The following is a 72089-nucleotide window of genomic DNA, read 5'->3' as shown; positions in this document are numbered from 1 at the left end:
GATCCGTGCTGGGACCACAGCTTTTTACAATATATGTTAATGATATAGAAGATGGTATCAGCAATAACATTAGCAAATTTGCTGATGATACAAAGCTGCGTGGCAGGGTGAAAAGTGATGAGGATGTTAGGAGATTACAGGGTGACCTGGACAAGTTAGGTGAGTGGGCAGATGCATGGCAGATGCAGTTTAATGTGGATAAATGCATGGTTATCCACTTTGGTAGCAAGAACGGGGAGGCAGACTACTACCTCAATGGAATCAATTTATGTGAAGGGGCAGTACAGAGAGATCTGGGTGTTCTTGTACACCAGTCAATGAAGGTAAGCATGCAGGTACAGCAGGTAGTGAAGAAGGCTAATAGCATGCTGGCCTTCAAAACAAGAGGAATTGAGTATAGAAGCAAAGAGGTGCTTCTGCAGCTGTACAGGGGCCTGGTGAGACCACACCTGGAGTACTGTGTGCAGTTCTGGTCTCCAAATTTGAGAAAAGACATTCTGGCTATTGAGGGAGTGCAGCGTAGGTTCACGAGGTCAATTCCTGGAATGGCAGGATTACCTTACACTGAAAGACTGAAGCGACTGGGCTTGTATACCCTTGAGTTTCGAAGATTGAGAGGGGATCTAATTGAGACGTATAAGATTATGAAAGGATTGGACACTCTGGCAGTAGGAAACATATTTCCACTGGTGGGTGAGTGCCGAACCAGAGGACACAGCTTAAAAATACGGGGTAGACCATTTAGGACAGAGCTCAGGAGAACCGTCTTCACCCAGACAGTGGTGGCTGTGTGGAATGCTCTGCCCCAGAGGGCAGTGGAGGCCCACTCTCTGGATTCATTTAAGAAGGAGTTGGATAGAGCTCTCAAAGATAGTGGAATCAAGGGTTATGGAGGTAAGGCAGGAACAGGATACTGATTAGGAATGATCAGCCATGATTATATTGAATGGCGGTGCAGGCTCGAAGGGCTGAATGGCCTACTCCTGCACCTATTGTCTATTGTCTATTGTCTTTATTGTATCCAGTTAAAACAGGAGCTCACTCACCATCTCAAGCTGGTTACACACGGATATATGGAGGCTATTCAGCAAACTACTGAACAAGAAGAGGGACAGCCCATTCAATCCTCCTGCCTGTTCCATAGAAAGAAAAAGAGTCTGTCAGTTCATTGAGCTGTTAAACAGGAACAGGCAGAGACCAATCAAACCCTTAAACCATGAGACCAGGAGGAAGCTATTCAGCCCCACGAGACACTTATACAGGAACAGGAGGGTGTCATTGATAGTCCAACATGACAAACCAATGAAACTGAGACTGCACTGATAGAGGGTTCTATGGTATTAATCTTGGCTTCACTATTTGTAGAACGTGTGCTACTTTAACACGATTTGCTGGCAATGAGGAGGGAAGCCAAATGTTTTGTGTCAAGTCTCAAGGAGGCATCTTCCATCCCCGAGAAGACACACCCATGTTCTCCATGGAAGTCAGATGTTGCTGGGAAGAGTAAACTCATTTATAATGAAGGTCTTGTGGCTGCTGTCGGGATTATGGATAACATGACGTTTATTGCAGGATCACACACCAATTGACTGTATTAATATTTGGAGAGTTTATTCAAAAGCCTGATCCTCTTTCTCTTTCTCTCTCTCTTCCTCAATCAAAATAGGGAGTGTGTGCGGTTGGGTGGAATGTTCGTAGAGGCTCTTAAACTATCGTGAATCATGTATCCCGAGTGACAAAAATGCCATGGAATTCAACTCTGTATCAGTGCCGGTTTAGAACATCATGAGTGATTGTCCATCTCCTTAAGGTTCAATTCAATCACCTCTTATTCTCTCACTGAGCTTCACTCACTACACATGGTGCCATCATCCCAGGGATTAGTCTGGTGAAACTTCAGAGAAAGTCTATCCACAGTACCCCAAATACTGCCTCAAAAACACTCGCAGGGATGATCGCAATAATCCTTTTCTCTCACTTAGACATCGCCATTTCTTTCCTGTGCCACAAAAAGCCATTTCTTCTCTATACATTACGTCTGACATGGAATTCATAAGTCCCTTACATCCGTACGTCAGCATCAATAAAGCTAGCACCAGCGATGCCTATGGAGATATGCAACACTCTCGGGGAGAACTTCAATGAGATTGAATACACCCAAAATAGGGGATGATCACTTACCAGAATAGAAATGAGCTGTAGGAATACGTGAAAGAGGCAGAGGAAGGGAGCTATCTTTACTTTTCATCTACTCTCACAGAATGTATGCAGCCCTGGCGAGGCCAGCATGTTATGCTGATCTTGAACTGAGTGACTGGTTCCACTGTTCCACAGGACAGTAAAGAGTAAAACACATTGCTGGGGGGTTGTAGTGTTACAACACAGGAGCAATTCTCCTGCTTAATTAAAACTAGAAACAGAGAAACGATTTATCCCATGCAGTAATATGTGTTAATTCTAGAGTCTAAAACTATCAAAAGTAAAAATTAACAACTTTATTTCTTAAAGTATAAAAGAGAATAATAAACGAACGACTGTTTACAACTTCTTCCTCTAACCTATCTTTTACCTTCCCCCTCCACAACATTAGTCCGATAAGATGGCGAATGAAGATTTACAAAGCAAAACTTCTAACCTCAAAACCAGGAAGCTTTCGGTTCTTCTCCATATTCCTGTTTACTTTTCGTCATGGGGATTCTGCTTCACCACTTGCTAATCAATAAAAGTACCCTTAAGAGAGCTATTTTTCAGGCAGTCTTTGCATGCTAGTAGCTTGGTAGTTCTTCTCTCAACTGTTCAATGTTCCACCCCCAAACCATTGGATTGCGTCATTGGCCTTTACGATTGTCAATTTACTCAATTCAAACTTGATTAGAGGTGAGCATTTTGGAGTATAATTTAAAGTGTTCTGCTGAATTTGTTTTTGGCTTGAGACAATGAGCTAATCTAGTTTTTCACCCAAAAGTTACATTATATCTATTTTTCAGAGCACTTGGTGCTGACAGGTAGTTATTGCTGGCTTTTAATTAACTTAAATGTACAGTACACCCACATGTTCATCACAGAAGTTACACGGAAACCTGACGAGGGAGAAGCATGACACATTGACTTCCCTAAAGGACATGAGGCAAGCAGATGGGTTTTTTACAACAAATGATAATAGTTGCTTTTAAATTCCACCAATTTCCTTCATGAGATATTCTGTGGTTCTAAATTATGAGTCAATGGCTTGACTATCATGAACTATCTTCCCGTATGTGCAGAGAACGAGTTAAACATCCTCAAGAGCAATTATTTAGTGATGGACATGTGGTTAGAAGGAACTTAAAACTGTTGCATCCGGATTGTACAAAGTCACAAATCATGGTTTATTCACAAGTTGCACTGAGACTGAGGACGAGATTGAGGTATCATGATGGTGGTAATGGACACGATTGGAGATGTATATCTGTGAAGGACAAAATGAATTATCAAGTTTCAGAACATTCTGGTTCCGTCTCGCATATCAGTGAGTAATTTATAAATAGTAATTTGTTAGTTATAATTTATAAGGAAATGATTTTTTGTTTGCAACTAAAGACATTGACTTCCACTTTCCAAAATTTACATATCATGAGCAGAAATTCAGATCAACCCGGTTTAGTAGACAAATATAATGACTCAACAGGAACACCAACTATGGCGAGGATGGGATGCGATGTTAATGATATCCAAGGCTGGGAAATCCAGTAATGATCCGAGTATAAACTCCTGCTCATTGTTGGGACATTCCAGTCTAATATTCTCAGCTCCTGATACATTGTTGTACCATTCCAGTCGAATGTTCTCTGATTCTGATCATTTGTGGAACAATGCAATTCAATGTAATTAGATTTGAACCATTATTGTAATGTTCCAGTCTAATGTTCGCAAATTCCGATCTCTTCACCCTCTCTCTCTCGAGCTGCTGATCCCTGTTAGTGCTGTCAGTGATGCTCCTACTCATACTATGGGGTAACACATTTACAGAGCCCATTTATCAGTCAATGATGGAAACTCTCCACTGGGATATTTAGGATCCACAGAGATTGACATTAATCACAGACACTGAACAAATAGCTCCAGTTAACTTCTTCCATTTCAATATTGATTTTATTAAAAATCAAATCAACGTTTAAAATGTACGCATTTGGGATGAGATATAGGGGGGTAACTAAAGGAAGGAGTATTGGAGACGGAAGCTTGATTGTATGTAATCATTCCCTCTGCCTTGGATATGGGAGTAATGGCAAAGGGTTGTCAGAATATAAACAAGTTTCTCCGTTTATAAATGGAAACATAAAGTCTGTAACTACTGATCAGTGATTATAATGCAAGCAAAATATGGAGGGAACTTTTCTAGTCCATAATTAGACAGGAAAACGTGCGTACAACAACATGAGTTATAGCAGACAAATGGTATGGATATGTTAACAGAGAATATGATGTGTCACACAATTCAGATGGTTTTTCGAGGATCAGAGAGGGCCGGCGAGGGTCTTGCTGTTAATGTTGTCGATGTCAATCGACTGTGATTAAGTACCATTCACTGGATTTCAATTGCAGTGTGATTATGGTACTGTGGACATGGCTGCTGAGACTGGAGGGAGGAACCTGATATTTCCCAGTCATCTGTATTGGAATGTTACTCTTTACAAATCATATGAAGATCAAATTCCAGGGTATATCTCCAATGAGGAATGAGGAGAGCCAATATTAACCAAGCAACCAGAAGACATTGGAGCAGAAATTTGGACATTCAGCGCATTTAGCCTGCTCCACCATTCAATGATGAACTTTTCGACCCCATTCTCCCGCTTTCTATCTGTAAACCTTGATCCACTTTGCATTCAAGGACCGATCTGTCTCACTCTTAAATATACTCAATGACCTTGCCTTGACAGTCTTCTGTAGCAGTGAATTCCATAGATTCACCACTCTCTGGCTGATGAGGTTCCTCCTTACCTTTATTCTAAAAGGTCTCCTCTTTACGATGTCCTCTCGTGACCTAGTCTCTCCTACCAGTGGAAATTAATCTCCAATATCAACTCAGTCCAGGTAATTCAGTATTCTGTAAGTTTCAATTAGACTTCCCAGTATCTTTCTGAATTCTATTAAATATAGACTCAGAGCCCTCAGAGTTCTTCATATGTTGAGCTTTTCATTCTTGGGACGATTCTCATGAATCTCCTTGAAAAACATACCAGGGCTAGTACATCCTTCCTCAGATATGGGACCCAAAACTGTGCACAATCATCTAGATGTGCCCTGACCAAAGCCTTTTAGAGCTTCAGAAGTAAATCGCTGCATTTATATTCAAGCTCTCCTCAAATAAATCCCATAATTGTATTTTTCTTCATAACTACTGACAACATGCAAGTTTACGTTTCGAGAATCCTGGACTAGAACTTCCTCGTCTTTTTGCACTTCAAGACTTCTGAACTTGGTCACTATTTAGTAAATAGTCAATGCCTGTATTCTTCCTGGCAAAGTGCATAACGTCACACTTTCCCACGTTGTATTCCATCTGCCACTTCTTTGCGCACTCTCTCAACCAGTGATAATCCTTCAGCAGCAGAAAATGAAGACCGCAGATGCTGGCGATCAGAGGCAAAACATGTGGTGCTACAAATGCACAGCCAGTCAGGCAGCATCCGAGGAGCAGGAGATTCGACGTTTCAGGCATAAAGTCTTCATCAGGAATGAGGGGGGTGGGTGAAATGGGGCTCAGAGATAAATGAGAGGGGCTGAAGCTGGGAGGACGTTAGCTTGGAAGGCGATACCTAGATGAAGGTGGGTGGTGATAGTGATAGGTCATAGTGGAAGGCGGAGTGGATAGATGGGAAGTAAAATGGACTGGTAGTTCAGTTAAACAGGGTGGTGCTGAGTTGGAGGGTTAGTTCTGGGAAAAGGTGGTGGGAAGGGAGATGAGGAAACTGGTGAAATTGCCCTTGATACCGTGTTGTTAGAGGTTCCCAAGGCGGAAGATGATGAATTTTTCCTCCAGACGACTGTTGGCTAGAATTTGGCAGTGGAGGAGGCCAACAACGTGCATGTCCTTGGTGCAGTGGGAGGAAGAGTTGAAGTATTCAAGCACAGGGAAGTGGGGTTGTTGGGTATGTGCGTCTGAGAGTGTTCCCTGAACCGTTCTGCAAGTTGATGTCCTGTCCATCCAACGGAGGGGAAACCAGGAGCAATGGACAGAGTAGGTGAAGTGTTTGGATGCATAGGATGTTCTTTGCCTCTTTTAGAAATATACTTTGGGGCCTTGGATGGAGGTGAAGAGGGAGGTGTTGACATAGGTTTCATACCTCTTGTAATGACAAAGAAGGTGTCAGGAGTGGAAGGTGTCTTGGTGGGGGTGGGGGTGGCATGAACCTCACGAGGGAGTTGTGAAGGGAATGGTCTCTACAGACTGCTGATAGGGGTCGGGAGGGAAGTAAAACTCAGGTGGTGAAGTCTGACTCTTAGTGGCGGAAATGTCGGAGGATGATGCGTTGTATCCTGAGGTTGATGGAAGGCGAGCAACAGAGGAGTGCTATCCTTGTTGTAGTTGGAAGGGTGGAGTGCAAGGGCGGAGGTATGGGAAGTTGAGGAGATGCGCTAGAGCACCCTCCTGCAGCCGAACCACCTCTTCAATGCTACCTGTCCCTCTATCTAGTTTTGCACTGTTTGAAAACTGAGCTAGAATCCCCCCAGTTTCTTCATGTAAATCATTAATGCACAAAATGGATAATTGTGGTCCCAACACTGAGCCTTGTGGAACACCACATGTCCCTGCCTGCCATCCTGAGAAGGACCCTTTTATCTCTACTCTCTGCTTTCTGTCAGACAGCCATTCTTCTATCCATGCTAGCAGCTTGCCTCTAACACCATGGGACCTTATCTTTCTCAGTATCCTTCTGTGTGGCACCTTGACAAAGGATTCTTGAGGAACAAGTGGATAACATCTATTGGTTCTCCTTGGTCTAATCTGCTCGCTACTCCCTCAATGTATTCTAGCAGGGTTGTCAGGCCAGATGTCCCCTTGAGGAAACCATGCTGGCTCTGTCCTACTTTACCAAAGACCTCCAAGTATTCAGAAGTCCCATCCTTCAGATGGATTGCAGGATGTTACCCACAACTAAGGTTAGGCTAATCAGTCTGTAATTGTCCATCTTCTGCCTAACTCCCTTATTAAACGGAGTGTCATGTTAGACATTTTCCAGCCATTTGGCCCTTTTCCTGATTTTAGTCATTCCTGAAAGTTTGCTAGTTACGCTTGCACTACCTCTTCAGCTATCTCTCTTACAATGCTGGGATGTAGTCCACCTGGTCCAGATTATTTATCCACATTCGGGCCATTCAGTTTTCTAACATGTTCTTCTTGATGATAGCCACCATACTCAGCTCTGCCCTCTCACTCTGTTCATTTTTTGGGAAATTACTCATGTCTTCCACCATGCGAAGTTCCTCATTCGTTTCTTTGTTTCCCACTACTGTCTCTCCAACATCATTTTCCAGTGTCCCATATTCACTTTTACCTCTCTTTTGCACTTTATCTATCTAATGAACCTCTTACAGTCTCCTTTATATTACTGGTTAGCTTACCACTACATTTAATACTCTCCCTCTTTTTTTTTCTTACCTTCTGTTGATCGTTGTAAGTTTCCCAATTCTCTAGTTTCCCACTGCCCCTCACCACATTATATGCTTGTCCTTTTGCTTCGATACAATCCCTGACTTCCTTTGTCAGCCCTAGTTGCCTCATCCTCCCTGCACCATGCCTCTATTCCTCAGCATGAATCTCTGCAGTGTCTCCTGAATTAATCTTGGAATCTCCTTCCATTGCTGTTCCCCTGCCTTTCCTGCTGGACTCCTCTCCGGGTCAATCCTACCTAACTTCTCCCTTATGCCTCTGTAGTTGCCTTTATTCAGCTGAAATACTCTTACCTCTGATTATATCTTCTCTCTCTCAAATTGCAGAATACATTCAACCATGTTCTGATCACTTCTTCCGAAGTTTCCCTTCACCTTAAGCTTCCTTATCTAGCCTGCGTCATTAGATCCAGTATCATCTGTCCCGAGTGGGCTCTACCACAAGCTTCTGCAAAAAAAAGACATCGCATAGACATTCCTGTAATTTCTTTTCTTGCGATCCACTACCAACCTGATTTTCCCAGTCTGCCTGCATATCAAAATCACCCACGATCACTGTATTTTGCCTTTCCTACACATCTTTTCTATCTCCTGGTGTATCTTCTTCCCCAGCTCCTGACTATGTTTTGGAGCCCTGTACAAGACTCCAACTGTGGTTGTCTTACCTTTGTGGTTCCTCAGTTCCAGCCACGCAGATTCTGGACTATCTGACCTTACTTCCTTTCTTACTATTGGTTTAATTTCATTTCTTACTCATAATGCATATTCACTCCCTCTGCCCACTTGCTTCTCTTTTCAATAGGAATAATGTCCTTAAATATCCTGATCCCCTTGCAGCCACTTCTCCGTGATGCCCATCATTTCATACCTGCCGATTTCAATCTGTGCCACAAGCTGATTTACCTTATTCCTTGTACAGCATGTATTCAGATATAATATGGTCAGTCCTGTATTAACTGTACCTCCTGTCATGCCAGTCATTTGACCGGTTTGATTGAAGTTTGATTGTTAAACATTTCCAGATGCTCTATCCTATTTGTGTCTGTGTTGGAGATTTTAATAACCTCTCCTGAGTTCTGTACTCTTACCTCCTCTTGTAATTCGGCTTTTCTAATTAAACCCTGTAACTGAACCCCCACCCTGCACACACACACACCTAATCAGTTGAAGTCTATGTTCTACAGTCCTAGTTAGGATTCACTCGGACTCTGGTCCCAGCACGGATCAGATGATGACTGTCCCATCGGAACAGGTCGTTTCTTCCTCCGTAATAAAATTGATTTATTCAACACAAAACACAGGGGCAAAATAAACTTTTCTGTACATACCAAAATATGAAAACTACAAGGAGACAAGGTTGTTAAAATACACTTACTATGTGGGGCGATATAAATTGAAATGTGAATTACAAAACCATGGAAGTGATGTGCAAACGTTGTCAATCATTATTTGACCCGCAGCTGAGATACTGATTTCCCATCTGTCAGTAATCCCCATCACTGAGATTCTCTCGCCCTGTCTCTCACACAGTGTCGAGAGGGGTTACAAGTTGATGTTGGCCCAGAATATTTAAATTAATCCACCTTCTCTCTGGAGCCGATCTATTGGTCTATTGGATTCTGATTAGCTGTCAGCAACTCAGCTCCGTGATATCATTGGCGGTAAATGATCTGGGATGACAGCCAGTATCACAGGGTATGGCACCAAACAAAGCGTTTGCAGTCTCTCGGAGTTTCGAAATGAAATTATGTGTATTTCTTCTCATGCTGCCTCCTGATTACTTCACACTCGTCTGACATCCGTTGCTCTCACTCATTCTGTTGTTCCGTTTTCTCGCCACTCTGTTTATCTCACTTCACTTTCTTTCTCTCTGATTATTCCTCTCTCTCCGTCTCAGCCTATCTCCGATCATTCTCTTTATTTTCAAGTGGTCAAGTTGGAGAGCTCGTGGACGCATGGTGGTCTGATTGGCCTCCTCTGTGCTGTATTAATTCTGAATTTCACTGACCCAAAATAAACACTTTAGGTGCCTGGAGAGACAAGCTGATCCACTGAAGGACACATCGCACATTTAACCGTTATCTCTTCCTGTTTTCTGACATGCAAAGATCTCGAAATATCTGTCCAAACAAACAGACTCCTCACATTAACATTAGCACACTTCAGACTGCCAGGTCCTCTGTGTTCAGTACCTCTGCCTGCTTGCAGTTGGTCTTAGCTGTACTGATATTAATCTATAACTCTTCCACAGTCACTGTTCCTGTGGACCTACTGCTGTCGTTTCCCACGCCCCTTTCCCTGACCCTCACCCTCCCCACTCCCACCCACCGCCGCCACACACTAGTTTAAACCCTCCTAAGGGACAATGACAAACCTGCCTGCCAGGAGATTGCTGCCAGTTCAGGTCTGTCCTGTCCTTCTTGTGTCGGTCCTACCCATCCGGGAATCCCAATGATTCACATAATGGAGATTGCTGCCAGATCAGGTTCAACCCGTCCGTCTTGTGTGTAGGTTATACCGTCCCGGGAATCCCAATGATCCACAATTCGGAGATTGCTGCCAGTTCAGGATCATCCCGTCCTTCTTGTGTATATCCTATCGACCCAGAAATCCCAATGATCCACATATCAGAATTGCTGCCTCCCCTACCAGCTCTTTGGCAGTGTAGTTAATTTTGCTATCTTCCTATTTCTAATCTCACTCACACGTGACATATTCTAATGTCTCCAAAATTCAAATATCCTTCCAGCACAACACCATCAAGGCATTTACTTTGAAGTGGATAGACTTGATAATAAAAAAAATAAGTGTGATGTCAGGAAAGTGAGACCACTGAATCAGTCCAATGACCAGAGGATCTGATAACTATCCCCACCACCAAGCGTATTTGACAAGGCATACATATTGACCATCTGTTTGCAGATGAACGAGGATAAACAGAAGATTAGAAAATGTCAGAGCAGATGGATGTCATTCAACCTGTTTACTCAGCTTTGCTTTTCAATTGGATTCTACTTATTATGTTCCTTTCAATGGCAGCATCTTTACCCAGCACACCAGCGGGTCAGAAAGTTCCCAGTGTCGTTGTGTGCACAGTCCTGTGAAGGGAGTATCCAGTGCCAGGCAATAGGGTGTGGGGAATCCCAGGGCTGGCACAAGGAAAGACTGCATGTAGTGACAATGGACTGAGGGACTGAAAGGGATGGAATGGGTATTCAGGGACACTGCACTCAGACAAGTGGCTGGGCAAGACTCCTAAACACCCAGGAGAACCCGCGAACCACGGCTGCTTTTACAAAACCCTGTCACATTTGCTGCATTTCTCCATCGAACAAAAGCAAAAATACTGTAGATGGTAGAAATCTGAAGCAAACACAGAGACGTACTGTGGAGAGCGAAAAGAGTTAATGTTCCTAATCCAGACACTGAAAGAATGTACAATGTACACAGACAGGGCCCAGAGATTGGAATTGAATCCGAGTCCCCAGCACTGTGAGGCAGCATCGCTGTGTCACCATGCAACCCAATGATGGAAAATTGGGGATAGTATATTTAGAGGCATAGATACTGTTCTCCGTGATCGGGATTGGAAGTCCTGAAGCTAGGGTTGTCTACCTGATGCTCGGGTTTGCGATATCTCATCTGGGTTGCAGACTTGGAGCGGGAGGGGAATGATCCAGTGTTCAGGGTCCGTGTAGGTACCAACGACTGGACAAACGAATAATCATAAGAAGAGCGACGGGTAATACAGGATTGAACTACTATATTAGAATGCATGCAGTATAAGGAATATGGTATACACGCTTGTGACTCATGCACTAATTGGCTGGAACGACAGAGTGGGCTTTACTGTGATATCGCTGCAAGAGGATCAGGATTGGGAGCTGAATATTCAAGGATATTCATCCTGCCTAAGAATAGGCAGGTGGGCAGAGAGATCGAGTTGTCTCATTATTCAGAATGGAATTGAGTCAATGATCAATAATAAGAAATAAAGTACGGTCAGATGGTGTAGACTCTGTGTCGGTAGAATTGAGGAATCAAAAAGGTGAAAAAATGCAGTTGGAGTTATATACAGGGAGCTGGGGTGCAACATACACCAGGAGGTGGAAAGATCTGCAGGAAAGGTAAAATTACAGTGATCATGTGGAATTTCATTATGCAGGTTGACTGGGAATTCAGGTTGGTAGTGGTTCGCAAGAAAAGGAATTTGTGGAATGTCTATGAGATGCTTCTTGGAGCAGCTTGTGTCGGCAGAGTAGATGAGGGGAGCTGAAGGTGAAGGAAATCGTCGGAGGCAGTGATCATACTATGATTGAATTTACTCTGCAATTTCAGATGGAGAAGTTAGAATCAGAATCAACGGTATTACAGCTGAATAAAGACAATTACAGAGACATGAGGGAGGAGCTGGGTATAATTGACTGGGAGATGGGCCCAGCAGGAAAGGTAGTGCAACATCAGTGACAGGAAATCAGGTACAGCATAAAAGCAAAAGATAAAGGATATAATGTGGCATCGTGCAGTGCGCAACCTTAGGATTGGAAAGCTGACAAAGACAAAACAGAATGCAAACAAAACAAAATAAGGAGGGAGATTATTCAATATGGGGGTAAGCTCGCCAGTAATGTAAAAGAAGACTGTAACAGTTTCTTTCGATATATAAAGTACAAAAGAGCGGCAAAAGTGAACAATGGACTAATGGAAAATGATAATGGAGGGACAGCAGTGGGGAACGAGAAAATGGTCAAGGAACTGAATAAATACTTTGCATCAGCTTTCATGGTGGAAGACACGAGTAATTCCTAAAACATTCAAGAGATTGAGGGGCCAGAGCTGAGTGTGATGGCCACTACTAATGAGAACATGCCAGAAAAAAATTGAATAACACGAAGGTGGTTAAATAACCTTGACCAGATGGACCACACCCCTTTGTTATAAGGGAGATAGCTGAAGAGGGAGTGGAGGCGATCATGTTTATCTTTCAGGAACCAGTTAAGTAAGGAATGATCCCAGAGCACTGGAAACACACTAACGTGACACCCCTTTTTAACAAGGGAGTAAGGTAAAACACAAAAACTCTACAATGAATAGCTTAACCTCGATAATAGGTAAGATCCTCGAATCCATTGTGAAGGATGAGATTTCCGAATACTTGCAAGTATTTGGTAAAACATTGCAAAGTCACTATTGTTTGATCAAGGGAAGTTCATGCGTGATAAACCTGTGGGAATTCTTTGAAGAGGAAATAAGCAGGCTTGACCAAGCACAGCAATGATTCACCTGGATCTCAAGAAGACCTTGGATAAGGTGTCACACAGGAGATGTCTTAGTACGATTACAGAGACATGAGGGAGGAGCTGGGTATAATTGACTGGGAGAAGGGCCGAGCAGGAAAGGCAGTGCAACAGCAATGACAGGAGACTTTTGGATTTTTGTTAGAGGCAAGGTAGTGGCATTGTTAGAAACTTGGCTGTCTGGCAGAAAGCAGAGAGTGGGGATGAAATGGTCGTTATCATGATGGCAGCCGATGACAAGTGGTGTTCCACAAGGCTCAGTGTTGGAATGGTAAATTTTTACTCATTACGCTAACAATTTAGATGAGGGAATTGAAAGCATTCTGGCTAAGTTTGCAGATGATAAAAAGATAGGAAAATGGACAGGTCGTGTTGAGGAGGCGGAGAGGCTGAAGAAGGATTTCAACATGTAAAGAGATTGGCAAATGCCAGTGTTGGAAAGTGTGAAGTCGTGAACTTTGGCACAAAGAATAGCGGCATGGTCTATTTTCTAAATTGGGAGAAAGTTCAGAAATCTGAAGTGCAAATGGATTTGGGGGTTCTAGTGTAGGGTTCTCTCAAGGTAAGCTTGCAGGTTGTGGCAACATCCAGGGCCAAAGGGCCTGTACTGCGCTGTTTTTTTCTATCTACTATGTTTCTATGCTTAGGAGTACAATAGCATTTATTATTGATGACATTTATTATGAGAGGAATTGATTATAAAACTGGTTGCAGCCGGCTCTGCTGAGACCATATTTGGAGTATTGTGCGTACTTTTGAGTGCTTATCTCAGGAAGGATGCACTGGCCCTGGAGTGTGTTCACAGGATCTTCACGAGAATGGTCGTAGGAATGAAAAGCTGATCGTATGAGGAATGTTTGTGGAGTCTGGATCTATACTCAATAAAGTTTAGAAGAATGAAAAGAATTGTAACGGAAGCATGCAAAATACTGAATAACCTGGATAGAGTAGATATTGATAGATGTTTCCATTGGACGAGGACCCGAGAGCTAAGCCTTAGATGAAAGGGAATAACCTTTAGAACAGTGATAAGGAGAAATGTCTTTAACCAGAGAATGGCCAATTTTTGAAATTTATTGCCACAGAAGGCAGTGGGGCCAGGTCATTGATAATATTTGAGAAGGAGGTAGATATGTATTGATTATCCAGGGGATCAATGGTTACAAAGAGAAGGTCGGAGAAAAGTGTCAGCGATGATTGAATGGTAGTGCAGACTCGATGGGCTAACTGGCTTAATGGCTGCTCCTTTGTCTTATGCTCCTTTTGCTCCGACTGACCACACTCCGTGAAATTTTCCCAGATCCTCAGTTGAGGATTTTTGCTGGTGGAAGTTACCTCAGAAACCCTGTCAACTCGAAATGTATTGAGCGAATCGCAAAACAGAAAGCATTTAACAGGGAACACAAACAAAACTGGCATACCTAATTTATTTTCAGACACAGCGAAGCATGAATGCTAAATGTGAGACAGTCCAGGGCATGAGTCATAAAGTAATCTCACAACTAACAACAGGGCGATTCCAAACTACTCTTTCAAACATACTGCAGCCCAAGTGCACCACCAGACAATGCTGTAAAGAGAGAAAGAAAGAACATAATAAGAATTGGCTATAAAAAGTGAATTTCACCAATCACAGTCTTGATTAGATTACCTTTCCCTTCCGATGTCTCCAGGATGGAAATGAAGGAAATGGGAGAAATTCAATAACATATGACATCGAAATTCATTGGAGCGATTTACCCATTAGCCAGAAAACCAAATAACAACGAGTCGAGTCACCGCAGGACTTTTCACAACAGCGACGAAATAACAGTCTTCATTCGGTTCCAGTAAAAACTCAACTTGCCTGGAACATAAAGCAACAGTAGAGTTGCTTGCGATTTTCCGCACGGGAGGCGAACACGCTCATGATAGCCCAGACGCTTCCCCACACCACAGTTAATTGCCCGGAAGCAAGGCCATTTTTCTTCTGTTTCAAACATCAATTCAGCGGGGATCGAAACAGCATTTTAACAAGGTGCGTTGTTGGAGTTGATCAGCAGAAATGGCAGCGGTGGGATTCGAACCCACGGCCCGATCAAGACTGAAGCCTTAATCCAGCGCCTCAGACAGCGCAGCCACGCTACCAGCCGGCCGTACATCCGATTTTCTTGCATTTCCAATTGTGCTCCTGGATAACAACAGATGCAAAGTCACGTGAAAAGGGTTCCATGATCCCGCTCCGACTCGCACAGCTGCTGGGATGTGCCCGTCTATAATATCAATTACGCAGCAGATAATGATAGCCCATCAATCCAGACAAAAATCAATGGTAAGCTGAGTCTATCTTCTCAGAGTCTTTTCAGCTCCAAATGTACCTGTGAGTGCGTGAGAACATATGATCGGTTATGATTTGGTCAAATAACCATGAGTTGCTTGACATTACTGGAATTTCCATTCTTGGTTTGCTAAATGATTTCACCGATTGCTCGAAACAGGACGACTTTCACGTTTACACGGAACACGAAACACACCGGACTACCGGGAAAATGCACAAAGCTGAGCAGGCCGTGTTCCACATCATACCGTGCAACATAGTTTCAGTCACTGTGTCTGTTTTGCAGAATAAGAGTTCCAAAGAATGTTCTCCACACTAAAACCGGAGGTAGCATTAAAATCCAAGAACGACAGATAACATTGGGAAGATGCTCTGACCTCGGAGCTAGTTCGAGATGCCCCTTTCCACGCCTTTTTGCCTGAATCGTGCAATTTGCTGCAGGGATGTTCACACCTGGACATGAGCCACATGGATACCAACTGAGTTGGAAACCTATGTGGGAATCGACGAGAAGCGACTCAATAAATTTTGCTAAATTCCGTGGTGCTTTTTAGAAATGCAGTTTCTGTTCACCTCAATCTAAAAGGCAGTTTCTGAACATAGTAACAGAGGTCAAAAGGTAATTTCCTCACCCCACCCTCACTCCGGAAGAGGCGCTAACTGCCCTTGAGTGCTTTTTGTTCTCGATGTGAAGAGCTCTCACGCCCGAGTCACCTTCACGTCTCTGGTTGCTGAGTGAATCGCACCGAAGGAATTTCACCAGAGCTGCAACTGCCTCACTTCCCCGTTTACATTTTCCTGCTCGTCAGTGATTTAAAGAAAACCAAATGGATGCGATGTCATTCTGTAGCCTCTCTGTCAATTCCTCCGTTTCAGTTCCGACGTGGCTTAGATCACGTGGCGCACCTTAATACTAGCGACGCTATGAAAGCACAGGTCCAGCGGTTCCTCTGAAAGTGTAATTTTTTTCATTGCTGTTGCTGATTGAATGAGCCACTAACGTGCGAACTGCTCCAAAACATGATTCAGGACCTCTGGTGCCAACTCTCGTACGTTTAATAACGACAGACAGCTTCCAAATGAGGTCTTTCAGAGACGACTTTGGGATACATTTGACAGACAGACAAGTTCAGGAATCCGTGGTGCACTGTGACACCAGCGCATCTGCTTCTTCCCTGTCTTTGAACCGGGCCGCCTGCGCAAGGATGCAAATGCGGTACTGCTTTTCATGGAAGGATCAGAACGCGGTAACTCCACTCTCAAACAGAATGGCATATGATCAGAACCAGGTTGGAGAAAAACTACAATGCTTTGCACAGTAATTAAATGGAATTGCATTACATTACATTTCACTACGAGGGCAGATTTGTTCAAGCAAATTCGAAGGTAGGTTTGCAGATGGGAAAGCAAGCAAGAACGTTCAGTTCCTGTCCATGTAAATGGCAGCAGTTGAAAAACAAGACAGTGTCCGCTTAGTTTCGAACTGGTGACATTTCGAGCGTTAGGCGAACGTGATGACTACAACACTACAGCAACAAGCCGCCAGCATCTATCCTGTTGCTCCGTGGTATCCACCACCTTTCTGTTTCCAATAGCTCGTTGTTGTCCAGCGTAATTTACATCTTGAAAACGTAAATAAAAAGACACCTGAAATTGATGACAAAATATAGACAAGGATGTATTCAATGTTTGGACCGTACGGTGAGGTGGAATAGGGTGGGTCGATTTGCAAATTACTGTTAACACGTAATGTATTGAGCGAATCGCAAAACAGAAAGTATTTAACACGGAACACAAACAGAACTGGCAAACCAAATGCATTTTCAGACACAGCGAAGCATGAATGCTAAATGTGAGACAGTCCGAGGGCATGAGTCATAAATAATGTCACAACTAAGAACAGGGCGTTTCCAAACTACTCTTTCAAACATACTGGAGCCTTAGTGCACCACCACTTTCCAGACAATGCTGAAAAGAAAGAAAGAACCTAATAAGAATGGGCCATAAAAAAGTGAATTTCACTAATCACAGTCTCGATTAGATTTCCTTTCCCTTCCGATTTCTCCAGGATAGAAATGGAGGAAATGGGAGAAATTCAATAACAAATGAAACCGAAATTCATTGGAACGATTTTCCCATTCGCAAGAAAACCAAATAATGACGAGTCGAGTCACCGCAGGACTTTGCTTACCAACAGCGATGAAATAACAGTCTCCATTCGGTTCCAGTAAAAGCTCAACTTGCCTGGAACATAAAGCAGCAGTAGAGCTGCTTGCGGTTTTCCGTGCGGGAGGCGAACACTACCGTGACAGCACAGACACTTTGAGACAATCTGTACTCTCCCACACCACAGTTAACTCTCCAGGAATCGTACCCAATTTGTTAAAACCTCAACTTGCCAGGAACGTAAAGCAGCTTGAGCCCGCGATTTACCGTGTGGGAGGCGAAGACGATTATGACCCCGTCTCCATAAAGCAAACTGCCAGTCCTGCTTTTTATTTGAACACGCCGCAGCCACTGAAATTGCAGTGGGGGACTCGAGCCGAAGCTTCTTTAGTAATTGATTTCTGAAGCAGGCGTCTCCGGCTCCAAGGCTCCCCTTCATAGGGCTGATTCGGTTCGAACAGTGAAATTTCCTGTGCCTGATCCGCAGGACACTCTGCAGGATTTTCAGACAGCGCAATCCTCCCTGTGACATGTATGTGCTGGATAACATTCTGTTGGGTCATGCGTCCCGGCTTTGCCAATATCACCGTTGTTTATCTCCCTACATCCTGTTGGTCGAACTGTGATTCCAGTCAGAATCGCAAATGTGAAACAAAACACCTTAGCTGTGCTGGCTCTCTACAGAGATAAATGTGCTTCTCTTTTCGTATCATTCTCTTGCCTTCCCCCTGTAACTCTACATATTTTTACATTCAACATAAACATTGAATTAATTTTTCAACAACTCGTTTGAAACTGCGTCTTTGTCAATGTCAGACCCTAACCATTCCCTCTGTGAAAACATTTCTCCTCATGTACATTTTTCTTCTTTTACTAATGTCTTGAAAACTGCTGAATCGTTCTCGATCCTTTCAGGCGTAGGGAGCATTCCCCCTTCCTTATTCCCTCTGTCTAACCCACTCATGTCTTGGAAAGTTTTAACAAGGCCAGCTTTTGGCCTTCTGCTGTCCAAGGAGAACTGTCCCAACTTTCCAAATGACCTTTATTGTTGACATTCCTCATATTCTCACCAACCTGTGCAGCGCTGTTTTCAATCATTTCACGTCCCCACTTCCTAAAGTTTCACACCCAGAACTGTGCGAATATCCAGATGGTGGATTTACTCAGAGTGGGATTCTGTGGGTGAACATTCTCTAACGCTTGTTTGACTTTCGCCACATGTGGTACTGTGCTCTGCCCACTACAATGACACTTCTGACCCCAACACTCAAAGGTATTTCAAGGGTGCAACTTAATGATTTGCATCCTTTTTTATCAAACAGTTGATAGGACGACCATGCAAAAGTGAAATCAAACAACCAAGGCTCGATGGCGACTTGAAGTAAGACATTCTCCCATGCCAGTATTAACACAAGCTGCTAAGCGAAGATCATACCCTAGACACTCTGACATTGCCAAAACCAAACCAGCTGAGATTCGGTCAGGTCCAACTACACCTCAATTTGTTCTCGGATTTCTAAGCGTCAAAGTGTTTTAAGAATATCGCCTTGTCATTTTGTCTCCTTGTTCACAGAACAGTACTGCTTATCCGTTCTGCTTGGACTAAGTTGTCTCCATCAGTAGAGTATTCAGCTATTTCCCTCCACTGGCAAGCAGTGTGAGGAGAGGCAAGTGTGGTTACACTCTAAAGCTCGCTCTCATCGGTACGGTCAGTTCCATCAAGTGCTGGGAATCAGCAAGTTTGATTGGGAGCTTCCTGCAAATATCATTTATCTGAGCCAACGATAAAGATGTTGAGCTGGTGGGTAAGACACAAATGTACTCCCGACTCTCTACCCTCAGGTAAAGTCATGTGAGGGCATTTTTTGCAGCCTGTTTGCTGTTCAAAATATATCTTCACACAGCAATCCTGCAGAAAGGCTTTTGTAACAGTAACATCGGCTTCTTTGCTGCTATCGGGCAGCAGTGAACATCTGAGCCCCAACATTCATAGATAAAGACAATCCGAGTGAAAGTCTCACTCACTGAGAGCCATCCCTGTGTCCCTGAGCTGCGGAGCTGCAGACAGTTTAACGCAGACGATACGGTTAACAATGAGACTTTGTTTCACCATCAGCCACTCTGTCCCAGAGACAGGAAGAGGGACCACATCAATGCGTGGCGTCACTCATGCGCCGATCGAAGCTGTTCAGCCCATCGAGTCCATAGCGACTCATCTGACGCTTGTTATTATTCATAGTTGGTGATGTATGTCCTAATAATGCGGAGCTGTGCCTGTATCGCAATTCTGTCTCCAACAAATTGATCCAATTGTAATTCACAGCTTTTCATTTCACAGTAAGAACACTGCTGTGTGAAACGGCATGGGGAATAACTGCAGGGCGTCATGCACATAGAACACTCTAAAACTGATGTATCTCACTTTCGTCAGTTTATTCCCAGCTCTGGCAAGAGATTTTGCGAATCAGATCAGAGCACACCGACAGAGAACAGGAAAAGAGCTTCCAGAACTTCACAAGTGTGTTTCCTCATTTGTGTAAATTTCCCGGGTGTATCAGTATGAAATATTCATTTCAGATACATTGAATGAAAGGAAGCGGAAAATGAAACAACACGCAATGCGTAGAATGGAGATCTATTCTAGAGAAACACTGGAGGGGGCAGTACACAAACTGAAACTGGGAATTGTCAACGAGTAGAGGATGTTTTCAATCCATTAATTTCATGGTTATGAGTCCAATACGCTCCCGCTGGGCCGCTCTGTTAGCGCTGACCACAGCAGTTTCACGCAGTCTTCAGCTTTTCGTCTGGCGTGCGGTATGTATCTCAGAGAATGATTTTAAAAAGGTATTCACTGTTATTATGTGACACACTGTGGCGCAGATGTGTCCCGGCTGTATCAATATAACCTGTGACTAACTTGCCACATACTGTTGGTTTAACTGTGATTTCACTCAGAATCACAACATATGTCACAGTTGTTGTGGTTCTGTTCGCCGAGCTGGAAGTTTTTGTTGCAAACGTTTCGTCCCCTGGCTAGGTGACATCATCAGTGCTTGGGAGCCTCGTGTGAAGCGCTTCTTTGATGTTTCCTCCGGTGTTTATAGTGGTATGTCCCTGCCGCTTCCAGTTGTCAGTTTCAGCTGTCCGCTGTAGTGGTTGGTATATTGGGCCCAGATCGATGTGTTTGTTGATGGAGTTTGAGGATGAATGCCATGCCTCTAGGAATTCCCTGGCTGTTCGCTGTCTGGCTTGCCCTATGAAACTAGTGTTGTCCCAGTCGAATTCATGTTGCTTGTTGTCTGCGTGTGTGGCTATTAAGGATAGCTGGTCGTGTCGTTTCGTGGCTAGTTGATGTTCATGTATGCGGATTGTTAGCTGTCTTCCTGTTTGTCCTATATAGTGTTTAGTGCAGTCCTTGCATGGTATTTTGTACACTACATTCGTCTTGCTCATGTTGGGTATCGGGTCCTTCGTTCTGGTGAGTTGTTGTCTGAGCGTGGCTGTTGGTTTGTGTGCCGTTATGAGTCCTAGGGGTCGCAGTAGTCTGGCAGTCAGTTCCGAGATGCTCCTGATGTATGGTAGTGTGGCTTGTCCTTTTGGTTGTGGTATGTCCTCGTTCCGTGGTCTTTCTCTTAGGCATCTGCTGATGAAGTTGCGCGGGTATCCGTTTTTGGCGAATACGTTGTATAGGTGTTCCTCTTCTTCATTTTGCAGTTCTGGTGTACTGCAGTGTGTTGTGGCCCTTTTGAATAGTGTCCTGATGCAGCTTCGTTTGTGTGTGTTGGGGTGGTTACTTTCATAGTTTAGGACTTTGTCTGTGTGTGTGGCTTTCCTGTATACTCTTGTAGTGAATTCTCCGTCTGATGTTCTCTGTACCAACACCAGTTTGCAACAAAAACTTCCAGCTCTGCGAACAGAACCACAACAACGAGCACCCGAGCTACAAATCTTCGCACAAACTTTGAATATGTTGCAGTGCAAAGTGAGGTTATGCCACACCCAAATTGTAAGGAATTGTCTATGTCGGTCGATTGATTGACTTTATTTGATTGATTGATTGTCACATGAACCTCAGTACAGTGAAAACTTTTGTATGCGATTAGTAAAGGCAGATCATACTAATCAAGGACATGTAGATCACAGCATAAGTAAAACAAAATTTTGGACAGATTAAGGCTTTCAGGTTACTCCGCACAGGACGTTCACTCAGCAAAATTCACATTAACAGGATCAGCATCATTTGAAGTTAGGGAATCCATTTCTCAGTCTTGTAACGACCTACAAGCTTCGGTACCTTGTTCTGAACTCGAGCTCATCAAAATTATACATTCTGAGTCACAAATACAACCAAATGCAAAACTCCAGTGCTCAAGTGTGACTTCTCACACGTACATCACCCACCCGAGGCGATATCACACCCAAGACCAACAAGCCAGTACCGCAACAGAAGCATGATCCATAAATCAGGTGAGTTTCCTTGCTTAAAAAATAGGGGTTTTCTGTTGTTTCGGAGGGAAGGCCGCACTGAGTTTCAATAACAGCTCCTTGTCATTCTGACTTCCGGTTCCCGGAGGCTGTGCTAGCCACTTCTTTTGCGAGCGGGCTCCCATCATTGGCAGCTGGACGAACTCATCTTCAATTATCAATTAGTGTTATGGGAGATAAACATGAACACGCTTTTCAGCCCACTATCAAACAAGGGGTTGTGGAGCGCGGGAGGGGGTTAGAGGTAGTGGGAGTTATGGAAATTCTGGAAAGCTGTACAAAAGAGAGATCGCGCATGCACAGGACTTAATATTCTTTAGGGAACCTTGTGCAAATAACGCCATCTGAGACAGGTAGAATTGTGAAGAACTGCAGGGAGAGAGAGAATCTCTCCCAGTCATCTGTGTTTGCGTCCTTCTCGAAATCACAGCGAGGAATCTGCTGTCTGAATCAGCATGGGATGTAACTGCAGCGAGTCCTGTCGCTCAGGCACGTTGTACGTGATGTGTATAAGTTTTATCACTTTATCGCCAGCTCAGAGAACAGATTTCACAGCTCACATCATCCCGGAGTGACAGGGAACAGAAGAAAGCGATTCAGACCATCATCTTACCACCTGCTGGGGAGAAAACGGATGTGGGAGAGCAAACAGTCACGACCAGTGCATGTTCCCAGCATTTACAATCTTGGTCTGTGTGATAACAAAAGCAGGAACCAGGAACTGTTTATCTTGCTTCTTAAAACAGGCGTGAAAATTTTCAGAGCATCGATATATGCTGTTAGTGAAATGATGAAAAGCAGACTTCAGTGCACAGAGTATGGCCTAACCTCTGGGTTATGGGGTCAGCATGCTCCAATTGTGACCCTCTGCTCACCGGGTTTGAGCACAAACAAAGAAATGACTCAGTGACAAAATCTGTTGAAACGGATTCTGTGAGGAATTGAAACCGATGGAATGAAAAGCCCCTTGAGAGCGGGATGATCGTTTTCCAGACTCGAGGAGAGTGCGCAGTGCTGTTTCCATGGATCAATATCAGGATAGATAGATTGAATCAGCGTCGAATGTTATTGTTGGGATCCCTGTCGCTTAGACACACTGCACCTTTTGTACAATGGTGCAAAAGCACGGACGTTTTGTGTAGAGGGGACAATTTCAAAGTCGTTACTGATGTAAAATGCACAAATGAGCAAAACAACAAAGCAACCACAGAATCTGGTGTTACGTGATGGGGTAAACCCCCTCTGCTAATGCAAACCAGCAAAGCAGAAAGGATTCACCCCGTGCAGTATTCTGTTAAAATTCCAGAGGCAAAGAACCAACCCAAAAATCACTAATTAGAGTTAAAAATAACAACTTTATTGCTTTTTATTGACAGAGAATAATCAACCTATAAGTCCTTTCTCTAAACCTTCTGCTCCACAATACCTTCCCTCAACCCGACCCCAATAACTTTTACAAAAAAAGTTCAAATTTAAAAACCAGCTAGTTGCCGAATCTTCTCTTTGTATCTTCCTCTGTCGATTTTTTCTCCAGGTCGGTGTTGATGCTTTTTTTCTGTGCAATCTATTTCTCCAGATAGGCACCTCTTGGAGATTTTACTAACATCCTACATCTGTTGGTCTTTTAGCTGCTCTCTTTGCTGTTCTTTGTCGCTCTGTACAACTGTTCCAAATGTCCGATATTTGTCCCACAAAACGTTGGAACGTTTCATTGCTTTTAACATTGTAAAAATATCAAATTCTAACTTGATTGGGGCATAATTTAAACTGATTGGCCGAATTCAAATTTGATTTTTGTATCCATGTAACACAGCTCTTAGTTGCTTCGACCAAATGTTACGTTGTTGCCTTGTTCTGGACTCCTTGTGCTAGCCAGACATTTCAACACCATTAAAAGTACGTTACATCCACAACTTCATAACATCGGCATTTGCCAAGACAGTCTATTTCTCTCAACATCAATCTCTTGTGCCTGAGATTTGAACAATCTCTAGTCAATGTTAAACAAAACTGCCCTATTCTCATAACCTCAGATTTAACACGTCCCCTTACGTATGTCTAACAATATTAATTTATTTCTCACTGCGTTACTTCAGCACACGTTGAGAAGAAATAAAAATGAAAATAACAGTCACCTATGTGACTGCGATTTGACCCAATGTTGCTGCAGCCAACAGACTCAGCTGTAAGTGAAATAGCCTTCATCTTTCCTGTACCAGTAATGAGATTGCATAGCATGTGGAAAGTTTTCATGAGTTGAATTAGACCCAGCATCATTTCTCAGGGCGAAATTTACTGATGAAATACACGGGGGTTGGGGGGTTCAATTTGGTTAGGAAGGATATGGTCAGAGTTCCCTTGATACAAAATCGTTAGAGACGATGGAAATGAGATTTACTGGGAGGTATAGCCACGAGAAAAGAAAATAAGGGATTTAATAGGATGGTGGAATAGATGAAGATTCACGCGACATAAATCAGGAATGACTGCGTTGTGTCCTAATGGAGGTTTTCGAGCGGATGTGAGGTTGGTAAGGGTAAATAAGAGGGAAGTTACCTCGTTGAGGTGAGTGTATAACTAGAGGTTAGAGCTTCAAAACCAGCGGGGAACGACAACGAAGTTTGCAGCAGGTATTTTTTATTCTGAGATTTTGAAATCGCAGATTACTTTTCAGACAGAAAAAAAAATTAGAATATGATTCCAGCATATTTCAAAAACCAGTTGCAGACACACAAGGAGCGAATTTAACAGGGGCAGGGATTCTGGGATGCCTGGATGGGGTGACAAAAGTGACACACTCACAAATTGTTTAACGTTCATCGGAAAGAAATTGCATAACATCGGCAACTGAACATGTTAAGTGTAAGAAGAGCTGGTGGTGTTGAAAAGTGCAGCAGCTGGTTCTCCGTGAACTACTACAGATTGTTAATGTGCTGAGCTGTTTGTTTTAGCTTTGCATTACATGGAAGCCGGTTACCTCAGTCCACTGGCTAAATGTTTATGGTATAGAGTGAGACGAACAACGTGGGATTAATTGTCGCACGGTCTCAGGTTGCCATAATGATCATCATCTCCTCCGCTCACGTGATCTATAATACAATTGTGACTCTCGTAAGTAGGAATGGACCTGCCAATGTCAAGCATCAGTTTCTTTGCCATCTGTTGCCTTGAACATTTGTTCACAATAAGCAGGAACGGGTCTGAGTCATTTTAATACTCACTGATCTCTGTTCGACAAATCCAGCGACAAGAGTCATCCTTACTCCTGTTGAAACCCACTGTTCTGCACAGCAGCAAAACTATTTGTCATGACTTTATCAGATTCGCTGACAACATTCAATCTACCCTAAGAGAGAAATCGAATTCCTTTCGAACGTTTTAATGAGCTGTGTGAGTTGGCAGCAAACAGGATGATATGAAAGGAGTTTAACAACCTTTTCAAGAATGTAATCCAGTGCAGTTTCAGAGATTTGAAAAAGGTCATCAAGCTAAAATATCACCTCTGTTTCTTGATCCACAGATGAATAGTCATGTGGGGGATATGTGCTGATTTACGGTGAATAATTGATACCTTTCCCAAAGACTGAACAATCCCACAAATCAGAAACTGGAGTTTTAGAAGCAATGCTGCTTTATTCGACATTATTCTTCAACTACGCTTTAGTCTGATGCTCCAATAATTCCTGATCAACGTCAGTAAAACCAGCGTTAGATCAGGATTGAAATTACAACTGCGGCATTTTTACACACGTTCAGTGCCATGCGCTGATCAGTTGCTCCACTGGAGCCGCCGGCAGCAAGCCTATAACGTGCCCTACTCGTACCTCTGGGACCTCCGACCCGTGTGTTCTACTTTTGCTGTTGTTCTGAAATTAAAGCTAAGGCAGAGAAGGAGGAACTGATATGGACCTGTGACTATTTGAGCATCAGGTTCAGGAAATGGGACACAGAAAAATGTTGTGCAAAATAGACTTGATTGAAAACTGGGTTTCCGTGTGTCGCTGCGTTGTTTATAGACAATGTTACATTATCGCTGTCACAGGGCTTCTCATTCAGTCAGCTTCAATTTAGCACAGAATTCGATTCAACGACACTTCACTAACTTTTTCTGCAAGTTCCTACTGACAGCATGAAACATACTGCACTCACTATCAATCTTCACCATGGCTACATCCAAGGACATGTTGCACGGTTTTCATGAATACTGAAGATAGAAGTATGTCATGCAAGAGTAAATTGAATTTCAGTTTAAATTGTAAAGTGATAAGAATCCAGAGTGAGATACTGAATTTCCCAAATTCATGATTATTACCGTGGCCACAACTCTAGCCAGGCAATGGGGAAATCTGTTCCTGAATCCCCAATATCCACACGGCCGTTTGCTCCATGTGTCCAGTTGAAAACCTGTGTGAAGGAGCATGCAGTATGACAGAGTGTCTGGGAGAATCCTCCACTGTCTGATCTAAAGCTGCAACAGGGGCTGTGTATTCCAGCTGTGAGAGCGGTAGGATAAAGGGGAGTACCTTGGTATTCCGTGGAGTAGATTCACAGGGTCCTCATCATGTTATCGTTTAAAAAACCCTCTGTCAGAAACAGCACAGACAGTGAGGAATAGGAGGGGACATTTCGCTCGCCAGCGCTTCTCCACCATTTGATGTCACCATGACTGACCAAACACATCAACGCCTTTTATCAGAACATTCACATCAATATGTCGCCCACAGGGAAAAAGGCACAGAATAAACAGAAAAACTCTGCAACTGTGGGAGAGGGATGTGTTTATAGACAGTGGGCTTCTGCAGTGGGTTTTGCGAATGAGAAGTCGATTCTAGGCTGATCATGTTTCAAGTGCTATGATTCCCTTAAAACTCACCACCCAGAAAGTGAGGAATCTTCTCTGTTCAGTTGCAGGGAGAAAAACTCCAGACGACAGGAACTGATGATGAATCAGCATTCATTCAGCAGAAATCTGAACTAAACTCCGATTCTGTTGTAACTCAAACTCACAAATTTTGAATCGCAATCTTAACAATTCAGTAGAAGTCCAACACGTCTTTCAATGTTCCACAGAGCTGTACTAGCCTCCATTTTACTGCACCAAAAGTTACGGTGGTCAAGTCTTTCATCAAGCACTTCTTTATTCTCGCCCCAGTTTACAGTACTTGGTACTTATCCATGTATGGTCTCGCCCCTCAAGTGATCGTCTAAGTACTCCTGAAGCATTTTAAGAACCCTTCGCTTTACCACACGTTCACATAGTGAATTCCAGACAAACTACACTCTCAGGATGCAAACATTCTTCCTAAATCTTTACTGAACATCCTCTCTCTAGCGTTTTATCTATATCCCTGGTTATTAATCCTTCCCATAAGAAGTTTATTCCTGTCACACATATCTATCCCCTTTCTGTGCACGTTAATCAATTTCTCTCTCAGCTTTCTCTGCTCTCAGATGAAGAGCCCCAGTCGAGCTCATCTATCTTTGCAGTGACGAGGGTGTAGTGCTTTAAAAGTACAGCTGGTCAGGCAGCATCCGAGGATCAGGAGAATCGATGTTTCGGGCATAAGGCCTTCATCAGGAATTAGACATTTGAGTCGGTGTTGAGGGGGGGGGGGGGGGGGGGGGGGGGAGTGCGATTGGTGGTCAGGTAGCTGGGAAAGTGATAGGTGGATGGCGGTGAGGGAGAAAGAGATAGTTCAGAAGGGGGATTGTTGGCCGGGTCCAGAGAGCAGTGCCTAGTTGGAGGCTTTGGACTGGGATAATGTGGGGGCAGGTGAAATGAAGAAGCTGTTGAAATACACATTTATCCCGTGTATTTGCAGGGTCCTAAGGTGGGATATGAGACGTTGTTCCTCCAGGCATCGGCTGGTAATGGAATGGCGGTGGTTTGTGCTCAAAACATCGATTCTCTTCTCCTCAGTTGCTGTCTGACGTGCTGTGCTCTTCCATACTACTCCTCGACTGTGAGCTCCAGCACCTGCAGCCATCACTTTCGCTTATCTTTGCAAATGGAATGGTCGAGCTCAGGCACCACCTTGGTAAATCTCCTCTGACAAAATTATCGGAACAAAATCAGCAGGTCTCGTGCATCTGGGGAGAGATTTTCCAGCTAAACGATCCGCTTGGAACGAATGGGATTTGTAGGTGTGGCAGGAACGTGAAAGAAGGTGGACAGGGTCTAAAATGATTGAACTCGATGTTGGGTACTGAAGATTGCACGGTCTCTCAGTACGAAATGTCGGGCTGCTCTTCCAACTCGCGCTGTGCTATGCGGGAGCTCTGCAGCAGACCAAACAGAAATGGAGGTTTGGGAACACAGTGGGATGTTGCAGTGACAGGAAGCTGGAAGCTCAGGGTCTTTTTTTGCTTGCAGATGTCACGTTTCACACCCGCTCTGTTTTTCTTTCCCTAGTCTAGACGAGATCACATTGTGAGCTGGAAATGCAGCTTGCTTATTTGAGGGAGGGGCAGATAAATCACTGTAACCTTGTTCAGTGAGGAAAGACATCGTAAACGAGCAGCATTACACCTTCTGGATTTCGTGGAATGTTGCCATACGGGGAAGTGCTGGGGGTCAGAGAGGAATGGACGATGGTGTACTGAGAGAAATTGTGCTGCATAGTGCTGGTATTCAGTTGTATGGGCTAGTGGGGAAAGGGCTGTAAAATGTATATCTTCCTGAGCTTTCTGCTGTAAGTAAACACCTCTCAATGGAGCAAAACTGTCAAATGATTTTCATTCCAACACTGGCAGTAGGTACAGTTTACAGAAGTCACATGTTTGCACTGTCACTGTCACTCTGTCTCCCCGGTAGCAGTAGGACTCCCCCACGCTGATTCATACAGCACAGTTCTTCCTGTGACATGTCCCTTTGAGAATGGAAGGACAGGTATTAATACTTGGAACTGAGAATCTATATTGCTCAATAACAGCCGTTTAACTATCCTAACTCCTTTTCAAGTCATTTGACTCATAGCCTTGTATGTCTTCGCATCACAAATTTACATCTGAACACTTCGGAAAGTTATGTGCATTTCTGCCTCTGCGACCCTTGCATACACTGAGTTCCAGATTTATACCACCCACTGTTCGAAAACGTTTTTCCACGCATTTACCCTAATCTTTCCGCCTCTGACCTTAAATCGATGGCCCCCCGTGATCGAAATCTCCATCAAAGTGAAACATATATTTTAGTCTACGCTATCCATATTTCTCAGTAATTTGTTCATCTTAATCATGCCCCCCTGAATCTCCTCTGATCTAAGAAAATCAACTTCAGTTTGTCCAATCTCTCTTCTTCAGACCAGAAAATATCCTGGCAAATCTCCCCTGCATCGTTTTCAGTGTTATCACACCCCTGCTATCATGTGAATTGCAAAACTACACACTATAGTCTCGCTAGAGTCGAATGAACAAATTAAATAAATGATGCAGAACTCGACAGAATTGTGTGTTTTTTGAAACAAATCTTTTCCTCAATGCTTCCCTGTGCCCTTTTCCAGAGCCTGATGTTTCAATAATCGCTGGTCCATGTCAGTAAAAGCTGCGACATGAGGCTTGATCTCACAGCGGCGGTATCGAAAAGGATCAACTGGTTCGAAGGTCCCGATGTTGAGACTTGGACATGGTCACCCAGCAACAGTGAGCACAGCAACACAGACTGAACACGGTCAATGTGAAAGTGATTGCAAGGGAAATGCGAGGGGGATCTTAAACGAGGTGATTGCGGGAGGGAGGGAAATCTCCGAGAATGGGTGAGTCTCATTCCTGATATATGACTCGCAGAGGTGTGAGAGACATAGGCGTTTGATGGAAACAAAATCATAATCTCTGAGAATGCTTTCATGTAAAATCAACTTTCATGTAAAATCAACTAATGTGTTTCTTCAGCATGAGTCACGAGGAGTAAAAGGCAGTGACTCGGATTCGAACGAGCTTACTGCGGCCACAATGCAGAATATCTTAACATTCAAACCATCACTGAGTCATGCAGAGACACGCGTTTAAAAACAGCAATAACTACAGTGACAGAGGAGATGTTAGGAAGAGTAGCAGATGCACAACAGGAATATTAGGCGAGCGATAGCAGATATGTGGGAAGTCAGAATTAGTTGAATCTTTAAGTTCGACATCCCCAGACGCTGTGGTGGTTCCATCGAGTACTGCATGTTGAAGACTGAGTTTGACAGATTTCTAGAAACAAAAAGGTTCAAGGGATAGTGGTGTACTGCATGATTCAATAACAATGTGTTATTAACAATGTGTTAATCACAGTTTCGTCACTAATATACCCACACAAGGAAGTACCCATTGCTGTAGTCCGTCACATAACCGTAGATCCCAGAACCGGAACCAGACAAACTTCTTGGCGCAGCCGCGAATACCAAACCGGAAGTGGGGGTGGAAATGAGCACGTGAAGCTATTCTGTCGCACCACTGACATGATTGGTAAAGGCCCGGTCATAGACCAAACAAATGCATGTTGTTGACTATGACTAAGAATGTCAGTGATTTCAGGGATGTATCAATCAGGTCGAGAGGAAAAATGGCGAATGGAATTGAATCCAGACCAATGAGTGTAAACGAAATTGGGGAGAAGAAACAATAACAGTGAATATTCTGTGTGGTGTAGACGGACAAAGAAATCTTCGCGTGGACATTCGCAATCGCTGAAGATCAATGGACAGGGGAATCAGTTGGACGGACGTGCGTACTGTAGATGCTGGAGATCAGAGTCAAGAGTAGAGTGGGACTGAGGAAGCACAGCAGGTCAGGCAGCATCAGAGTTGCAGAAAAAAAATGACGTTTTTGGCAAAAAGCCTTAATCAGGAATAAGGCTGGGAGCGTCGAGATTGGAGAGATAAATGGCAGGGGTGGGGCTTTGGAGACATTAGCTGAGAGTGCAAAATGTGGATGGAGGTGGGGATAAGAGTGTTAGGTCGGAGATGAGGGTGGAGCGGATAGATGGTAAGGAAGACAGACAGGTGGGACAGGTCAGTAGGACAGTGTCAAGCTGGAGGGTTGGAACTAGCGTAAGGTGGGGGCGGGTGGAAATTAGGAAGTTGGTGAAATCCACATTGATGCCATGAGGTAGAAGTGTCATGAGTCAGAAGATGAGGGTTTTTTCCTCCAGGCGTCGTGTGGTGAGGGAGTGGCGGTGGGGGCGGCCCAGGACCTGCATGTTCTCTCGAATGTGGCGTGGGGGAGTTGAAGTGTTCAGTCACGGGGCGTTGGGATTGATTGTTGCCGGTGTGCTGGGGATGTTCTCTAAAGCGCGCTGCGAGAAGGTATCTGGTGTCCCCACTGTAGAGGAGACTGCATCGGGAACAATGGATGCAATACGTGACATGTGTGGAAGTGCAGGTGAAATTTTGATGGATGTGAAAGAATTCTTTGGGGAATTGGGCGGAAGTGGGGGGTTGTTGGCGCAGGTTTTGCAATTCCTGTGGTGGCAGAGGAAGGTGCCGGGAGGGGATGGTGGATAATTGGAGGGCGTGGATTTTACTAAATAGCCGTGGAGGGAACGGTCTTTGCAGAAAGTGGATAGGGATGGGGAGGGAAAATATCCCTGCAGATCAGCGCTACTGATTTTTTTTACAAACCCACTGTCACCCACAGCTATGTGGTTTACACCTTCTCCCATCCCACCTCATACACAAATGCTATCCTCTGCCTGAGCTGCATCTGCTCCCAGAGGACCAGTTCCACCGTCGAACACACCAGAAGGCCTCCTTCTTTAAAGACCCGAACGTCCCCTCCCATGTGTTTGAAGATGCCCTCTAACGCATCTCATCCATGTCCTGCATCTCCATCCATGAACCCCACATCTACAAACACAACAAGGACAGAACAAGGACAGAGGAATGTGTTCACCTTCCAATCCACCCACCTCCGCATAAATCACATAATCTGCCGACATTTTCGCCACCTCTAAATTGACCCCACCGCCAGGGATATATTTCCTTCCCCAAACCTATCCGATTTCCTCAAACATCTTTCCCTCCGTGACTACCTTGTAAAGTCCAAGCCCTCCAATGACCTCCATTCGCTCCCAGCACCTTCCTCTGCCACCGCAGGAATTGCAAAACCTGCACCCACTTGTTCCCCCTTACCGCTCACCAAGGCACCAATGGAGCCTTCCACATCCATCAAAGGTTCACCTGCACTTCCACACATGTCATTTGTTGTGTCTGCTGCTCCAGATGCGGTCGCCTCTAAGTTGGGGAGACCAGATGTCTTCTGACAGAACACTTCAGAGAACATCTCAGGACAACTGCAAGAATCAACTTCACTGCCCCATGGCCAAGCATTTCAACTCCCCCTCCCACTCTCCCGAGGACATTCAGGCCCAGGGCCACCTCAATCGCCACTCCCTCAGTACCCGTCGCCTGGAGGAAGAATGCCTCATCTTCTTTCTCAATGTGGACTTCATGAGTTTCCTCATTCCCACTACCCCATTTTACTACAGTTCTAAACTTCCAGTTTGGCACCGTCCTCCGGACCTGTCCCACCTCTGTATTTTCATTCCCAACATTCCCTCCACCCTCCTCTCTGACATATTGCCTTCACCCCCTCCTCCATCCACCTACTGCACTCTTAGATATCTTATCCCCAGACCCACCCCCGCCCATTTATCACTCCAACCATAGACTCCCAGTCTCATTAATTATGATGGGCTTTTGCCTGAAACATTGTTTTTTCCTCAGATACTGCCGGACCTGTTGTGCTTCTCCAGCATCGCTTTCATGTTGAGGGGAATCAGTTGACTGAGAGGGTTTTTGGATATTTTCTGTTGTTGTCCACAAAACTTTAGCAACCACCTGTTCAGTAAATAGCTAAAAGACTGAGCACAAGTCTGATCTCTGCATTAATCAACATTTATTAAATGTTAAGATAAATGACGAAGGGCTGAAGTATGTAACTTTGCCCCGAAAGACTGCTTCACCACTCAATGAGTTTACCACTGATAATTTCTAAGTCAGGTTAATATGGGCCTTGGAGGATAATTTGCAAATGGTGGCGTTTCGTTGCATCTTCTAAGCTTGTCCTTATAGTGAGTACAGCTGTTGAGCTTTGAAGGTTCTGTTAAAAATTCCCGGATGACTTACTCCATCGTGTAGTTGGTGCACTCTGTTGCAATTGTGCCTTAGTGGTGAAGGAAATAAATATTCTGGTATTGAAGAGGGTACAATCAAGTGTCTGCATTGTCGTGGACAGTGTCCAGTTCCTTAAGTGTTATTGAAGTTACACCCATCTAGGCAAATGGAGAGAGTTCTGTACCACATCTCATTTGTGCCTTGCAAACGGTGAAGGAATCACGGAGCAATGAGTTGATTTTGTCATCAAAAACTGTCTACTAACAGACATGTTTTTGTTGTCAAAGTGTTTCTATCGCCAGTCTCAATCCGTTTTTCCTAAATACTAGCTCCGTGGACGATTACACGCGGTAATATGGTTAAAGTAAAGCCATTGAATTTCAATGGGATATGATTAGGTTCTCATTTGTCAGAGCTATCATTAGTGTATTTCGTCCTTGTGTGGACCAATCTGATTCCAATCGCTGTCTGAATTCAATTTCCAATTCCCGTCTGTGCTTGAAATTGTTGCCTCACATAAATTTCTCCACTTGGCTTAATAATATGTAAGGACGCTGCAGGGGACAGCAGAGATTTATGAACGTGTTGTTAACACTGGAGAACATGATGCTTCGTGGAATGATTGGTTAGGCTGGGATATTCTCCTTGAAACAAAGGATGCGGAGGGGACCTGTAAAATCACATAAAAACATTTATAATCGTTCAATATGCATAGGATCTTGACAGGGTAGGTACAGGCATGTGGTTTACCCTCTGTTATGAGAAGAAAATCAGAGTACATGAACTCAGAATTAGATGTTGCCTATTTAATTCAGAAATGAGGAGTCATTTCTTTGCTCAGGTGCCAGTGAATCGGTGGAACACTTTACCGAAACTGTTGTTGAGGCTGAGTTGTGTATTTCCAAACTGTGCCAGACTGATATTTAACCAGAAAGACGATGAATCCCTGTCGAGGTAATGCAGGAGAATGGACAAAGCTAAAAGTCACACAACACCAGGTTCTCCGAATCAAGAGAATGGAGTTGAAGATTATTAGATCAGCCATGAGATCTTTGAATGGTGGAGCAGTCTCGATGGGCTGAATGGCCGACTTCCAATCCTATATCATTTGGTCTAACTCAATAGTTTATTGATATGTTTAGAATTCTGAAGGGATTGGATGATGTGACAGGAAAGTTTTATCAAACTGATCAGACAGATCAGGAACTCGGCTCATAAACTGATGAACAAGAAATGTACTGTGGCCTGGATACAACAAATGGCACTGGTCATACCACAGACGGATATGTGCATAAGGTGTGATTGGTAATGAAAATTCGTGGATCTAATGTTGTTGGCAACTTGGTGATCATGCTGGATGATAGATCGCGGTATGATTCACACAGCAGTAGTTTGTGAAAGAATGAAAGGTTCGTTTCATTGGAGAAGTTTTCTGCTGTTCCAATTCCAGTTGACTGTTTGAAATATTGATCAGAACTTTGTGTGGAGTGTTACATTAAAATTCAAAATCCCACTGAATAAACTATTGCACCCGATCTCTCCATATTTGTTTCACTTTCATTCGATGTAACTTCATATAAAGTCAAGATGAAATGAAATGAGGAAAGAAACGTTGCACTTCTTTTCATTATCCCAATTTAACTTACAACAGAAACAAACTGCTTTATTTCGATTTTGATGAGACATCGATTTATCACCAATTTCCGGTGCAATGAAATACATGGGCAAGAATCTCCATCCAGTGTATACTAAAGATGCGAGGCACAAAGGGAAACCACAGCTGCGTTTGATAGAAGTAACAGCCAGAGTAGGATTCAAATCCACACATGCGCAGTGACAGAGCAACCCGCCACCTTAACCTCTGGACCGCTTCAGCCCATGGCAAAGTGTGTCACATGTGACCACATCAAGATTACATATGGTGCACCTAGGAGATAAGAAATGTCCTGAGCGGAATCGAATCCACACCATTATGTTTCTGCTTTCAGTGGAATAATAATACCAGCAAAATCCAAGGAATTCACCACGCCCTTGGAAGGAATTCCTTGTTCTTGATTTATTCCGCGTCAGAACTGTCTCAGAATGAAGCAGCAAACATGAAATTCCCGTCACATTCACACGCACATTTGACGCATAATTTCTTCAGACAGTTTCTCTCTCATGTGAAGACGTATATATGGAGAGAGAAGTGAAGGTGATGTTTTAGCTCGATGGTCTTTCTCATATGGCTGAAACTGAACTGGGTAAAATTCCCGGAAATGCTGTTTTGTTTGTTTCATTTTATTAATTTTGCTGCAACTTCACTCTGTTCATTGCAATGATCGGAAGTGAATTGGATTTGTGTCATTGGAACGTTTAATGTTGCATTCAATTTTGCTCCGAATTTATTTCAGTTTAAAGAGTATACTGATGAGAAAAACAGAAGGTTAAACTACAAAACAAGATGCCAGTTTTGATGTCAGTTACTTTGGCAGATTTCAGTGGGTATCAAATGAACCCAACATCATGGCGATTGTCCTCCCATCTTTAAGGCATGGGATTAAAGCAGGAAATCGATCTCCAAGAGACGGGTCACTTCTTGTTCATTATGGAATATCTTTCCTTGACAATATACAAAATCTGCTCAGTTCAATTTATAATGCTTCATGTGGAATATTAGTAGAGATCTTTCAAAACTCTGAGTATTTTTTTGCTGAATCTTATTCTTCTGCATACGTTTGAGATATTTCTTTACATCCAAAAACCGTCCAAATTAGACATTGTTTCCTTGCACCTTCCAACCCCCACACACCACTTTTACGCTTTTACCTGGCCACAGGCTGTCTCTCTCATTCTGAAACTCACTGCTTGTGTGTCTCTAAATGTGCCTTTCCAAATATTTTGGAAACGAATTCTCTGAGTGACAGAAATTCTGCCCCATATATTCTTTGTCCGACATCGATGGTTTTGAAAGCCTGACGTTCAGAAATTTACGAAATTAAAAGAGTGAATTTACCACCTATTTACTCTCTCCAAACCTCAAATACTCTGGAAAACTTCCATTCGGTTTTCCTTTGTTTAGTTTCAAAGTTTACAAAACACAAATAAATAAAATTCTATCCCCACTAAACGCCGTCAGCATCGTCTCTAATGTATTAGCAGCCCAGTAAACGCTGGCAGTGTCCTCTCTGATAGAATCACAGATTCCCTACAAGGCAGAAAGTATAATTCAGCCAATCGAGTCTGTACGGACACTCGGAACAGCATCTCAACTAGACCTAGCTTCCTTCAGCATCCCCGCAGGCCTCTGGCTTGTGATTTCAAATAAACCTGCTGGAATAAAACCTGGCATCGTGTGACTGCTGACCTTATCACTGCATTACCCATGGCTAATTCACTTAACTTACTGAATTAACTCCCTGGACACATCAGCGCAATGTAGCATGGCCAATCCACCTAACCTACAGACTTAACAGCAGTGCGAACCACTGAGCAAATGTACCATCACATTGAACACTATCTGTATCATGGATAATGGCTTTACATATTGGTAACTCAGCCGAGTTCAAGCAAACTGCGCTCATCAACCCGAATTCAATGCATCCAAACGCGGTTCTGCGCTGTACAACCTCATTAGTGCTGCTGGAAATGTTTCTGCACTCAGGTCTGACTGGGCTTATTCTGTTTTCTTCCTCAGATTCCTGCTTTAAATAAACATATCAGCCAGGAACAACTCTATATAATGGTTTTCATTGCAACACAACCACAATGTGCAGTTTGCAGATGTTATGTGTTTGCACTGTCACGGACACTCTCTCTCCCCAGGAGCTGCAGTCCTTCCCCAGCTGATTCAGACAACACTATCCTTCCTGTGACATATCCAATCGTGAATGGAAGGCCAAGCATGAATAACCTTCACTGGGTAACAGAGCGACAGGTTTAAAACCTTTACGATGCCCCCAGTGGAGAATTGAGCCCTGTGACAGGCGGGGACACTAACCACGATACTGTGGAGGACAACAACATCGAAGGAGGCCCTTGAGCATGTTGTGGCCGCACTTGTCCAACACAACTGCTTAACGACCTGAATCAAGTCTTCCACGATTTAGCCCATAGTCTTATATGTTTTGGCATCACAAATTCACATCTGATTTTTTTTTCAGTTTAAAAGAGTTTCCGCCTCTCTGACCCTTTCCGCACATCGACTCAAAAATTTCTGCCTTTTCCCGAAATCTCTTGGCCCCAGTGTTCGATCCCTCCATCAATAACAAACGCTTCTTTCAGTCTATCCTATCCATATCCCTCATAATTTTGTACATCTCAGTCATGTCTTCCCCAATTTCCTCTGCTTGGCGACAAACAACCCCAGTCTGTCCAATCTCTCCTCATAACTGAAATCTTCAGCCCAGACAATATCCCATTGAATCTGTCCTGCAACGTTCCCAGTGCGATCACATCATTGTTATACTGTGAATTGCAGAACTGCACACAGTAATCTAGCTGTTGCCGAATTAACATTTTTCCCCTATTCTGTTACAGTATGAGGGCGTCGCTGGCTCGGCAGTATTGATTGCGATCCCTAATTGCACAGAGGGCAGTTGAGACTCAACCGTATTGCAGTGAGTCTGGAGTCACATTGAGGCCTGAGCAGGTACGAATGGCAGGTTCCTTCCTCAAAGGATGTCAGTGAATCCGATGGTTTTGTTTTTTCAACAATTGGCCATGGATTTATCGGTGTTATGAGATTCGTAATTCCAGATATTTATTGAATCTCAATTCTAACACATGGCATGGTTGAAGTCCGGGTCCCTGGTCATTTGCTTGGTGTCTGAGTTAACAGTCCAGTGGTAATAGAGATCAGCCATTGCAGAAAACTCGTGAAACTAATCTTTCTCAAGTCGCTTTTTCTCGATATTGTCTTTGTCATTTTCCTGAGCTTGATCCCCAATAATCGCAAGTCTATATCAGTAAAAGCTGCTACCTGAGGATTGGTCTCACAACAGCGGTAAGCAAATGGATCAACTGGTATGCAGGTCCCGATGGAGGGGTTGGGGCACGTTCACCCAGCCACAGTGACCGCAGCAGCACAGACTGAACGGTATCAATGTGAGAGTCAGTGATAGATTCTGCAGTGCCTTACTGAAATAGGAAATGACTCCACAACCACATGATGAAAGAGCAGCGCTCCCCAAACTAGTGCTCAGTTAAACCTGGTAGACTCTAACCTGGTGTTGTGTGATTTTTAACTTTGTACACTATAGTCCAACACCGGCATCCCTAAGTTAATGAAATGGGGGTGCGGGGCGGAAAGTTCATTTTGTGATCGAAGGAGGGAGAGAAATCTCTGAGAACGGGAGGATTTGAATTCTGACATATGAAACACAGAGATGTGAGCGAGCAGAATTTGAAGGCAAAAGATCATCACCTTGGATAAAATTGCCACGTCAAAACAACTGATTCCATTGTGTTTCACAAAACCTGGGGCAGATAGAGTAACCACTGCCGTGACTCGGATTCGAACCGAGGTTGCTGCGGCCACAACGCAGAGTACTAACCACTATACGATCACGGCATGCCACAGACGAGCCCAGCAACTGGGCGCAATAAGTACAGTATCATAGGAAATGTTAGGCAGCGCACCAAATGCACAATATCAGTGTTAAGCGAACAGTGGCAGATTTGTGGGAACTCAGAATGGGCTGACCGTTTAATATCGGTTCCCCCAGTGGCTGTGGTGATATGACTCTATGATTGACGCTATGAAACAAATATCTGGTTGGGATTAATATGCTGAATGCTGAGATAAATAGAACTCTCCAAAACATCAAAAATTCCGGGGACAGTGCAGGTGTTGTTGAAATGTATGCTTCAAGAGTCATGCAGTTTAACATCGGCTAATTCACCAGTTTCCCCCCACAAGGCAGTAACCACTGCTGCCACAGAGTCCCAATTCCCAGGCCCAGAATCAGAGGAACTGAGTGACGCAGTCACGAAGATCCAACTGGAAGTCGGGATGGGAATGAGGTCGCACAGATACTTGAGGGCTCCAGTAACACAACCGGTGAATGCATGGTATTTCTATGACGGTTTAGAGGCGCAACCAATTCCGAAGTTGGGAGTGCTCCTGGTCAAAGACGGGGCCGAAGGGATTTTTTTCCCGTTTATAGCAATCTACAGTCCATCTTGCTGAGACAGCTGAGTGCCACAACTGGAGCGTGGGCGGCTGGTTTGAAGTTTGAACTTGCTTCACTGCCACCCACTTTCCTGGATTGAATTGCTTTCACCATTTTCATTTCCAATTGTTTGATATCTCCCTGCAGTCTTTGGCTTTCTTCCTCATGGTTAATTGCATGATTAACTGTTGTATTATTTGCACACTGCTAAATCACGGCCACTACAAGTAAATATGAATCATTGATCTATTTGAGAAAACAGTGGAACTAACTGCAGGTATGCTTCGTAGGTTTGCAGGCGATACCAAAATTGAAGACAGTGAGGAAGATTATCTAAGTTTCAAACGGATCTTAATCCAATGAGGCGTTGTCCTGAAAAATGTAACATGGAGTTCAATCTGGATAAATGGAAGGTATTGCATTTTGGTACACCAACAAGAGTCGGGCTTTGCGTAATGTTGGAGAACACGGAAGCTAGGGGTTTCAAAGGCATTTAACATACTTCCCTTCATTGCTCAGTCCTTTGTGTATAGTAGTTGGGACGTTATGTTGAAGCTTTGCAGATCATTGATGAGGCCTCTTCTGGAATATTATGTCCAGTTCTGGCCGCCCATCTGTAGGAATGATATTTTTCAGCTGGAGTAGGTTCAGAAAAGGTATACACGCATGTTGCCAGACTATTTTCAGATTCGAGATCAGGGTGCTGGAAAACCACAGCAGTTGAGGCAGCATCCGAGGAGCAGGAGAATATTTTTTTTTGCGCAAGTGTCGTTCATCAGGCTCTTGCCCGAAACGTCGATTCTCCTTCTCCTCAAATGCTGCCTGACCTGCTATGCTTTCCCAGCACAACACTCTGGACTCTGATCTCTCATCTGCAGTTCTCACTTTCTCCTAGTTGAGACCGATTTCACTCTAGGTTAGGGGTTTGAACGGTGACCTGAGAAGTTTATGAATTATTGAGACGCAAGTTAGAGTTAACGACAGCTGCCTTTTCCCAGGATGGGGATTTCAAGACTAGAGGGCATATGTTTAAGAAGAAAAGAGAGAGATTTTGTTTTTGAAAAGGTCATGTGAGGCATTTTGTAAGGAAGGTGTTTTACGTGTGCAATTAACTTGCTGAGCAAGTGATGGATGAGTGTACGTTTGCAACATTTAATGGACAATTGATTCCAAACATGAATGGGAAAGTGGGATTTTTAAAATAAATTTTATCATGCCTAATACCAGGTGCGTATTGAATTCAAACTCCACTATCTGTCCTGCCAGGACCTGAACCCTTTGTCCCCAAAATATTACCTGTTTTTTGGATTAACAACAAAGTAATAAAACTTCAAGGGCATTATAACCACTTACTAATCCCGTTTTCCATGTCGTGAATGTGTTTTCATTGTTTCTCATTCCCCCACAGGGTGTGCGTATGACTGGTCAGGGCAACATTTATTATTCGCCCCTCGTTGATTGCTTTCTAGCTGCACCACAAACCGGGGTGCGATCCCAGCCTCGGGTCTCTGTCTGTGGGCAGTCTGCACATTCTCTGTGTGTTGTGTTTTTATTTCTCCCTCTGACCTAGGATGTGCCAGTTACAGGGATCAACAATGGAAAATGTAGGCTTATGGGATAGGGAATACCGTGGGGTCTGGTGGGATGCGCTTCGGATGGATGTGTGGACTGGAAGGGCCGACTAGACTGCTTCCCACACAGTGGGGATTCTTGGACTAAGGGTCAGCTAATTTTTTTTTTCTGGTCCTGGAGTCTCTCGGAGGCAGGACTGGGTGAAGATGGTAGAATCCCTTGCATAAGGGACATGAATGAATGAGATTGCAGGAAAGCAAAGTCATGATCTCTGTTCCTGAGGTCAGGCTTGCATTTCAGGTTTTATTCGTCGAACTTAAACATCCGTGTCCCAATCCCCAAAGACGACGAGTTTAAAATATCAGCCCAACACCACATTCTCCAGGTTGAAATCTTGACTGTATGGAAGAAACTGATACTGAGCTGATGCGAGCAAATATAGCTGTCACCGCCAGTGTCGGAAACACAGATCCAAATAGCAAAATCGTCTTTTAAACCCACCACTGCAAAGTTAAGGGCTCAACACGCTCCACTTATGGCACTCAGCGGTCTTTGAAAGATGCACCGGAAATCGCTATGATAGTATAAACAGGGACAACCATTCCCTTGAGCAGGACCACATTCAACCGAGGAATTTTGTGCGCCTCGACACCATTATAGAAGGACAGCACGCTCACCTATTGCATCACTGGAGCCAGTGAATAACTCTGCACACTTATTCCCATCCCCATTTCCGGTTGGATCTGGGCGGTTATGCCGATGTTAAGCTAAAATGCTGTTGAAACATACATTTCAATAATATCCTGTACTCTCCCCCGAGTCTTTGATGTTTTGTCGAAATCGATCAATCTCATTTTTCAACATTCTCTTTCAAGGGATCTCCACAGCCTCTGAGGACATCGAACTTAAAGATTCAGCTCATTCTCAGTTCCCACATGTCTGTCACTGTTCGCTGAGTAGTGATATTGTACATTTGCTGTTCTTCCGAACATTTCCTCTGCTAGTATACTTATTGCTGCTTGCAAGCATCCTGTTCTGTGGTTACTGTGATCGTGGTTGTCGGTATTTTGCATTGTGACCACAGCAACCTCGATTTGAAACCAAATCACGGCACTAAGTGTTCTCTCCGTTGTCCTTTTGTGACACATGCTAAGAAATTAATTGTTTTACCTTCAAATTCAGCTCTCTCACATCTCTGCGTTCCATATATCAGGATTCAAACACACCCGTTGTCGGAGATTTCTCTCCTTCCCACGATCATTAAACCTCATTTCCGTCCCTCCCCCCATTTCTCTGGGGCAATGCACAATCTATCACTCTCTTTCACATTCATACTGTTCTGTCTGTGCTGCTGCTGCGGTCACTGTTGCTGGGCGAACGTGCCCCAATACCACAATCGGGACCTCCAAACATGTCGATCCATTTGGATACCGCGGTTGTGAAATCAATCCCCATGTAGCAGCTTTTACTGACATAGGCCAGAGACAATTGGAGCGTCAGGCTCATGGAAAACAGCCAGGGCAGTTTTGGTGAAAAAACATTTTATTGGAAAAGATCAGCTTTCATGGTTTTCTGCGTTGGTCTTCTAATAATTTCATAGGACTGACAATCCAGAGACCCAGGTAATTGTCTGGGAACTCGGGCTTGAGTCCCTCCATGCGAGATTGTAAAATGTGGATGCACCAAATATCTGCAATGAAGTATTCAATGACTACTATAGATCAATTGACAATTGTTGAAAAATATATATCTGGTTTACTGATGTCATTTCAGGATGGAATCTACTATCCTTACTTTTTCTGGCCTGCATGTGACTTCAGACTCATAGCAATATTGTTGAGTCTCAACTGCCCTCTGGGCAATTCGGAATGGGTAATAAGTTCTGCTTAGCCAGAATCGCCTTCATACTAATCCAGAAATTTTAAAACAAATGTTCATTAGGCTCAAGCAAGAGTGTTGTGTACAGTTTTGCGAGTCACATTATAGTAGGGATGTCATCACACTGAGAACATTGCAGGAGATATTTACCGGGATGTTGTTTGGGATGAAGAGTTTCAGTTGTGAAGAAAGACAGGACAGAGTGGACTGTTTGTCGCATTGCAAAGGAGATGTAGATAAGTCATGAATGAGTTCGGGTATGGACAGATTTGACTGAACGAGTTTCCCATTGATGGAGGGATCGATCATCAGGCGCCAGAGACTTAAGGAGAAAGGCAAAAAGATTGAGAAGATGTGCAAAAAACTTTATCAGCCAATGGGTTGTTGGAATTTAGAGTACACTGCCTGCATTGTTCAGAGCGGCAAAAACACTTATAACCTGAATAAATATACAGATGTGAACTTGTGATGCCAAGACAGAAAAGGCTGTGGGATGAACATTGAGAAATGCGATTCACTTCATTAGGCAGTTGTTTTTGACAAGTGTGGCCACAATTGGCTGAAGGGCCTCCTTTGACACTCCTGTCCTCTGTAGTATAATGGTTAATGTCCCCGCCTGTCACCGGGCTCAATTCTCCGCTGGGGACAGTGCGTTTTTTTTTAAACTGTCACTCCATTCCCAAGTTCGGGCATTGATACCTTTCCTTCCATTCTCGATGATGCATGTCACAGGAAGGACAGTGCTGCCTGAATCAGTGTGGGGAGGGACTACAGCTCTCAGGGAGGCAGAGTGTCAGTGAGGGTGCAAACACGTGACTTCAGCAAACTGTACATTGTATCTGTGTTCGAATGGAAAGAATATGACAGACTTGTACTGGATTGAAGTGTTTACTGGAAGCAGGACGATGAGGAAGAAACAACGTAAAAACATTCAAATATGATTGCAGAAACATTTCCCTCAGCACAAATGAAAATGTAATGGACAGAGTAGTGTTTCGATACATTGAATTTGGGTTGATTTGCTTTGATGAGGCTGAGTTACCAGGGTATAAAGCCATTAAAAAATGATACAGCAATTGCTCGCTATGATGGAACATTGTGTCAGTAATTCGTACTGCTGTTCGGTCGGAGGGTTAGGTTGATTGGCAAAGTTGAATTGCCCTCTTGTGTCCAGGGAGTAAATTAAGTAAGTTAGGTGAATTAGCCATGGGTAACGCGGGAACAATGTCAGAAGTCACAGGATGACAGGTGATAGTCCAACAGGTTTATTTGAAATCATAAGGGGGAGGGCTCACTCCTCCTCAGGTGAAATATACGGGAATAGGGAGGGGAGCTTGGTCTGAGCGAGATGACCTTCACAGAGTCGACACCGGCTCGATTGACCGAAATGCTCTTTCTACACTGTAGGATTCTGTGATTCTATCGGAGAGGATAATGACGGTATTTACTGGGGTGTAAAGCGATAGAGACGATACTGGCGAGGTGTACTGAGGATGAGATTTTATTCACTTGTCTTCTTGGAAAATTGAGAACAGTTATCCCTGAACCAAGGAAAACTTAGTGGGGTTTTTGTCCGGTTATGACATGCTTGGACAGAGTAAATGGGTGGAAAATTCCCTCTTTCAATTAAGTAAACTTCTAGATGTCAGGCATTCAAATCCTTTGAATAAACCTTTGAAGGACAAAGAAATGATGAGAGCAGAATCACTGTCACTCCGAGAATCTGTTTTTCAAAATATTTGAAAATGCACATTTGGTGACATAAAATGAATAAATTTCACAAGGAGAGCGAAAGCTTGTGGCTAGGTAAAGGATAGGGGTAGCTGCAGTCGGTCGGAAGTTGTGGGGAAACAATGTCTAATTTGGTTGACTTTAAATGTAAAGACATTTCGTGAAGATGTGCAGCTGAATAAGATTCGATTCCAAAACTCTAAATTTTGAAGGTTTTGGCATAATATTCCACTTCAAGCATTGTAAATGGGACTGAGCGGATTTTTTTAATTGCGATGGGAAGATATTACATAATGAATAGGAAGTGACCAGTTGCTTGGAAATCGACTTCGTGCTTTAATCACATGCGTTAAAGATGTGAGGACAATCACCATGATGTTTGGTCCATTTAATACTTGGTGAAATCTGCCAAAGTAACGAGCAACAAAACTGCACTTTAACCCTCTGCTTTTCTAAGAAGTATTCTCCTTAAGCTGAAATAAAGTTGAAGCAAATTTGAATACAACATTAATCGTTCCAATGAGATAAATCTAATTCACTTGCGATATTACAATGAACATTGTCAGGTTGCAGCAAAATTAAAATGAAACGAACAAACAGCGTTTCTTGTGGTTTCATCCAATTCAGGTTCAGCCATATGAGAAAGGCCATTGAGCCACAACATCGCCTTTTTTCCCTCTCCATGGCTGCTTCTTCACGTGAGAGAGAAAGTGACTGAAGAAATTATGAGTAAAATGAAGATGAGAATATGACGTAAAAGTCTTGTTCTCTGTTTGATTCTGACACAGTTCTGACTCAGAATATATCAATAACAGCTATTCATTCTGACCAGCATGGCTATTTATTGGAATTTGCTGTCTTTATAATTCTGGTGAAAGCAGAAACACATTCGGTTCCGCTCTGGAAATTTCTCATCCAAGACTTTCACTGCAATGTAACCGTGATGAAGTCACATGTCACCGCTTTACAAAATGTGCTGAGGAGACCGAGCGATTATGGTGGTGGGTTATTATACTGTTGTGCTCCACATTCACAGATTCGAGTCACACTCTGGTTGCTAACTTCAGAAACCGCTCCAGCAGTTTTACTTTGCATCTCACACTCTGGTATACACTGGATCGAGAATCTTCTTCTTGCTGTTCACTGCACGGGAGATTCACCAGCAATCGATACCACATTAAAGTCGAAATGAAGAGCGAGAGCAGTCATTCTATTCAATTGTGCATTAAATTGTTGTAATAAGAAAGAACGCATTTTTCTTTCTGCCCCACATTCCATCTTGTCTTTCTGTGAAGTTACATCGAAAGAAAGAAAAACAGATAACAAGAGATCGGGAGCACAAGTTTATCCAGTGGTGTTGTTAATGAGTATTTTAACCAAACACTTCACACAATGATCTGATCAGTACTTCAAACAGTCACTCGGAATCGGAACCGCAGAAATCTTCTCCAATGAAACGAACCTTTCATTTTTCCACAAATTTCTGCTGTGTGTGAATCATACAACGATCCATCATCCAGCGTGATCACTGACTTGCGAACTGTATAAAGTCTACCATATTTCTTCAGCAATCACAGCTTCTGGACACAGCCACCTGTGCTGTGCCCAGTGTCATTTGTTGCACCCAGGGCACAGCACATTTCTTCTTCCTGAGTTTATGAGCCTTGTTCCTGATCTGTCTGATCTATTTCATAAACGTTTCCTATCTCTTCAGCCCATCTCCTCACAATTCTGAATTTATGCATAAAATAAGGCGTAAGACCAAATGTTAAATAAAGTGGAAGTATGCCCCTCAGCCCATCGAGTCTGTCCCAACATTCAATGAACTCATGGTTGATCTGATAATCTTCAACTCGATTCTGCTTACTTACCTCGACAAAGTTCCATCATCTTTCTGATTAACTATCTGGCAGAGTTTGAAAATACCCAACAACTCAACCTCAACAGTGGGTGCTACAAAAATGCCACAGACTTTCTGGCCCCTGAGCAAAGAAATTACTCATCATTTCTGAAATAAATAGGCAATACCTAATTCTGTGTTCATGTCGATTGATGCTCTCCTCACAGCATAGGGCAAGCCACCTGCCTGTATCTACCCTGTCAAGATCCAGTGAATATTGAACGTTTATAATTGTTATTATGTGAATATAGAGCTCCCCTCCACCTCCTTTGTTTCAAGGAGAATAATCCCAGCCTAACCAATCATTCCACGAAACTCCATTTGATACAGAGTTAGCAACATGTTTGTAAATCTCTGCTGGCTCTTACAGCGTCCTTACGAAGTTATATGACAGGTGGAGAAATTTAGGCGAGGAAACTGGTTGAAAGTTCAGGCGCAGCTGGGAATTGGAACTTGAAATCAGAAAGCGATTGAAATCGGATTGATCCACAGAAGGACCAAATACAGCAATGATAACCCTGACAAATGAGAATCTAATCATATTAGATTGACATTCAATGGCTTCATTATAACTGGATTCCTCCGTGTAATCGTCCTGGGAGCTAGTATTTAGGAGAAATAGAACCTGACCGCCCATATAAAGAAGTTGACTACAGTAACGTGTCCGTCCGTCGACTTTGTTTGATTAGTAACTCAATTCTCGTCTCCGTGAAGCCTCCGTTGTCCGCAATGCACAAATTAGACTTTAACAGAACTCTCTCCATTTGCCTCGGGGAGTGCAGCTTCAATAGTACGGAAGGAACTGGACACCTTCCACGACAATGCAGTCACTAAACTGTACATTCTTCAATACCTGAATATTTATTCCCTTAATTGCTAAGGCACAATTACAACAGAGTGCACCACCTAGAAACCTGGAGTATATCATCCAGGTTTTGTTGACAGAACCTTCAATGTTCGAAAACTTTACTGACTATGATACAATGTTGAAGATGCACTGAAATGTCACCGTTTGCAAATTACCCTCCAAGACACATGCAATATGACTTGGAGAGGAATCAGTGGTAAATTCATTGAGTGATGAAGCGGGTCTTGATGGGCAAATTGTTATACTTCAGCCCTCCATCTTTTATCGTACAATTTTTAAAAATGTTGATTAATGCATTGACCAGACTTGTGCACACTCCTTTGGTTGTCTCCTCAACTGGCGCTTGCTAAAGATCGAGTACCATCCTCAACCTGTAGTCAACAATAGAAAATATCCAAAAATCCTCTCGAACAACTGATCTCCCTGTCTAACAATCTTCAGAGATCTGTAAATGTTCACTCCAAGATCTCTTTGTTCCTGTACACCACTCAGAATCCTCACTGTTACTGTTTCAACTTCCCAAATTCATTACCACTTATTGGTCTGGATTCATTTACATTCGCAAATGTTTCCTTTCTACCTGATTGTTATATCCCTGCGGCCCCTGAAATTATTCATCATCGTCAACTACACAACCAATTGTTATATCTTCTGTAAACTTCTAAACCATGACTTCTACAATGAAGTTTGAATTATTGATCAACATCAGGTAACAGTGGTACTCCACTGGAAACAGGCATCCAAACATGCTTCATTTTTGGATGGGATGAATACCTGAAATAAAAGCAGAATCGGACCCTTGCTGTCATTTGTAAACCTGATGGTGACTCTGCAGGTCGATCAAGTATGGGAGTGGTGAATGACCTGTCCACTTTGTGACTGAGCAAGTGAGTTTACACTTCACCGGGCAATTGAATCCCTTCCTGCAGACCCCGCCCGCATGGACATGCCTTCATTGTGGCGTGGGTAGCCTTGTGTCTGTTTAGTTTGGATAAGCAGTTGCATTTGAGTCCACGCTGAGACGACTCCCAATTATCCCCATCATCCATGTATCTTTTTTATCCTTCCTCATTCTCCCACGGAGTGTGACCATCATAGTCTGAACAGCACTTGTTGTTCATCCTTAACTCTCCTTGACCTGAGTTGGAGGGAATTTATGGGTGAACCGTACTATTGTGCGGCTGGAGTCATATATTGGCAGGTCTCGCTCAGGACGGCAGATTTCCCTTTTGAAGGGAAATGAATGAATGGTTTTTCAGCAAATTAAAACGTTTAGTCACTCTTCCTCTGAGCGGCTTTATATTCCAGATTTTATTCATCAAATCTAATTACTACCAGCTGCCATGCTCCATTCTCCAACGGTTGCTGGTCCAAATATCGCCATTACATTTGCAGATGACACGAAGATTGGTGGAGAAGCAGAAAGCATAGGGGACTGTCAAAGAATGAAGGAGAATATAGATAGATAGGATAGTTGAGTGGAGAATTGGCAGATGGAGTTGAATCCCGGCAAATGTTAGGTAATGCATTTTGGGATGTCTAATTCTCGAGCAGAATATACTGTAAATGGAAGAGCCTTGTGTAAAGTTGATGAGCAGAACGATCTGGGAGTTCATGTCCTTTGTACCCTGAATGTAGCTGCACAGGTGGATCGAGTGGACAAGAAGCCATATGGCATGCGTGCCTTCACCGGACGGGGCATTGAGTATAAGAGCTGGCAGGTCATGCTAAAATTGTGCAAGATTTTGGTTCAACCGCATTTAGAATGCTGTGCACTGTTCTGGTCGCCGAATTACCAAAACGATGTGCACGTTTATGAAAGAGTGCAGAGAAAGTTTATGAGAATGTTACCTGGTATGGAAGATGCTAGCTCTGAAGAGACGATGGGTAGATAATGTTTGTTTTCATTAAAGAAAACGAGATTGAGGGGGACCTGATTGACATCTACAAAATCATGAAGAGTATAGCTCGGGTGGACAGATATAAGCTTTTTTCCCAAGGTGAGGGATTCAATAATGAGATGTCACGCTTTCAAGGTGAGAGGTGAAAAGTCTAAGAGAGGTCGACGTTAGAAGTATTTTACACAGAGGGTAGTAGGTAATTGGGTAGTGTTGCCAGCAGAGGTAGTAGAGGCAAGCACGGAAGATTCATTTCAGGTGCGTCTGGACAGATGCATGAGTAGTGCAGAAGGATGCAGAAGGATACAGTTTGTTTGGAATTGGGTGATAGTTTTAGACAGTGGATCAGCTCAGGTCTGTTCTTGGGCTGTACGTTTTCTGTGTTCTCTGTTCTTCTGTGTTCACTACACCATCAACTTCATGCTACATTGCTACATCTCAGAGAAGGACATTGTCAATTCCAATTATCACAGAGGGAATGAGAATATGACATGCGGCTGTGTCGGAATGCAAGTGATGTACGCTGGATTGGAGTGTTTCCTGGGAGCAAGAGGCTGATGTGGAGACGATGTGATCAAAAACAGCTCTTACTGTCAAAGTAACAAGACGGTGCTTTGTTAAGGAAAATTTCAGAGAATGCTTTCAATTAATCGACCTCTCACTTAAGGCTCCACCACGCTTCAGCTGAGCCAATCTGTAGTGCAGGTTAATGCTGCTATTATATCTTAATGATCTAATGAACGGAGACAAATATGCCCTTCCGCCCCGCCTTTGACCAGGAACACTCCCAGCTTTGGCATTTCATGCGCCTCTGCACCATCATAGAACAACCACGTCCTCACTTTCAAACCAATCATTCCATTTCGACTCCGTGGTTGTGAGATCATTTCTCATGTCGCAGCTTTTACAACATGGAGCATAGATTATTGGAACATCAGGCTCAGGAAAAAGGACAATTAGTAGCAGTGAGGAAAAGAACATTTATTTGAAAGTACCTCTTCCTGTGGAATTCTACATCATGTATTTCACTTGCTCATTTGGCACTATCTAGTCTATTGTGTGCAGTTCAGAAATTCGCATGATAGCACGGATATGATAGCACTAGAAATGATGCAGGACAGATTGACCAGAATATTGTCTGGGTAGAAGAGTTTCAATTATGAAGAGAAATTGGATCGTCTGGAGGTGTTTTTCTTGTAGCAGAAGAAATTGAGAGGAGACCTGATTGAGATGTACAAAATAATCAAGAATATGGATGGTGTAGACTGAAATATACGTTTCTCTTTGATGGTGAGATCGATCACGGGGGAAAGGCAGGGTGGCATACACTTAAGGATAGAAGAGGAAAGATTTGAGTGAATGCGCAGCCAAATGTTTAGAAACAGCGGTTGGTTGAAATCTGGAACTCAGTGCATGCAAAGGTTGGAGAGTCAGAAATCCTCATAACTTTCAGAAGTATTCAGATGTGAATTTTGTGATGCCAAGACAGACGAGGCTATAGGTCAAGTGATTTAGAAAAGTGTTAGGAAAGTTTAGCGAATGTTAATTTCCAGTAATACCACATAGGCTTTTTTTTGCATAAAATTCCTGGATATTATCACCGCCTGTCGCTGCGTGAGCACCGGTTCAATTCGCTTCCAGGACGTATGCTTACATATTGGGAGGGCTCAGTGGGTGGAACTGTGCCTTTCTGCACCAGAAACCCGCATTCGATTCCAGACTTGTGTGACTGACTGCGTGGAATTTGAACACTCCTCTCTCTCTCACCCGTGTGAGTTTCCTCTGGCTGCTCCGATACCTTCCCACAATGCAAAGGTGTGCAATTCAGGTCAATGGCAAACAAAATCTAAATGGACTGTAAGTGTTGTAAATCAGAGACAAAAGTCAGAATTGCAGCTCAGGGGAAACAGAATGACCATTTCGGGTCAACAGACCCTTCCTCGGAACTGTTTTAAATTTGCAATGCTAACTCTGATTCCTCTCTACTGATGCTGCCTGACTCGCTGAGCTTTTGGAACAATTTCTATTTTAGTAGGTGGATCATAAATGCGATTTAGAAAGATACAGTGGGCAGTGTGAATCTCTTCCATGGCATCGTGCAGACTCAACTGACCAAATGGATTCTGTCTGCACTGTGTCTAATTCCATTAACTTTGTATCTATAAGTCTTTGTCGTACTTTTAGTCTTTGCTTTTCATATCTCTCCTGTCATGTGAAGTGCAGAGTAGGACAATCGACGTTTCGGGCATAAGCCACCACCAAACCGTTATCATTTGACGCCTGGAAGATGAACGCCTTATATTCTGCCTTGGGACCCTGCAACCACACGGGATAAATGTGGATTTCAACGGCTTCCTCATTTCCCCTCCCCCTACATTATTACAGTCTGAAGCATCAAACTCAACACCACCCTTCGCACCCATACATCTGTCCCCCTCTGACATATCACCTCCTCCCCTGCCTCGATCCACCATTCGCTTTCCCAGCTACCTTGCAACCGACTCCAAACACCTCCCATTTATCTCCCAGCCGCCACCCACAAGACTCATTCCTAATGAAAGACTTATGCCAGAAATGTCGATTCTCCCGCTCCTCGGATGCTGCCTGACCTGCTGTTCTTTTCCAGCACGACACTATCGCCATGTTGAAGATAGAAGAGATCAGCTCAGTCTCGTTATCTGAGAACGGAGAAGGTTGAGTGAGGAAGTGATTAAGGTGCACATTAAAGGGATCGGTATGTGTGATAGGAATAAACTTCTTGTGGGAAGAGTTAACAACTAGTAATCTCCGTCAAACGCAAGTGAGACGATGTTCAGAGGAGATATAGGAAGAACGTTTTCACTCTGAGTGTGTTGTTTATTTGGAATTCACTGTTTGAATGTGTGGTAAAGCTATGTGTCAGGAGTATTTAGTCGAATACTTGAGAAGCTAGAGCACACATAGATAAGGACCATGTATTGCAAAGTGAGATGAAGTTAAACAGATGCCCGATGAAAGAACAGAACACTGTACAGAAAGTACAGAGCATGAAAGCATGGGAAGGGTAAAGACATGGAAACTACTGGCGATCTGTTACAAGGGGGTCTGCAGAATGCTACATTCGTCAAAAGGTCCCTGGGGCAGGATGGGGCCAGTGTGTCAGGATAGGATAAGAATAGTAGAATGCTCATACACCAATTAGCAGAGTCAGACTGGGCTGAAAGGTTACAATGGCAGACGGAGATAAAACCAATTAGTAAAGTCACCCTTGCCTTCTCAATATCATCATGGCAGTTTGGGACAAGTCGTGATAATACATACTTAGGACATGACTTTAAAAAAATAATTGATAGTACAGTCAGCCTGCTTGAGACGCTTGTAGACGGAAAGATATGACACTAAATATCTAATCAGTAGTTCGTAGAGTCAGCTTGGGACAGGAAAACATTGTGATAGATGGGGTAGCTAAATATCTAATCATGACAGGTTAGTCTGGGATGGAAGGTCATTGTAGCACAGGTGGCAGTAGAATACCTAGTAGTGACAGTAGAATAATATTAAGTAGAATTATGAAAAATCATAGTGGCAGAAGGAGAACGACAATGGGAACTAAAACCATTGGTTTATTGTATAACTGGAGTGAGGTAATTCTGACAAACACAGTTGGGCATTCTGATAAGCTAACAAAACATGATTAATTACAAGGCATAAAATGATGGAGTTTAATCAGATACATGCGACGTGCTGCACTTTGGGAAAGCAAATCTTAGCAGGACTTATATACTGAATGGAAAGGTCCGAGGCAGTGTGGCTAAACAAAGAGACCTGGGAGTGCAGGTTCATAGCTCCTTGAAAGTGGAGTCGCAAGTAGATAAGATAGTGAAGAAGGCGTTTGGCATGCTTTCCTTTTTTGGTCAAAGTGTTGAGTACAGGAGTTGGGAGGCCATGTTACAGCTGTCCAGGACATTGGTTAGGCCACTACTTGAATATCGCGTGCTATTCTGGTCTCCTTCCTATCGGAAAGAGGTTATGAAACTTGGAAGGGTTCAGAAATATTTACAAGAATGTTTCCAGGGTTTGAGGATTTGAACTATAGGAAGAGGCTGAACAGGCTGGGGCTGTTTTGCCTGGAGCGTCGAAGGCTGAGGGGTGACCTTATAGAGGTTTACAAAATTATGAGGAGCATGGATATCATAAATAGACAAAGTCCTTTACCTGGGTCGGGGAATTCAGAACTAGAGGGCATAGGTTTAGTTTGAGAGGGGAAAGATAAAAAAGAGACCTAAGGGGCAACGTTTTCACACAGAGTGTGGTACGTGAATGGAATGAGTTGCCAGATGATGTGGCAGAGGCTGGTACAATTGTAACATTTAAGAGGCTTGTGAATAGGAAGGGCTTGGAGGAATATGGGCCAGTTGCAGGCAGGTGGGACTAGATTGGGTTGGGATATCTGGTCGGCATGGGCAAGTTGGACAGCAGGTTCTGTTTCCATGCTGCATATCTCAATGACTCTTTGACTCTATGCCAAGAACCTTAAGTTTCGGGGGATTCAATAATTTGTTTTCTGAATGTCACTGTTTTTGTTTGCAAATAAAAGATATACTCCTTGAAAAACTCTCCGCATCTCCTGGTGATTGTTGACATTTTCTCCACGACAACCGCAACTTTGGGTGCAGTAAAATTGTGGCGAGTGCAGCTCTGTGGTGCAATGAGAAGTGTGTTAGATTTCTACAAATTTGGTAACTTTGCTATTCAAAGTTTGTGAGTTTGAACCGCATCAGAATTGGAGTTTAGTTCAGTTTTCAGCTGAATCATTGATTGTTGTGCTGATTCATCGCCAATTTCTGTCGTCTGGAGTTCTCGTCCGTGCTACTGACCATAGGAAATTCCTTACCTTCTTGGTTGTGAGTTTGTACGGAATCATGTTCAGACCAGAATAAGATGCTCACCCGCAAAACCTGCAAATTTCGTGCAGAAACCCATTGTCTCTTAGTACATTTCCCTCCCAAAGGTGCACAGAAATGTTCGATTGCTTAAATGTCTTTATCCCGTTGTGTGACAGGTTGTTGTGGATGAGCTGTAGAAAGACATTGACGTGTTTAGTCAGCCATGATGATATCTAATGGCGGGTAGTACAGGTATTTGGAATAGCCTCCTCCTGTTCCTCTCTTTCTGTGCTGTTTCTTACAGAGTGTTTTCAAAATTAACATGATGAGAGCAATGTGAATCGACACTACGGAATATCAAAATCCTCCCCTTCACACTACCGCTCTCACAGCCAGAACAGACAGCTCCGATTGCTGATTTAAATCAGATAGTGATGGATTCTCTCAGGCGCTCTGTCAGACTACATGCTCCTTCACCCAGGTTTCCAACTGGGTACATGGGGCAAGCAAACGTGTGGATATTTGGATTCAGGGACAGGTATCCAATCTGCTGGGCTGCAGTTCTAGTCACATGAATTTCTGACATGCTGAGACTTTCTGTGCATTCTACCTACTTGACGATTTAAACTGTAATTGAATTTTTGTTATTGCATAACATTCTTACATCTTCAACATTCATGCAAACTGTGCAACGTGTTCTTGGATATAGGAATGGTGAAGATTATGAATGAACGCAAAATGTTTCATGTTACCTGTTTGAACTTTCAGAAGGAAGTCGTCGAAATTTCATTGATTCGAATTTTGTGCCGATTGGAGCTGATCGAAAGAAAAGCCCTGCGACAGCGGCAATGTAACATTGTCTGTAAACAACGCAGGAACCAACGAAAACCCATTTTTCAATGTCGTCTATTTTTTCACATTTTTGTGTCCCTTTTGCATCCTTTTCGTGAACCTAATGCTTCAATAATCACATGCTCATGTCAGTTTCACCTTGACTGCATTAGCTTTAATTTCAGAACGAGACGGTTCAGGGAAATGAAGTAGGTTGAGTGACTGAGGTACCAGTGGGGCAGAACATCACCACCAAAGATCCCACAGTGTTGTGGTTCAGTGGTTAGTACTGCTGCCTCAACGGGGTCCAAAGTTCGATTCCAGCCTCGGTGGACTGTCTGTGTCGAGCTTGCACATTCTCCCCGTTTCTGCGTGGGTTTTCTCCGGGTGTTCCAGTTTCCTCCCACAGTCCAAAGATTGTGCAGGTCAGATGAGTTGGTCATTCTAAATTGCCCATAGTGCATTTGTCAGAGGGGAAATGTTTCTGATTGGGTTACTCTTCGGTGGGTTGGTGTGGACTTTTGGGTCCGAAAGGTCTGTTTCCATACTGTAGGGAATCTAATAATCACAGCAAAAGTAGAGCAGTTGAGTTAAAGTTCTCAAGGTTCGTATTGGTCACGTGACAGGTTCGCTGTCTGCGGCTCTTGTCACGCAGTTGGTCAGCGCTGAATACTTAAAAGTGCATAACATACCAAGGCTATAAGTTCAATGCTTATCTAAAGATGTTGTTACTGACATTTACCAGGGATTATTGAAGATCAGACTGAAGCGCAGTTGAAAACAATGTTGAATAAAGTAGCATTTATTTGAATACTCCAGTTTCTGACGTAGGGAAAAGTTTTGCCTTTGTTAAACATGCCAATTTTGAACAGAAAATCTGCAAATATTCCCCACGTGAATATTCATCCCCACGTGGATAGAGAAACAGAGGTGAAGTTTTAGCTTGATGACCTTCCTCAAATCGCTGACCCAGCGCTGGATTACATCCTGGGAAAGTCTGTATAAATCGTTTCATATCATTTAATTTCCTGCAAGCTGCACAGCTCATTCAACCAATCGAAAGTATTAGATTTATCTCTTTGTAGAGTTTGACTGTTGTCAGTAAACCTGGTAAAGGATCTGGGCAAGTAGTTTTGCTGTTGGGAGGAATAAAGGGTCAAACTGGAATAAGTTTGAGTCTTGACGCAGGATTTTTCAAGCGGAGATAAAAGTGTATTAAATAGACTCACTCCCCTTTCCCTTGATTATGATCAAATTTTCAAGACAACACATGGCAATGATAATGATGTTTTACATCGACAGACCAAATCTTGCTCACTGGAGGCACCACAGTATTACAGATCAGGAGAGCGGGGGAGATGATGATCCTTATGGAAACCTGAGACAGTGAGAGAATTAGTCCCACACTGTTTGTCTCACTTTTCTCATAAACCAGTTAGTCAGCGGACAGCTGAAAGACTTCCCTTCAATGCAGAGCGAAACCAAACAGCTCAGTGCATTCACAGTATATAATATTTCATGTTGAATGAGTTGCTGCACCTTCCAACTCCACTAGCTCTCTTCTTATACTTAACATTTTCTGTTGCAGGCGTCATGCAATTTCTTTCACATGAATGTTAACGAATTCAGGAACGTTTCCATTTTGCATCCCCATCCAGGCAGACCAGAATGACTGTCGCTGTTTAATTCTCCCCGTGTCTGCGTGGGTTTCCTCCGGGTGCTCCGGTTTCCTCCTACAGTCCAAACATGTGCAGGTTAGGTGAATTGGCTGTGTTAAATTGCCCGTAGTGTTAGGGGCAGGGGTAAATGTAGCGGAATGGGTCTGGGTGGATTGCGCTTCAACAGGTCGGTGTGGACTTGTTGGGCTGAAGGGCCTGTTTCCAAACTGTAAGTAATCTCATCGAATCTAATCCAATCTAATTCACTCCTTGTCTGCCTGCACTCGCTTTTCAAATATTCTTGAATCCCCTCCTAAAATGATTCTATTTCTGAAAATTCATCTCCGAATTCAATAACTCTCAGAATAAAAAATGCCTATCCAAACTTCTTTTACATGCCCCGATGGGTTTGAAGTTCTAACCTTTAGTTTCCACTCACCTAAACGAGGAAATTTCCCTCGTATTTACTCTTAACTTCACATCAGATGGATAACGTCTTTTCAGACACAACTCAGTCTTTCCTGATTTCTCCCGCATTATTCCTTATCTATGCCACCATCCCATTAAACCGCCCCTTTTCGTTTCTAGTGGCTTTATCTCCCAGTACACCTCATTTCCATTGTTTCTAACGACATGGTATCATGGCCGTGTCATTCCTAACGTCTTTATAGTCCAGTAAATACTGCCCGTATCTATCATTATGTCTTTATATCCCTGTATATTTCAACCTGAGAAAGCATGCTGGGTCTAATTCAATGCATGAAAACTCACCACTAAGCTGTGCAATCTTATTACCGACATCGGAAAGGTGGAAGCAATTTCAATTACAGCTGAATGGATTGGTTGCAACAGAATCGTGTCAAATCCCAGTCACATACTTGACTGTTGTTCTTATAGTTATTTCTTCTCTACGTGTGCTGAAGTAACACAGTGAGGGATCAATTACTATTGCCAGACATACACAAGGGGACATATGAAATGCTGAAGTTGTGAGATCAGAGCAGTTTGTATTGACATACCATTCACTGTTCGAATATCAGTCTTAGGAATTATACAAAGAGCGATTTTGAACGAAATTTGAGCAGGGAAGTTTAACGCGTGATGTAACACCATATTGTGTGGTTACTTTGTTGTTTACCTCATTCGTGTGTTTTGCCTCTTTGGGGATTTTGAAGTTATCCCCTCTATACAAACGTTCCGTGCTTTTGCACCATTATACAAAAGATGCAGTACAATAACACCCAACGCTGCTTGCAAAGTTATTGACCCCTGGAAACAGCACTGTGCATTCTCCTCGAGACTGGAAAATAATTTGCTGCATTCCCGCTCTTATTGGTCTTTTCATTACATCGGCTTCTGTTCTTCACGGAATCCGATTAAGCAGATCTTATCACTGAGTCATTTGTGTTCAGATCATGTGAGCAGAATATCACAGTCCATAACCCAGAAGTCAGACCATACTCAGGGAACGGTCCTCTGCTCTTGATCATTTCATGAACACCAGGAAGAAATATCTATGCTCTTCAAAATTTACTAACCTGTTTTTCAGAAGCAAGGTAAACAGCTCCAGGTTTCTGCTTTTGTTGTCACACGGACCAAGGTTGTAAATGCTGGAACCAGTTGTGACTGTCCGCTCTCCCACATCCATTTTCTCGCCAGGAAGTGTTAAGATGATGGTCTGAATCGGATTCTTCTAAAAAGAAGAATATTTTTATTATTGATTTCTGGTTTATGGGCCCACGAGGCTCCTGCTAGGCCTCTGTATATCGCACTGACGACAGCAGTTTCCAGCCGTCTTCAGCTTTTTTGTAGCAAGTACCTTTGAGGATGACATCAAAAGATGTTCGCTGTGACTGTGTGACACTCTACCAATGGAGACAGCTCTATCAATGGAGGCAGCTCAGTCCGCTGGGATGGGATAATTTCAGCAGTGTGTCCTGCGGATCAGATACAGTGTACTTTATCATTCAGATCATGCAGAGTGAGAGCGCTCGAAAGGGCCAATTGGTCACTCGTACCTGCGTCAGCTCGGGAGTTATAAAATATGGGTTAAAGCAGATACTAGGGATTTGATCAGGTTTCAAGAGTTTACGTGAGACAGGAAGCAGAAAAAGATAGACCGTGAAGCGATTGGGATCTGACTACAGGAGCAGCAAATAGGTTGTACATCGCAGGGGAGAGCTTTGAAGTGTTGAATTCTGGTTGATGGGCTGATCATGCGTTCACTTGGCCACGCTGCAGCAGAAGATAATATGTCAATGTCTCTTGGAATTGTGATGTCATAGACAAATATCACCGTTACACTCTTGTAAGTTCCTTTTTCCAATGTGACGACAGTCTATATGTAAAATAGCTTAAATATTTAATCCTTTCTCATAAACAAGTCCATTCCATCTCATTGTTTTGTATTGTCTTCTTTCCAGTTTACCTGTTTTTGTGCCTGCACTGAAGTTGATTTGCTCCTTCTGCATGTCTTTTCCAGTCTGGGTGATATGATGCAGTCGTACTGATCCACCGTCTGACAGAATTTTCCACTTCACTTCAGCCTGCCCTAACTTCGCTATCGGATACCATTCCCGTTGTTTAGGTGTTAAGCGCTCGTCTCAGATCCGGCCTGCCCTCACCCAAAATAAATGCAAAACTCAGTCCCACTGTGATCACTGCAATCCGGTAAATCTTCACTCCGAGGTCATTGATTATTCCTAGGAGAAAGTTGGGACTGCAGATGCTGGAGATCAGAATCGGGAGTGTGGTGCTGGAAAAGCACAGCAGATCAGTCAGCATCCGAGGAACAGGAGAATCCACGTTTTAGTCATAAACCCTTCAACAGGAATAATGCTTGTGAGTCGGGACTGAGAGATAAATGTTAGGGTTGTGGGGTTTGGGGGATGAAGCTGGGAAAGCGATAGTTGGATGAAGATGAGGGAGAAGTTCATAGTTCAGAAGGAGCAGAGATGGAATGGGTCCAGAGCGTGGTTCTAAGTTTGAGGCTTGGAACTTGGGGGAAGGGAAATGAGGAAACTGTTCAAATTGATACTTATCCTGTGCGGTGAAAGATTCCCAAGGCGGAATATTTGGCGTTCCTCCACTAGGCATTGGGTGGTTGTGGTTTGGTGGTGAACGAGGCCCAGGACCTTTCCGTCTTTGACGGAATGGGAGGATGAGTTGAAGTGTTCAGTCACGGGATGGTGAAGTTGATGGCTGCGAGTGTCCCAGAGATGTTCTCTGAAATGATCTGCAAGAAGGTGTCCTGTCTCCCTGATGCAGAGGAGACAACACTGGGTGCAACGGATGCAGTATATGACATTGCAAGCGGTATAGGTGAATTTCTAACGGATGTGGAAGGATCCCTTGGGGCCTGGGACGGAGATGAGTGAAGTGGTGTGGGCGCTCGTGTTACCCTTACCCTTCCTGTGGTGGTAGGGAAAGATTCCAGTAGTGGGGTGTGGGCTTATTTGGGGTTGTAGACCTGACGAGGGTTTCGTGGAGGGAATGGTATTTTCAGAATGCTGATAGGGATTAGGAGGGAAATATATATCTGATGGTGGGGTGTGTTTGGAGATGGAAGAAGTGGTGGAGTCTGATGTGTTTTATGCGGAGGTTGGTGGGGTGAAAGTTGAGGACCAAGGGTTTCTGTCCTTGTTGCGGGAGGGGTGGGGTTGAAGGGCGGTAGTGAGTGAAGTGGATGAGATGCACTGGAGGGCATCGTCAACCACGTAGGAAGGGCATTTGCGATTATGGAAGAGGGAGACCAAATGGGACTTTCTGAGGTGGAATTGGTCATCCTGGGAAAAGATGTGGTGGAGGCAGAGGAATTGGGAATAAGGGATTGCTTTTTTACACGAGGTGAGGTGGGAGGAGATAGTCTTGATAGCTGTGCGAGTTGGTGGGGTTGTAGTATATGTCTGTCTTAGTGATTCGCTGGAGAAGGTGATGGACAAGTCCATGAAGGGGAGGGAAGTTGCCAAGATGATCCAGTTAAAGTTGAGGTCGAGGTAAAAGATGCTGGTAACCCTTGCTGAACTGTTCAACCTCCTCGTGGGAGCACGAAGTGGCGCCCTATGCATTTATCAATGTAGTGGAGGCACAAGTGGAGAGAGGTGCCAGTGTAACTGCGAAAGATGGACAATTCCCGATATCTGACAAGCAGCCAGGCATAGCTACGTCACATGCGGGTGCCCATGGCTATCCCTTTGGTTTGGAGGAAGTGGGAGGATTGGACGGAAAAGTTGTTGAGGGTGAGGACGAGTTCAGCCAGGTGGATGAGGGTGTCGATGGAAGGGTACTAGTTGGGATGGGGTGAGATGAAGAAACAGAGGGTTTGGAGACTTTCATCATGTCAGATGGATGTGTACAGGGACTGGATGTCCAAGGGGAAGATGACGCGTTGGGGGACAGTGAAACAAAAGCCTTGGAGGAGATGAAGTGGATAGCTGGTATCACAAGCGTAGGTGTGAATTTCCTTGACTGGGGAGACAGGAAGGTGTTGTGGTAGGAAGAGATGAATCGTGCCAGACAGGCGCAGGCTGAGACAACAGGTCTTAGGAAGGAGGTAGAATCGGGCAGTGGTGGGTTCATGGACAATCAGGTTGTAGGCAGTGGGTGGGAGATTCCCCAGAGGTGATGAGATTGTTATTGTCTGGGAGATGATGGGAGGTGTGGCTGTGATCGGGCGCAGTAGGAAGAGGTATCAGCGAGTTGGCGCCTGTCTTCAGCAGTGTACCTCAGGCCGTCTCATGCCTCATTCCTGATGAAGGGCTTATGCCAGAAAATTCGATTCTCCTGTTTCTCGGATGCTGCCTGACCTGCTGTGCTTCTGCAGCATCACACTGTCGACTCATTCATTACTCCGCTTTCATTTCACACAGCCAGGTGCGTGCAGCCTGTTTGACTCTAGAAAGCATTGCTCTCATAACCTTGCACACCATCTGCCAATCTCAAACAAAAAGAGAAATTGCTGTTAAACCTCAGCAGATCTGGCAGCATCTGGCGATAGGAAGAGGTGTCCTCGAGTTAGTATGTGGCTTCAACGGTGTAGAGGTCAGTGCGCAGACTACCACTGCGCCCCCTATATCTGCTGGCTTGATGGTGAGGTTGGGATTGGAGCAGGGGGATTGGAGTGCTGCGCGTTGTGACGGTGAGATGTTGAGGTGGGGGAGGGGGTAGACAGGTTGAGGCGGTTAATGTCCCAGTGGCAGTTGGAAATGAAGAGTTCGAGGGCAGGTAATTGGCCAGCGCGGGGTGTCCAGGTTTATGCAGTGTGTTGGAGGTGGGCAAAGGAGTCCTTGGAAGGTGGGCGGGAGTCCTGATTGTGAAGGTAAGCTCGTGGGTGGAGGCAGCAGAAGAAGGGTTCGACGTCAGAGCGTGTATTAAATTCATTGATGTATGGACGGAGGGGGATGAAGGTGATTCCTTTGCTGAGGACTGATCGTTCGTCCTCAGTGAGGGGAAGGTCCAATCCCAACCTCACCATCAAGCCAGCAGATATGGGGGCGCAGTGGTAGTCTGGCGCACTGACCTCTACACCACTGAAGCCAAATACCAAACTCGACGACACCTCTTCCTACCGCCCCCTCGACCATGACCCCACCTCCATCACCAAACCATCATCTTCCAGACATCTCCCAAACACATATTTCAACCTCATTGTCCGGGAACACCGCACTGCCCCGTTCTACCTCCTTCCCAAGATCCACATGCCTGACCACCCTGGCCGACCCATTGTCTCAGCATGCTCCTGCCTCACTGAACTCATCTCTACCTGCCTCGAAACTGTCCTATCCCCCCAGTCCAGGAACGCCCCACATACGTTCGAGACACCACCCACGCCCTCCACCTCCTCCAAGACTTCCGTTTCCCAGGCCACCAACGCCTCATCTTCACCATGGATGTCCAATCCCTCTACACCTCCTTCCACCATGACCAGGGCCTCCAAGCCCTCCGGTTCTTCCTCTTCTGACGTCTCCAACAGTACCCTTCCACCGACACTCTCATTCGTTTGGCCGAACTGGCCCTCATCCTTAACAATTTCTCCTTCGAAACCTCCCATTTCCTCCAGATCATAGGGGTAGCCATTGGCACACGCATGGGCCCCAGCCATGCTTGTCTCTTTGTTGGCTATGGAGAACAGTCGATCTTCCGTCATTACACCGGCACCACTCCCCACCTCTTCCTCCGCTACATCGATGACTGCTTTGGCGCCACCTCGTGCTCCCATGAGGAGGTTGAGCAATTCATCAACTTCACCAACGCATTCCACCCTGACCTTAAATTTACCTGGACCATCTCTGACACCTCCCTCCCCTTCCTGGACCTCTCCATCTCCATAAATGATGACCGACTTGACACTGATATTTTTACAAACCCACCGACTCCCACAGCTACCTGGATTACACCTCTTCCCACCCTACCGCTTGCAAAAATGCCATCCCGTATTCCCAATTCCTCTGCCTCAGCCGTATCTGCTCCCAGGAGGACCATTCCACCACAGAACACACCAGATGGCCTCCTTCTTTTGAGACTGCAATTTCACTTCCCACGTGGTTAAAGATGCCTCCAACGCATCTCGTCTACATCCCGCACCTTCGCCCTCAGACCCCACCCCTCCAACCGTAACAAGGACAGAACGCCCCTGGTGCTCACCTTCCACCGCATCAACCTTCACATAAACCAAATTATCCGCCGACATTTCTGCCACCTCCAAACAGACCCCACCACCAACGATATATTTCCCTCCCCACCCCTTTCCGCCTTCCGCAAAGACCGTTCACTTCCTGACAACCTGGTCAGGTCCACGACCCCCTACAACCCACCCTCCCATCGTGGCACCTTGTCCTGCCACCGCAGGAACTGCAAAACCTGCGCCCACACATCCTCCCTCACCTCTATCCAAGGCCCAAAAGGAGTTTTCCACATCCATCAAAGTTTTACCTGCACATCCACCAATATCATTTATTGTATCCGTTGGTCCCGATGCGGTCTCCTCTACATTGGGGAGACTGGACGCCTCCTAACAGAGCGCTTTAGGGAACATCTCCGGGACACCCACACCAAACAATCCACCGCCCTGTGGCCGAACATTTCAACTCTCCCTCCCACTCTGCCGAGGACATGGAGGTCTTGGGCCTCCTTCACCGCCGTTCCCTTACCACCAGACACCTGGAGAAAGAACGCCACATCTTCCGCCTCTGAACAATTCAACCCCAGAGCATCAATGTGGACTTCAACAATTTCCTCATTTCCCCTTCCCCCCACCTCACCCCAGTCCCAAACTTCCAGCTCAGCACTGTCCCCGCAACTTGTCCTGACTTGTCCTACCTGTCTATCTTCTTTTCCACCTACCCACTCCACCGTCCCCGCTCCCCCGACCTATCACCTTCATCCCCTCCCCCACTTCCTATTATACTCCATGCTGTTTTCTCCCAATCCCCACCCTCCTCTAGCTTATCTCTCCACTCTTCAGGCTCTCTGCTTTTATTCCTGATGAAGGGCTTTTGCCCGAAACGTTGATTTTACTGCTCCTTGGATGCTGCTTGTACTGCTGTGCTCTTCCATCACGAATCCAGTTTCTGATCCATTGGTCCGTTCCTCCACAGATCTGTCAGAAATACTGAACTTTTCCAGCAACTTCTGTATTTGTTTGATTTTCAACATCGGCGGTTCTTTCGGTTTTTTTTCTTATTTTCTACCAATATGATTTGGCTTAAGATTATGTTGAATATTTTGAATATGACTGCGATAGAATAGCTAGATATCAAAAGCCCGCTACTGCTACTTGGTTCACGTGACCAATGCCTTTCCACTTGATCACTGCGCCCTACAGCTGCACTGCAGATAAATTAACAAAATTATGGCATTCTCTCGATTTGGTAATCAGGAGCGAGATTGTTTGACTTGTTGAAAAAGTTAGATATTCTGATAAAATACTGTATATTAAATGGGGAACCATAAGGGAAAGAGAGAACACCATTCCAGCTGAAAGATGCTCAGACTAAAAGTGAATACAATATTCAGACGGTCCTATGCGATCAGTCTATTTTTTTTATTATTATTACAATGGCCATTGCGAGTTTGCAACAAACTGCATAACATGAAAACAGATCAACATCTAATTTCCCGGAATTTAACGCAGTGCACATGGGAAACTTCATCCGTCTGCTGAAAAATCACCTTCGGCTCTCCCTCCACACATGTCTCTTCACGTTTTAAGGATTTGCAGTATGTTTGTTGATCAAGGTGTCATTATCCTGAAAAGGTCGTTTCTCAATCCACAAAAACTGGTACTTTCCCATAAACGTGACATTGCTCAATATCACCTTTTACCCGTACCCCTCTACACGATAAATTTAAACTGCTCCATGTGAGGCTCAAACTTAAAACTTCGGCAGAGCGCAGCCCACTATACTGGCACAGAGATACCGTGCACTGGTCACCTGCAGCACTGGAGTAACACATTATTCCTTACCTCCACATTCCTGGTTGTACATTAACGGTTGGGAAACCGAGTTTCTCTGATTCCATGGCTGGTCACTGCGATTATACGATCATCCTCACCAGTGGTTCTGACCCCGTGTGAGGCAAGTGGTGAGCTACTCATTGCAAAGATGTAAAAATGTGCAACTTCAACTTTTGCCTTCACTAACCCATGAGCCTTTTATTTTGTTTTTCATCTGTAGAAATTTTAAAACCTTCATCTTGAACAGACTCAATAACAGATCTCCATTGTGTCTCTGGCATCAAATTCCAAAATGTAAACCCCCTCTGAATTCTTCCACCGCAGTCTGCTGTTTGGGAAGTTTTCCTGTTCAGGGGAATGCACTTGTCAGTGTGTCAACTGCTGCTCTCAGCATTCGCTCTGGCACTGCACTCATTTTCCTTCTGACACTTGCTCACTGTGTTGCTGTGATCATACAGTGACTTGGTGTCACATAGCCAGGAAAATGATACAGATCAAGGTTTTTGCATTGTTGAATTCAATTGTCAGTTTAGCCTTATTTAGGATTTTGAAATTGTCTGTCCTGTACACAGGTGCGTGTCAAAAATATCTGAGTGGAAGAAAGGTGTTCTGAATAATGACATTGAGCACTATGCACTCTCCTCCAGTCTGGAAAACAATTCCTCACAGACAACTTTACACCTCCTGCTGTCACGGGCTCTTCATTACGTTGACTTCAAATCTTCACAGAATTCAACAGACCTTGTTACATCGTCATTTCTTCATTTATGTTCAGATCATGTGAGCAGAGTGTCACGGTGGGAGTCTGTTTGCCCCACAACTCAGAGGTAAGACGATACTCTTGGAACCGTACTGTACTAGTTATCATTTTACCAATACCAGGGAGAAATATCTTCTGCTCAGCATAATTTACGCAATTCACTTATTCATAAGGTCAAATGAACCCTTGGCTATGTGACGAGGTGGCCGAGAGGTTAAGGTGATGGCCTGCTAATCCAATGTGTTCTGCACGCGTGGGCTCGAATCACACTCTCGTCGTTGTTATCAACGATTTTCAATTTTGCTATCTTTGGATGATCACAGCTGTCCAATGGTCTGTTTATATGCATCGACGCTATAATACAATCTCAAAGAATAATTTGAGTCTGTTGCCTAAACTGCATTGAAATGTAGATTGAATTGGGACAATGAAAAGGAACGCGATTGTCTTTTCCAAGTAAAGTTGCTGTGAACATTTCTCGTCTGAAAGAGATCCAGGAGAACCAAATAACGAAAGATGCGAAGTGCATGTTGAGACATGCGATTCTTAATGAGTGTTTGTCAGATTAAATCTGTAGCAGGTTGGGTAGAAGTGATTCATCTTGGTGAAAAGAGCACAGAGAGACAGCACGAAACAATAGAGATGTTTCAAAAGTGTCAGGGGCTGGGTGTAGGGGCACCCCAGAACTGGCTTTAAATGCACAGTAGAGAATTACCGATGTGGGTGCCGTGCATGGGCACGGATAGACTTACACATTGGTCTCATCCTTTCCCCTTGCTCTCGCCATTGATGAATGCTGGACATAAGACACATCTCAACGCAAGATGTGGGAAGCAAGCTCCCTCTCGTTATGCACACACTTGATGCATCATATTGAACTATGAACAACTGGAGAAGTCAGCAAGTTAACTGCAGGGACTGAATCTAAACTGTGTATCAATAACCGCAGATTTATGCAGCATAAACATGAAAACTGTTTTAAAATGTCTTTAATGCATGCCATTAACAGACGGTTCGTTCTAATACTCGTGTGGCTGAAAGAAGTAGACACCATATTTCAAGGTGGATGACAAAATTACCAATTTTGTTCAGAAATTGAGATCTATTTGATCATTTGACACAGTGATCAAGTTTAATTTAAATAATACAAACCAAATTCCCTCACGTGAAATAAAAGAGTGATTCCAATACAAACATTGTCCTTGCTAAGTAGCAATTACTCAACATGAAAAATAGAATGTGATTTCTAGTGAGCAAACGTCAATTAGCACGATTATCTTACTTCGGATTGACTGCAATACGCACATGCAAAATAAGTTTTTAGAAATAAGTCCTTTTGGAAATAATGAGTCGGTGGTGATTAAAAATAACATTAGGTTCTCATGATGTGGATATTGCACCAATGGCTCCAGTGATGGAAATAGTCAGTGGGCAGTATTTCTATGGTTGTTTAGCGGTATGTGAGCTGCCAGGGATGGGAGCTCCCATTTCATCTGGAGCAGCGTCGGTTGACGTGGACCAAGGAACATTGTGACATCCGTCTGGGAGTTCTAACCACACCTGGAGCAGCTTTTATTGGCATGGAGCAGCAGGGAGGATTGGGACATCAGACTGCGAGATCCAACCTCAATTGGAGCAGCTTCAATTGACATGGATCAGGGCGCTTTGCAAGATCAGTCTGGGAGCTCCACTCTCACCTTGTGATGCTTTTAATGACATGACGCAGCAGGAAACATTGGGACATCAGACTGGTAGAGCCAACATCAACTGGACGTTTTCTATTGACATGGAGCAGGGAGCATTGGGACATCAGACTGGGAGCTGCAACTTCAACTAGAGTAGCTTCTATTGACATGGAGCAGCAAGGAGCATTGGGACGTCAGGCTGGGAGCTCGAACCTCTCCTGGAACAGCTTGTATTTGCACGGAAGAGGAGGGAGTATTGGGACATTAGGCTGGAGGAAAGGATATTCAACTATTTTAATCTGAAGTAAAATAGGTTTCAACACCTCAGATGTTAACTGATTGATGAAGATTCTGTCATGGGAAAATAATTAATTCATTAGGTATTAAAGACAAGTCCTGCAAAATTTCAACTCAGGAAAACGCATTGGTACAGAGAGAAATGGGAGTGATGTTTCAAGTCTTTGATTTTTCTTTTCTGGCCGACTTTGCACTAGATTACATCACCAGAAGGACGTTTTCACTCATTTCATGTTATTCAGTTTCCTGCAAATACGGACAGGTCATTAACATAATCTAAATCTGAAAATTAACGGGGATATGCGATGTTATGATTAGGCTGGAGTTTACCACTAATTATGGTGAAAACGTAGCAAAGTAAGTTGCAATTTCCTTGATCAGCAGTGACCTCATTGATTGGCTGATCAAATTGTGAATGGTAGTTTTTTTTTTGGACAATGTGAAGTGAATCATTGATGGTGATTATCTTTGTTCTTTGCTCACCTTGTGACTGTTACTTTTATTTCTCCTGTCATTGTTAGCATCACAGCTCTGCAGCGTGTAAAATCTCAGCTGTGCATCTGGCCAGTGGCACAGCCATTCGAATAGCTGGCTACGGATCAGGCGGGTACAGGTTCGACTTTTGCTTGGCGCAATGGCATTGTGGAGATTCAGCACACATCCAAACTAATCTTTTTTGTTACACTGAGGTGGATAATAATTGACATTTTCATCTCTAGGAACGAAAATTGTTTTACTGTCTTCGATCAGTTAAACATTACCAAGAGTTATCAAAGTTAAAAATCACATGGCATCAGATTGTATCGAACAAGCATATTTGGAAGCACCAGTTTTCCATGCACTGTTTCTTCATCAGGTGGTTGTGAACTGTTGGACTCTAATATGGTTTTGTGAAATTTTTAAATTTGTCCACCCTAGTCCAATACCAACACATCCAAGTCATGGGTACCGTCGACACCACGAACGGTCGGTTAAAGTCCAGATGATCTTCCAAAAGATCGCGCATATTGACACACACATCAAGTTTCTGCAGAAAGACACCCACCTGATGAAGGAGCGGCTCTCTGAAAGCTCGTGTTTCCAAATGAACCTGCTGGACTATGCCCTGATGTTGTGTAATTTTTAACTTTGTCTACCCAACTCAAACACTGGCACTTCCATATCATAGAGAACATCAGTCATGTCCCAGCGCTGTCAGAGAATGCAATCCTGGAATAGCCCAATACATTGCTTATCGGTACGTTTCATTTTCAGAAACCAACCCACTCAATCGCGGCAGCTCCTGTGTATGAAAAGCACAGAAATGAAATTGCTGAGACTCAGTTTTGACAGTTCTTTGAAACTCTTTGGGAAGTGGAAGCAGAGGAGAATGAAGGATGAACTGTCGACGGTGTAGAGAGAGGGAAGGCACTTTTCCCTTCATTCAAGGGCTGGGGTATTGACTGATCGAAGGCATGAAACAGATTCATGGTAAAGCTGCTCTCTCTGCGTCAGGAACAAGAAGTCCTAATGAAATCCAGGCCACTCAGTTAAAGCACCGAATACTAACCACGAGACCACCAGGGATGATGGCAGAAGCAGTTGCACAGTTTCTTCATAACGCGGTTTTTGGAATTATGTCACTGCAGATATATTTGCCCTCAAAAATGATTGAATTATCGAGTGTTTACAGCACAGAAATGGGTCCCATCATCTCACTTCCAGCACTTGGTCTGTAACCTTGTTAACTCTGACGTTTCACGTGTTCATTTCAATGCTAATTTCTTTGGAACGTTTTAATCTCGTAAGACACAATAAATTGGATTGAAATTTGAGATGGGAAAAGTGTGTTCACACCCCGTCGGGGAGTTGAATCCCATTTTTACGCATAGACGGAAGCACGCAGACACATTTCCTCAAGAGTGACTCAGGCCTCGGGAGAAAATAAGCAGAAAGTAACATTTCACCCACTTGGCTGATATTGTCCCATTTCAGACTTCAACACCAGCAAAGAAAGGAAGCATTCAGCCCCTTCCCTCCCAGTGTTCCTTGCCCATTTTTTCCCCATCTCTCTCTAGTATATACTGTCTCACCTCGTTCTTGCTGGCAAACTGGATCACTGCTCACGCCCGTTTTTCCTGTCCAGCTGAACCGTTTTCCTCAAGTTATTGGAGTTAAAAACAGGAATGGGCTATTTCAAGCACTTTTCTAGTTTACAAGACCAGTGTTATCACCACTGAGCCAGCACATTGCCAGCTCAGAGAGAAGGTCTCATACATCAAAACCTGAAATACAACAGATGATTGGATAGCCTCAGTATTGTAAACCAACCAACAAGACCGGAATGGAGCCGATGGGACCATGCACAGAAGGATGGCAGTATAGATTGACGAATCTCATGGTGACCAGGGTGACCATGGTGACCATGGTGACCAGGGAAGATTCCAGGGAAATCTTCCCTGGAAATACAGTGATGAGGATTCAATAATTTCACTGTCTTGGCTTGTTAAAGGCTAACGTTCACAGTAATCAATATGAAATACTGCCTGATCTTTCGAAGTAGAACGATGTTGTGCAGCATTCCGAATCGCTTCCCTGCATGTTACAGTTCCACATCAGCAATGTCAGTTGCAATTGCCTGACGTTCAATCAGTTTAAATAAAGAACGGAGAGGGCGTCACTAAAATGGAAGGGGAATGGTGGTTTGTGAGACTTAACTGCATGCCTAGTGGAGCCAGGTTTGATGTAGATAATGAATATTGGTTTTCCTGTTTACCTTGGTATACTGACCACTCCGGATCAATTACCCACATTGTCTGCCCTTTGTGTGATGTTCTTTGTACATTTCACCTCGGTTCAGTGCTCCGGGGGTCCACGCATTTTTAATTTGGCACATTTTACTCAGGTCGGTTTTGCAGCTTCATATTTAGGCAAACAAGTTTATGAACAGAAAGACGCCATTCAGACCATCAAATCTATTCCTGTGTTGAATGGTTTCATGTCTGATCTGATAACCTTGAACTGCACTTTCTTGCCTTTCCCCTTAACGCTTGATGTCTTTGCTGTTTGAAGATCTGCCGATCTCAGCCTCATTATACCGAATGACCCTTCCTCAACAGCCTTCTTGTACAAGAAAGTCCACGGATCCAGAACTATCTGAGAGAGTAAATGCTTCCTCATCTCTGTTTTAATTGTGAGATCCGCATTATAATACGAAGTTAAATATCACACAACACCAGGTCATAGTACAACAGGTTTAATTGGAAGCATTAGCTTTTGGAGAGCTGTTCCTTCATCAGGTGGTTGTGGAGTTCACAGTTGTAAGAAACAGAATTTATAGCAAAAGTTTACAGTGCGATATAACTGAGATTATATATTGAAAAATACCTTGATTATTTGTTAAGTCTTCCATCTGTTAAAATGGCTATGTTAGGTTCACTTCTTTGTTATGTGATTCGCAAAACTTTCTTTTAATAGTTACATTCTTAGGTAAACTTTGACAATTAGTGTCAGTCCAGATAATATGTTGAAGTTGTTAGTTCCTGTGTGCTGTTTCCGTGCCATAATGTTTAAATGTGCCCGAGCAGAAGCTGATAACGAAGTTCGGTACCCATGAGGATGACCTCAACCAGGACCTTGGATTCACAATACAGGTGATCCCATTGCTCTATCTACACACAGAGACCCTCCTACACACACACACACACACACACACACACACACACACACACACACACACACACACACACACACACACACGCACACACACACACGCATATATACGTTTGTGGGGTGAATTTATACTTGCAGAGTTACATTGTACTTTGCTCAAAAACTACATGAATCCATGTAGCCTCTGTTAAATCATTTATTAAAATTAGAATCAGTCTAAACATTTTGGAAAAGACAGCAGCACACGGGGGCTGACACCAATTGTTCAAGTTCACCTGAGAATGTAACTTTAGAAAAAACGTTTTGCGCTTTACAAATGAAAGAAGTGAAGCTAACATGGTTATTCTAACAGATGGGAGACTTAGCAAACTATCATGGACATTTTCAATGTATAATTTCGTTACATCACACTGCAAATTTGTGCTATAAATTCTGTGCTTTATAACAGTGTACTTCACAACCACCTGACGAATGAGCACCAGTCGGAAAGCTCGTACATTCAATTAAACCTGTTGGACTGTAACCTGGTGTTGTGTGATTTACAAATTTGCTCACCCCAGTCCAAAACCGGCATCTCCAAGTCATTCGATACGAGGCGCTCTGGTCAAAGAACCAACCTTTCTGCATCCAACTTTTTAAATTCTTGAAAAACCTGTATGTTTCAATAAGGATCATTTTTGTAGTACTGAGTCTGAGCAGGGCTGAAAATGTGTTGCTGGAAAAGCGCAGCAGGTCAGGCAGCATCCAGGGAACAGGAGAATCGACGTTTCGGGCATAAGCCCTTCTTCAGGAATCTGAGCAGGCAAAAGCAACTGATTTCAGCGTTTCTTCCCATTTGATTTCATCTCCGATATGAAATTCTCACTTA

The 72089-nt window shown here is 43.8% G+C and overlaps 1 non-coding gene across 1 annotated transcript; it reads right to left on the bottom strand.

Moving 5' to 3' along the window:
* Positions 1-38499: 38499 nt before the first annotated feature.
* trnah-gug (transfer RNA histidin (anticodon GUG)) lies at positions 38500-38571 on the bottom strand. Its single transcript has one exon. It is a non-coding gene; the product is annotated as a tRNA-His (tRNA).
* Positions 38572-72089: the final 33518 nt, after the last annotated feature.

The sequence above is a fragment of the Chiloscyllium plagiosum genome, unplaced genomic scaffold, assembly GCF_037043375.1.
Source record: "Chiloscyllium plagiosum isolate Xiang-an unplaced genomic scaffold, Cpla_swu_hap1 HiC_scaffold_21, whole genome shotgun sequence".
Lineage (NCBI taxonomy): Eukaryota > Metazoa > Chordata > Chondrichthyes > Orectolobiformes > Hemiscylliidae > Chiloscyllium > Chiloscyllium plagiosum.
The sequence above is the reverse complement of the archived record's forward strand: the minus strand, read 5'-3'. Positions and strand labels throughout refer to the sequence as shown.